Genomic DNA, 72,089 nt, shown 5'->3' on the forward strand with positions numbered 1-72,089 from the left:
CATAAAGGTGCAAACTTTATGAACATGGAAGCCCCATGCAAGCTTATAGACGTTATTATGGCCTTTTAAGCCCCAAAGGGCTATGCATGGAAGAAAAGTCTGAGACTTTACGTGTTCATTTGGTGTCTGGGACTTAGATCTCGGTTTTCATGCTTTGGGTTGGAGTAATAAGGCTTTTGGACAAAGATATATGTCCTAAGGAACTAGGATTTTAGCTAAACCCACTAAGAAAGATTATTAGCGGGTAAAGTTGGGAACTTTACCCTTAAAAGGGCATTTCCAGTGTGTAGATGACGTATGGACTTTGGATTTGGAGAGTAGAGGCTTAATCTGTTAAGATGGCCCAAACAGACAGAGGAACTTGTCGAGTCCATAGAGGAACTCGACGAGTTGAGTCATGTTGTCCCGTTTTAGCTTAAGGTAGAACTCGACGAGTCTGTGAAGGGACTCGACGAGTTGATTCGCCAAATCATGACTATGAGTAGCCATGGAACTCGGCGAGTCAGCGGGTGACTCGATGAGTTAGATCGCGATTTCAGGGTTCTAGGACTCGGCGAGTTGATGGAGCAACTCGGCGAGTTGGGTCAACCCAAAATGTTGACTTTGACCAGGGGTAAAATGGTCATTTTACCCTTAGAAGGATTCTCAGTTTTTTACTAAGTGATTATTGTGATAATGATATCCGGGGAGTCGTTAGAGCAGCCGTCAGAGATTCCTCACGAGAGACTTCACAGCTAGCTTACGAGGTGAGTTTTCCTCCAGTAGGAACGGGTTTAAGGGACCAAGGCCAGCCCGTTTATGTATGATAGTATGTTCCAGATTAAGGTCTGATGTCGGGCGGGGCCCGATGTAGATTTATATGTTTTTCCGGAATTCGATCTGATGTCGGGACGGTACCCGAAGAATATTAATATGATTGATGTCTTTGTGATTCTTGCATGTTTATGTATTTGCATGTTTCTAGATTACGGTCCGATGCCGGGGCGGTTCCCGAGGAATCTTTGCATGTTTCCAGATTTCAGTCTGATGTCGGGCGGGGCCTGAGGAAAGTGTATATGTTGTAGCTAAGTATTTATGCTTATGTTATATGTTTTGGTAGTTATGCTCACATGTATGTCGAGCTTTGCTCGATGTCGGGTGGGACCCGATGCCAGGCGGGGCCCGATGTCGGGCAGAGCGTGATGTAGCAGGGCGGGGCCCAATATATGTGATATGCGATTATGTGATTATGTGTGGTATGTGGTAGTTTGGGGACACTCACTAAGCTTCGTGCTTACAGTTTTCAGTTTTGGTTTAAGGTACTTCCGGTAGCAAAGGGAAGAGCTCAGGACGATTGCAGTACACACACCATTCGTTCAGCATGGGATGTTTTAAATCTGATATTTTGACACATGGTTTTGATACAGCATATTGATATGATGATTTTGTGATACACTACTTATGTTTTTATGAGATGATGGATGGTATTTATGGTTTTATGAATAATTAAAAATGAAATTTTTGGACCGTATTTTTGGGATGTTTCAAAATCTCTCAACAACCGATATTTAACATGAGTGACACAAACGCACCATGACCTAAATGTCAATGATCCCAAAAGAAGTCATTGGATACAATGAGATCCTTTCCCAATAGCTTCTTGCCGCGGAAACAACTTACGCATTCCTGAGCACATACATCTGATGGAAACTTGCCCTGCACCCTCGCCTCGACCATATATTGAACCAAAGTCTCGCATACCCAGACTGCAGATTCTTGTGACTCGTTATTCCAAACCCATAAACTCGAACAAATCGATGATCCTACAGGCAGAATACCTAGTTCTCCCCCACTTATGGTTCAAACTACCACCAACTGGCCTTGCAAACAAACCATATCTCAAACCGGCTCAACCAGATACATACAATCCCAGACTCTTGGAATGTATAGCATAACGCAATATGATCTTCCAGACAAACTCAAAGAGATTCTGAATCTCAAATGAAGACCTCAGAAACTTCCCCATCCTAACCGCCTCTAATATCAAGAATCCCATACAGATGCACAAGTAATAATTCAGACAGTCCATGCATAGCACCGATTCTTTATCTAGAAACAAATGGACTACCCCACACCTCGATACAAATCCCCAACCATCAATTCATCTTGAGAATCATTCATAAATACAAGAGGCATCATTTTCTTAGTTAGGGTACATCCGAGACAACAAAAGTTGTCATTCTCAATTTACCTCCCTTGATCACCTGAAACAATCAACTAGCACCTGACCTAACTAAATTAAAAGAAAGCAGACCCTTGTTCTCATCTCAAGTCAATTATACCACAAGAATCCTCTGGTGCATTCCCCCACTTCCATACTTGCTGCCAAAAACAGCAACCATCTAGCCCCATGATGGGTCTACATCCTAACTCGTGCCCTCTCTTTCCTCTTAACACGGAAAGCTAGAAGAACATAACCCCCATAATCGCTTCCTTCTTGAGTCCCACGACTCAACTGTCACTACCTTGAGCAAAGCCATCGAGACCTCCAAAATCAACTAACTCACCCAGGTCTACACCATTCAAACCCATACTAACATGTCCACAAAGGCCCAAACAAGCACCAGACCCATTCCTCCTTTCGAAAACCAAAATCGAAAGGCTGATAAAGATGGGAACACACTGCAATGAATCTGTAACATCCGGATTTTCAGGGACATTATTATGTATGTTAATCTTGAGATTTAAGGAGGGACTCGACGAGTTGAGGGACCAACTCGCCGAGTCGAGTCGAGTTGATCGTGTGGATTTAATAAGTGGACTCGACGAGTCAGAGGAGGGACTCGCCGAGTAGGTGTTGGGCAGAGAAACCCTAATTGTCCAGGTTTGTGACCTATTTAAAGGTACTTATAGCCTCTCTTGCGGCTCATCTTCTGATCAACTCTCCTGTGTGAAACCCTAGGCGGCCATGGAAGCTAAGAGAGAGTCCTTGAGCTTATATCAAGTGTTTTGATGGACCTTTTTGCAAGAAGAGGAGTGAGCTTCAAGCAAGGAGTGGGATGAGGCTGTGGGATCTAGCATTTCTTCTCAAAGAGCTTCTCTGGAAGGTAAAAAGCCCACACCTTTCGCATATATTTAGTTGGATCTCATATCTATGAAAATTTAGGGCTTTTGTCATTGTGGTTGGGTTTTTGAGTATCATGTGTTATCCAGAAGTATAAACCTTAGATCTGGACCATGAGAGGTCAGAGAGTCCCAATCATTCAGCTTTATGCAGTCCCTTTTTGGGTTTTGGATCATGGTTGTCAAATTAAGAGCTAATTCATTAAATAGAGCCATATGAGTGTTACATGAGCATAAAGTTTGGACCTTTACGCGAATTTTGAGTGTTTAAAGGTCAGATCTATGAGTTAGAGAAATAGATCTGACCTAAGAAGGTCATTTGGGAGTTTCCATGGAGGAAACTCGCCGAGTCCATGAGAGAACTCGACGAGTCGATTCGGGTTACCCCGCGATTCGTGATCAGTGGTAACCCGTCGAGTGAAAGGATAACTTGACGAGTAGAGTGAGGCCTTAGAAGGATTCAGAGGATGCGCATGAACTCGTCGAGTCCCATGAGTGCACTCAGCGAGTCTGGTCAAAGTTGGACCGTTGACTGAGTTGACTTTCATTGACTTTTAGGGTTTGGTCTACAATTGGGCTTTTGGTTCTTGGAGGGGTAAAATGGTCTTTTACCCTTCTAAGGAATTAAGGGGGATTAATCTAGCCTTTGAGAGCCGTTGTTAATTAGATGAAAATTTTTATGTGATTAGGCGGAGGCTAGATCAGTATTCGAGATTCGAGATTTATCCGAGTTACCCGATGTGAGTCTTCTCACTATACATTACCTAGAGTGGTATCTATGTGCAGACCGGAGGGTCTTATGTGTTATGTGTATATTTGAGATTATGTGCATTGTGATATATGTATGCTATGTGTTATATAGACTGGACCGGAGAGTCCAACGACTTACGAGGCCAGAAGGTCCTCGAGTAGACCAGACCGGAGGGTCCAACGATTTAGACCGGACCGGAGGGTCCAACGATCTAGACCGGATTGGACGGTCCAACGAGCTACGGGACTGGAGGGTCCCGCTGAGACACAATGACCGGAGGGTCATACCGAGTTATATCCTCGAGTAGCTTATGTGTTGTATGTGGTATTTTGGGGAACTCACTAAGCTTTGTGCTTACCGTGTATGTGTTATGTGTTTCAGGGTTCTCAGGATCGCGGGACGGCACCGGCTTGATTGTACACACCAGAGAAAGAGTCATGAGGATCCTGGATTATTAATGGAGTTGTGTTTTGTAAATTGAATAAACGAGATTTTTATACAATATGTTATGAAAAGTATGCGATTTTTAAATGAGAAATTTGTTTGAAAATTTACGGTGTTACAAGTTGGTATTTGAGCCTTGGTTTGAAGGATTCGGATGCTCCTTCGGGTAAATCTGGACTCAAATTGAGGATCTGAGAAAAAATTTCAAAGAAATGATTTTCCTAGAGTGAACAAGAGTTTCTAAGAGAAAACGAGGAAGAGCAGTGTGTACAATCAGCCAGAGCCCGAACGGTGATTTCCCAAAATACCCTTACTTTTGTATTATGAGATATGTTATGAGGTATTATGCATGCTAGAGATAGGCTAGGTATTTCATATTTTAGATCTACAATGGCCTGATTTGTGATGCCTTAGCCTAGGAGTTGTTGTTATCTGTGATGAGCTTTCGAGTATGTGCTGAGTAAGAGTATCCAACAGGAATCCTTTTAGAGTGGGATTTGAGTAGAGGAGTAATCTAGGAGAGATACCTAGATGAGCATTTGTGGAACCTACTGAGAGAGTAGTTAGCTACCCGCGAGGGGTAGAGTTGCTGAGTTCGGTGATATCTTTTGAGTATGAGTAGAGCAAGTGGAGTTATCACCTAGAGTGGGTTTTGCGTGTTTATTCGATGCCTGAATGCTGCTTGCTTCGTGCTTTGTGGAACTCCCGATGATGGGAGTCAGCTACCAAGTGAATGTGACGATATTCAGGAGGTAGATGACTGGCACCATAAGGAGTTTCTTAGCAGCTGATGGCGGAGAAGTGTGAGAACCTAGGAAGAGCCTAGGAAGTGACCTTAGTTAGATGAGTACGTTGACAGAGCAGAGCATTTCACTGGGAAGCGAGCATGCGTGTCGGGATTGGTGATTGAGAAGGTTGAGCAGCTACTTAGGGACTCTGGGATGGTCCGTGTAGAGAGTATGGGTAGATGTGGCAGGTAGTATGGGCCCATACTACTAAAAGAAAATGACTCATACTCGATACAGGGAGTGTTCCGGAGGATCTAAGTAGCAGATCGAGAGGTGATGTCATGGTTCGAGTACCATGATTTGTAGCAGATCGAGAGGTGATGTCATGGTTCGAGTACCATGATTTGAGGTGGATTGAGAAGAGAGAACATGGTTTGAGTACCATGATTCGTAGCAGATTAAGAGGAGGTAACATGGTTCGGGTACCATGATTCATAGCGGATCGAGAGGTGGTCACATGGTTTGAGTACCATGACCCGTGGTGGTTAGTGTTACTGGTTCTACCAGCTATTCCGTTGTGATTGGTTAAACTGAGATCAGATGAGAAAGAGTATGGGGCTAGAAGGCATGACGAACGAGTTTCAGTGGAGCATCCCTTAAGAGGGAAATCGAGTTAGCTCCGAGGGATTTTTGGTAAGATGTCAGATGAAGTCGCAAGGCTCAAGGATGAGTAGAGATGGCGTTATGGAGGATTGCAGCATGAGTTGAGCAACCAGCCGATTGTGGAGATGTCACCTTCTGTGACCTGGGAGGTGTTATTTCCGTTTCCTGTGGGAAACATAAGAGGTGTCGAGATTTCGGTTTCTGAGCTTGGGGGTAAAACCCTGCGGGTTAGCATTGATGGCGACCTTCCATCAGAGTATTTGGGCAGTATGTCTGCGGAGAGGTATTGATAGAGCATGAGCAGGTTGTCAGTGGGGACTGAGATGGTTAAGAACAAGGATACACCCTATTTGAGCATAGTAGGGCATGTATTAGCTGCAGAGGCGGACGATCAAGAAGAGGTTATTGGGGCGGTGGCTCTTATTGTCTATGATGGGTACCGAGTGTGGTAATGAGGTCCCCGCTCTTATTACAATCCACGTGATGGAACGTTGATTGAGGAGTCGAGGATGAGGAGTATGATAGTTCATTATTTTCAGATTAAGAGACAGAGCTACTACTCGACAGTCGAGATGTCCGGTAATGGGATGGTATGAGATTTTGTATGATTAGAGGCAATCATGATGAGAAGTTTCTGAGGATTTTTTTTCTGGGATTCGGGGTATTTGGAGTTGCGGGGTCTCTTTCGGGGAGACCACCGAGCATTGCGGAGTACCTTCCAAGAGTAAGTATGATGTTCCTGGTGGAACAGTCTGTGGAACAGATTATTGGTGCGCCAATTGGTGATGGTTCGAACCCCAAGTGGGGGATAACCGGGTATTTTATTGAGAGGATCAGAGGTTTTTTCAAGAGTGGTTAGGGAGCTGGATAGAGGCGTGCACTATGGATTCATGAGACTAGGGTTATTGGTGGTCGAGGTGAGTTGCAAAGGGAGTTAATGCATGTGGTACGCGTTCATGAAAGGACGAGTGTCTGCACGGCAAGTGGCCGTTGGTCAGAGGCCTTGTAGCAGAGAAGAATTTTTCGAGGTGATTGGTTCGTAGGGATACTTCGGCAGTTGGGAATTTTGGTTCGATGAACGGAGTATTCTATGCTCCTTGGAAATGGTAAGAGATGATCGGGCAGCCAATTTCCGGGTCGGCATGTGTAATCTCGCTTGACTTTGACCAATAGAGGAAAGAGTTTCGGAGGGTCATCTTCGTGTTCTAAGTCGTTGGCGATTTCTCCGTGTTTCAAATTGGAAGATGGAGTATTCCGGGGATTACAAGTGGCACGAGAGAAAGATCGGTTGCGAGATTTCGAGGAAGCAATGCAGTAGCTGAGTATAAGATCAGTGTTAGAGTCAAGGCACTGCGAGGCACTGTGATGGTGTACCGGGGGATCTGAGTTTAATGTCCAAAATCTCGGATTTCTTTGAGTTTTGAGATGGCAAGTGGTGTATCAAGTATCTATGGTTCCGGTGGGGGCACTTCGGCCATTTGACATCAAGCGAGATTATTCGAGAATGTGGATTGCAGCAGGGAAGGGTGTTTTGTTATGGCGGATGTCGTCAGAAATAGCAATGCATAATTTGGGTATGTGTGTACACCTATGGTTGGTCCGCAGGTCATGAGTTAATGATCGCAATGTGGCGTCGGCTTGAGGATGAGATTGTGAAGTGGTCAGAGCAAGGGCGGTAAGACTACGGGGAGCCGTAGTACTCACTATTTAGTGAGAGGTTGTGGTGATGCTACAGGGAGCCGTAGTACTCACTATTCAGTGAGAGGTTGTGGTGATGCTACGGGGAGCCGTAGTACTCACTATTCAGTGAGAGGTTGTGGTGATGCTACGGGGAGCCGTAGTACTCACTATTCAGTGACAGGTTTTGGTGATGCTACGGGGAGCCGTAGTACTCACTATTCAGTGAGAGGTTATGGTGATGCTACTGGAAGCCGTAGTACTCACTATTCAGTGAGAGGTCGTTGTGATACTGCAGGAAGCCGTGGTACCCACTAGTCAGCGAGAGAACGTTGTGATGAAGTACTCTCTGATCAGAGCGTGACGTAGATGAGTTTTAGACTTGGGTAGCCCTAATATTTGAGTTTGTGGGAGCCTGGTGGTCGAACCAGGGGCGAGACTGGGGTCTCCATATTTGTCGGGAGTCGTTATATTCTGAATTGAGTAGTGGTTGTCGCAACCAAGGGGAAGTGGATAAGTGAGGAACGCATGGGTTGCGGGTCATGAGTCAGGAGTTGAGTCGTTCGTTGGGACGAGTGGTTCCCACTCTGTGCCGGACCAGACTCTCGAGTTGAGTTCGATTCTAGTGGTGTATTGAGTAGGCAGAATGAGATTTCGGATTCAGAAATGAATTTCATTTGGAAGGGGGTATTGGTTCCATCTGGTGTCTTAGACCTGAGTGGGTCAATTCGTTGGTATGAGAAAACCGCGGAACGCATGGAACTAATGAGTAGTAGACGGCAGAGGTCGAGAGTGAGTCGAATTCCGTATTCGCTTGAGGTGAAGCGAACTTCGTGACATGTGTGTCACACAGGGCTGAGATAGTTGCATTGATAAGGAAGTCAGTGATGCGTTTTGGTACACACAATGGGTAACCTTTGGAGGTTCAACTGTTGGGTCAGGAGATGACCTGGTGCTCAGTCTTGAAAGGGATATTGAGAAGGGAGCTGAGGTTTATGTTTTTCAGATGTTGGAGGACGCTTCTGAACAAGCATGGCCATTGTTCGTGTCTGAGGACATGGTGTTGAGGGTTCGTTGTTCAGAAGGGTTGTGATTGCAGTACAGGAGATGAGTCCCTGGTGTGATGTGATCCTTCCATTCCTTTGTATATGATCTGGATTGTTTATTATGTCTGGGATGAGTGATCGGTAGCCAGTTTTGAGCATGGACTTGTTTTATCGGTCCCCACTAGGGAATCCGAGGGGCAGTGAGCTATCGGGGTTTGTTATTCGAGGAGCGAATAACGTGGTGACATCTGGAGAGGACGGTCTGGCTGTGTGTCAGGCTACTAGAGTTCCAGATTCTTGAGAGTCATAAGGGGTAGCATAGTGGCAGATGGGTCTGTCCTTTTCCAGGGAGGAATTCCTGATTGGATTCAGGTGTCCAGAGAGGAAGATAGTTGTGTGGTATGAGACCCTTTCGATGGTGCTGTTTGGTTATTGGATTAGCTCTATATGTTGTGGAGGAGCGATTTCGAGGGCGAAATCTAATTCAAGTGGGGGAGAATTGTAACATCCGGATTTTCAGGGACATTATTGTGTATGTTAATCTTGAGATTTAAGGAGGGACTCGACGAGTTGAGGGACCAACTCGTCGAGTCGAGTCGAGTTGATCGCGTGGATTTAATGAGTGGACTCGACGAGTCGGAGGAGGGACTCGCCGAGTAGGTGATGGGCAGAGAAACCCTAATTGTCCGGGTTTGTGACCTATTGAAAGGTACTTATAGCGTCTCTTGCGGCTCATCTTCTGATCAAATATCCTATGTGAAACCCTCGGCGGCCATGGAAGCTAAGAGAGAGTCCTTGAGCATGTATTAAGTGTTTTGATGGACCTTTTTGGAAGAAGAGGAGTGAGCTTCAAGTAAGGAGTGGGATGAGGCTGTGGGATCTAGCATTTCTTCTCAAAGAGCTTCTCTGGAAGGTAAAAAGCCCACACCTTCCGCATCTATTTAGTTGGACCTCATATCTATGAAAATTTAGGGCTTTTGTCATTGTGGTTGGGTTTTTGAGTAGCATGTGTTATCCAGAAGTATAGACCTTAGATCTGGACCATGAGAGGTCCAGAGAGTCCCAATCATTCAGCTTTATGCAGTCCCTTTTTGGGTTTTGGATCTTGGTTGTCATATTAAGAGCTAATTCATCAAATGGAGCCATATGAGTGTTGCATGAGCATAAAGTTTGGACCTTTACGCGAATTTTGAGTGTTTAAAGGTCAGATCTATGACTTAGAGAAACAGATCTGACCTTAGAAGGTCATTTGGGAGTTGCCATTGAGGAAACTCGCCGAGTGCATGAGAGAACTCGACGAGTCGAGTCGGTTTGCCCCGCGATTCGTGTTCAGTGGTAACCCGTCGAGTGAAAGGATAACTTGACGAGTCGAGTGAGGCCTTAGAAGGATTCATAGGATGCGCATGAACTCGCCGAGTCCCATGAGTGCACTCGGCGAGTCTGGTCAAAGTTGGACCGTTGAGTGAGTTGACTTTCATTGACTTTTAGGGTTTGGTCAACAATTGGGCTTTTGGGTCTTGGAGGGGTAAAATGGTCTTTTACCCTTCTAAGGAATTAAGAGGGATTAATCTAGCCTTTGAGAGTCGTTGTTAATTAGATGAAAATTTTTATGTGATTAGGTGGAGGCTAGATCAATATTCGAGATTCAAGATTTATCCGAGTTACCCGAGGTGAGTCTTCTCACTATACATTACCTAGAATGGTATCTATGTGCAGACCGGAGGGTCTTATGTGTTATGTGTATGTTTGAAATTATGTGCATTGTGATATATGTATGCTATGTGTTATATAGACCGGACCGAAGGGTCCAACGACTTACGAGGCCAGAGGGTCCTCGAGTAGACCGGACCGTAGGGTCCAACGATTTAGACCGGACCGGAGGGTCCAACAAGCTAGACCGGACCGGAGGGTCCAACGAGCTACGGGACTAGAGGGTCCCGCTGAGACACATTGACCGGTGGGTCATACCGAGTTATAGCCTCGAGTCGCTTATGTGATGTATGTCGTATTTTGGGGAACTCACTAAGCTTTGTGCTTACCGTGTATGTGTTATGTGTTTCAGGGTTCTCAGGATCGCGGGACGGCACCGGCTTGATTGTACACACCAGAGAAAGAGTCATGAGGATCCTGGATTATTAATGGAGTTGTGTTTTGTAAATTGAATAAACGAGATTTTTATACAATATGTTATGAAAAGTATGCGATTTTTAAATGAGAAATTTGTTTGAAAATTTACGGTGTTACAGAATCATGGTGCCAGACCATACAACCTACCCTCCATCATCTCCTTAGAATCCCGAAAATCCTCCTTAATTCGAGTACAGATCCTGTGCTTTCAATAGTACGGGCCCAATACTACCTTCCACACCTATCCATACTCCTTGGAACCGTCGTTGTGTATGGGAAAGAGGGCTTCTACCTATGCTTGGTTGGGAAAAGGGTGAATGGTCCCAAAAGGGACGGGAAAAAGCCACTAGAAAGAACGGGGGGTCATCCACCAAGTATCAAACTGGGTAGTCCACTTTATCCGTGATTCTGAGTACAAGATTTCCGGGATCAAGAAACTAGCAAACAAATATGCTCGGCTGGACTCTTTCCTCGTATGCCTAGAAAATTCAATTTCGGTACAACTCCGCTTGCTGCAAAGCCTACCCGGGTTGGTAGCGGGGCTCCGGGACATTACTACCACGACGACTATCGCCCCGAGCCCAAAGAAGGATGGGGGCCAACCTCTTTCATGACCCATGGCCCCAGTGTTCTCTCGCTCCTCTCTTGGGACTATAAATGGATTAGAAACATTTGGCATTACATTCAAACTTGAAACAAGGCATGTGTAACCGAGTCAGGGTCGTAACAAGAATCGTTCCGGATCCTCTAAGTAACTACTCATGTCTACTATCGTCCGATCCAATCGCATATACTCGCTCTCAACAAATACGCACCGTTAAGAAACGCACCAATTCCTCTAAGGCACTTCCTAGGCTCTCCCATGATTCCCACCTCACCATGTCATCAGTTGTTGGAGAACCCCTACAAATGTCAGCTAACTACTTCATGAATACAATTACATGCAAGAAAACTTAAAAATCTTTCAAATAAAAGACCCAACCCTACAACGGTTAGACTCAAACGAGAGTTGCGCAATAGGGCCAAATCAATTATTCTAGAATTATTTAACCTTTGTATCATGTAACTTAACATATTCATTTAATAGTTAGCTCACAAAAATATAGGTCCCACAAAGCACAAAGCAAGCAACATTCAGGCAGTAACACACTATAGGCCATAAAACATAAAAAGGCATCCTCCAACTAACTTGCTTCTGCGATGCTAGGAGTTTAACATCTCCCTCTGGCACGTATCACAATATTGTCCGATTTAGACTCCCGGCGCGAAAACTTTCCAGGGGGTCACCCATCCCTGGATTGCTCTCACCCGGGCATGCATAACTGCAGAGTTCTTATGGGATATGTTGCCCTCACGGCTTTAAAACGCGTTGTGACAAAGAAGGTATCCACATCCCTTATAAGGAAATGTTTCGTTCTCCTTCCAAGCCGATGTAGGATCAATTGCAACCCACCTTCACCCCCCCACCCCCCCATTATAGGGTTCGACGTCCCTGTCGAACACATCGACATGTGCCCTAGCTCTGATACCATTTTTAACATCCCCTTCTGGCACGTATCACAATATTGTCCACTTTGGGCTCCCGGCATGAAAACTTCCCAGGGGGTCACCCATCCCTGGATTGCCCTCGCCCGGGCACGCTTAACTGCAAAGTTCTTATGGGATCTGCTGCCCTCACGACTTTAAAACGCGTTGTGACAAATTAGGTATCCACATCCCTTATAAGGAAATGTTTGGTTCTCCTTCCAAGCCGATGTAGGATCAAGTGCAAGCTACCTTCAAAATATCTAATACCAGTGGGTTGTACCTGATCCCACATCAGCTGGGAAGGAGAACTAAGCATTCCTTATAAGGAGTGTGGATACCTTCCTTATCACAACACATTTTAAATCCGTGAGGGCAGCAAATCCCATAAGAACTCTGCAGTTAAGCGTGCTCGGACAGGAGTAGTACCGTGATGGGTGGCCCCCTGGGAAGTCCTCGTGCCGTGTGGCCTAATGCGGACGATATTCTGATACGTGTGAGAAGGGGATGTTACAAATGATATCAGAGCTTGGGCACGTGTCGATGTGTTCGAAGGGGACGTCGAACCCTATAATGGGGGGTGAAGGTGGGTTGCACCTGATCCCACATCGGCTGGGAGGGAGAACTAAGCATTCCTTATAAGGAGTGTGCATACCTTCCTTATCACAACGCGTTTTAAAGCCGTGAGGTAGCAGATCCCATAAGAACTCTACAGTTAAGCGTGCTCGAGCAGGAGTAGTACCGGGATGGGTGACCCCCTGGGAAGTCCTCGTGTCAAGTGGCCCAAAGCGGACAATATTGTGATACGTGCCAGAAGGGGATGTTACAAGGAACTTCTATCAACATTGCCGGTTTCCTTATGCATTCAAATTATACACAAAACAGAATCACATAGACTTTCGGATGAATGATTCTACCCTAATCCCACAACCATACAAGGAATAGGAAATAAGGCCAAATCAGACCTTCTAGGGCTATATGATCCTAATCATACACAATTTTTAAAGCATACACTTAGCAGTCAATTCCACCAACATAGATTCAAAATCTGTCATAGCATCTAATCCCTCCTGAGCTATAAAGCATCACAAATTAGGCCATTCTATCAAACATATTAAATCCACACTAGCATGATGTTCCAAAAGCACAATCAACAGGCATATATAGGCTTCTCTCCTAGCGTTCTATCATGCAATCATGAGAAGATCCTTAACCCTAATCTAGCATGCAATTCACATATATTCATACCAAAACAATTACTATAACACATTTATGGGTATTTTGGGAAATACTTACTTGAAATCGGATGATTGAAAGCGTCACCCCTTTTTTGTAGAAACATTTTTCGAAAAACTATTTTCTTTCAAAAAGTTTACCAATTCCTCATTTTGAGTTCAGCCACACCCAAGAGTATGCCTGAATCCGTCAAACCAAGACTCTGATACCAACTTGTAACGTCCCAAAAATACCAAGTAAAAATTTCAATTTTAAATAAGTTCAAACCATTCCTTTATTATTCCAAAAGACGATCAGGATCAAGTATTCACAAAACATCAGAGTAATTCGTAAACATTCGGTGCAAAATAAGTCTGTAAGGAATGTAGTGCGACCAGGTCGGGTCCTTCCTTTTGAAACCAGAAGTACCTGAAACATTTTAAGCATAAACTGTAAGCACAAAGCTTAGTGAGTTCCCCAAAATACCACATACTAAACATACATAACATCACGAAGCTAAACTGGGTCTACTTCACCCCCTGAGTCTATTTCAACTCCTTCGGTATCTTTCAACCGGTACTGGGTCTATTTCACCCATGAGTCCATTTCAACTCCTTCGGTATCTTTCAACTGATACTGGGTCTATTTCACCCCGTGCGTTTATTTCAACTCCTTCAGTATCTTTCAATCGGTACGGGTCTATTTCACCCCATACCGCTAAGCATACAGTCATATCAGTAAGAGTCACAAAGACAAAAAGCACATATAGGCATATCAGCAAGTGTCACAAAGACAACTATCCTCCTTCAAACATAATCCAGTGGGCCGACATTGGTGCCTTCGACACACGAGTACAATGAAGAGACTCACCTCAATCGATGGTCGGGTAAAACACACACTCAAGCTGTTGCAATCAAAAGCTCCCCAAATGGCCAAGGAATGATGCAATCTTGCTAGATCTATACTTGAAGTATTCTTCTATACACTTTTCCACCACCTTTCTCTTTAAGATTCAACCTTATAATGGAGAAATAAGCTCATAAATGATGCCAAAGCTCAAAAACAAGTGAGAGGAGGCTAGGGTTTCTTAAGGAATGATCTTAGGTGATGGATGCTGGTAATGAGAGGGTTTCCCATAAGTTGGAGCCCTTAAATAGGGCTCAAAACCAAATATTTAGGGTTTTGACATGTCCAGATTACTCCCTGTGTAATTCATTAAAATCCGTTACGCCATGCGTAACCCAAAAACCCACAATTCCGACTTCAACTTCAAATAGCCATAACTTCTTCGTTTCAACTCCGTTTTCGGCGTTCTTTATATGCACATAAAGGTATTGAAGAGCCCCACAATCCTATCTAATTAATTTTGACTTAAAACATACCAAATAAAATCCTTAATTCATGAAAGCAGTCTGAAATATCACTTTTCCTATTTTACCCTTTGACTCCAAAACACGAACCAAGGGCTTGGATCACATAACCAATATTATCAACATCCAATATGGTATAAACCCTATTCCATCGAAGCCCAAGGCCTTTAAGTGGTCCATTTATTGCCCACAATCCCAAAATAAGAAACTTCTCGAAAGAGCATGTTACATATTATTTCTTTAACTTCCTATGGTTGTGATTTAATTTGTTGTGTTCATGAAAAATGATCATTGGTTGGTATAAAATAGTTTTATGTTATTCAATTTTAAAATACTTCTGTGGCCATATTTATTATTTTTGAAACCGAAATTTTAAATAAAACGTAAAACCTAACAGTTTCTGCCTTATCGGTTTTTTTCAAAACGCTGTTCAATTTCGGCAAGGAGTTTTCTGGATGTAAGAGACAAATTTCTTGGTGCACCTCTAAAGGCTTATGGAACATGTTAAATGACCATCAAAATTATGTGATTTAAGGACTCATTTTCCATGATCCTTCTTATAATCAACAGAAACTCTATGGTGTAAGGAGTTGCTAAACATAACATTCTCTTTCAATTTCTTAAAGTTAATCCTGTTAATCATATGGATGTGATTTATATGGGCATATATAATGCTAGATTCAAAATTGTTGTTTTTTACAAGACAATAATTTTATTAGTTTTATGTTCATCTATCCATAAACTATAATAAACAAATTCAATTAATCACAACATCATCACAAGATATTGATGCAACATTAATATTAAGCCATTTAAAAATAACATTAACTTGTAACATATATCCTTGTTTAGTGATTACACATTTCTAATAACTTATGCCAATTAACAAGTCTCTCATTGAATTGACTTATGAATCACATGAACCCCAAAATTATCACATGCTTATCACCCCATATGTGTTTTGTCCGGCTATATATCAACCTAAGTCAGTTAATACTCACATGAATAAGCACAAACAATAAGATTTATGTTCTTTATAAGTTAATTTTAACAAAAAAAATCACTTGGTGACATACTATGTCATTTATTATACCTTAAAATAGGTAATATGTCATGATTGCAATTTATTAACAATGAAAATTATTTAACCACTCACAATTGAAAATGCACTATTTACTAGAATTCAAGAATATAAAACCACATAAATCTATCCTATTAATGTATTCATATTGTTCTCGATTTTAATTTTTTGAGCTATAAATAAATATTCAAAATGTTCAACTCCCCCACTATGCATCATCAATTGATGAGCATGGGAAGGTTTAAAACAAATATACCAAACGCAAAGCTCAATGTATGATCATTTTCAAGTACATCCATAAGAAGGTTACCAACAATGAGGCTTAAATAAGCTTTGTTTGTGTGTTCATGGCGTCTTCTCATATACTTACGAGCAGAACTTGGTCGTGTCATTTTCAGGGATTTCATTGTTGTCCAGACGATGATGTAGAAAGTAAGGGGATTTCTCGTATGGAATCTCATCCCAAGAGCTTGCACCTCCTTACAGATGAGTGGAGAGTTGTGTTGATAGAGGATATTTCTTCAAACCATGGATTCTTTTTGTCAGTGGCAACAATATTGAAGGTGTTTGGTCAATGGATATGCGGGGATTGCATGAGTTTACATGCAATGAGTCACTCGTCTCGCCACTCTGATGGTCTGGTTAATTTTAATGACAGGGCTGATGACATGTGCGGACATATTGTCGGTATTAAAAAGCCGTCACCCAATGAGCCAGTGGACGACCTCAATAAGGGGTTGGTGTTGGATGTCAGCTCCTTGATTGTGTTTTTAAACTACCTGCCACCACAGTCAAAAGCATCCCTCATAACTTTCGTATGCCTTTCTCTCAGGCTTTGAAAGTAACCTTTTTCAAGGTGGTTGCTTATCATGGGTGCATTGAAGCGTGGGTAGCATTGTTAATTCTTCCTAGGTGCATTCTTTAGTTGTCCAGGCCCAAGAATAGGCAAGAAGGTAGGTCTGGGAACAAGAAGTCCTTGAAACATCGTAATATCCTAAGTGAATTAGCTACTTGGGGTATAGAAGATGGCATAGCCAAGCTTATTAAAAACTTTTTACAATGCAAGGTTGGAGCAGCAAGTCAAAAAAGAAGATTACATTTAGGAGGAAAGAACATTGGGCAACACTAATTTCAGGAAATGTCTCCATAAGGTTGCATATGGGCATTTTACAGCAGCAATGAAAGTATTGTGTTCCTCGGGGGTTGCTCCATATAGGGGTGATACCATGAAGGTGTTGGAGGATAAGCATTCATACAAGCTACTACCATCCATGTCGAACAACATATTTCCAAAACCTCCTCTCGTAGTGGATCTTGAAAATGTCCTTGGGGGCATTAAATGTTTCCCTAAAGGAACCTCATGTGGGAGAGACGGGTTGAGAGCTCAACAAATTTTGGATGCTCTTTGTAGAGAAGGTTCAACTATAGTCAAAGACCTCCTACGTGGTATTATATTTGTGGTTAATCTATGGTCAGGGGAAGATGTCCGCCGAGTTTGGCAGAATTTGTTACATATGCTTCTCTTACGTTGCTCTTAAATCCTGACAATGGAATACGACCTATTGTAATAGGCACTATATGGAGACGTTTGGTTTCCAAGTTAGCAATGAAAGGTGTTTTTAAAAAAATGGCCAAGTATCTCAATGATTTTCAGTTCGAGGTCAGGGTGTCGGGTGGCGCTGAGGCCATATTACACATCGTCAATAAAGTGTCGAGTGAGCACCACAATGATGGGTCTCTTTCCATTCTTACCAATGACTTCTCCAATGCCTTTAACATTGTGAACAGATCCACATTACTTCATGAGGTCAAATTGAGGTGCCTTTCTATATACTTGTTGGTAGAATTATTATATGGTCAAGCAGGAAGGTTGTATCTAGGAGACACACATATTTGGTCCACTACTGGGGTTCAGTAAAGAGACGCCTTAAAACCACTTCTCTTCGCTCTTGTTCTGCACTCGCTCTAGCATAATGTTAGAGACAATTTCAAGCATCTTCTCCAATCATGGTACCTTTATGATGGCACACTTATTGAGATTCGAAGGAGGTGGCCAAAGTGTTGGACATCATTAAGGTGATTAGTCTAGAATTGGGCCTTCAGTTGAATATCAAGAAAACTGAGCTCTTCTGGCCCTCGTGTGATGGTAGGAAGCTTCATCAGGGGTTGTTCCTGGTTGGCATCGGGGGGCGCCATTGGTGGTGAAACTTCTTGGAGGAGCTGTTAGTAGAGACACTAGTTACATTAGTAGCTTAGCAATAAAGAGAGCCTAAAAAGCTATGAATTTGATGCACCTTTTTCCACAATTGTTTGAACCCCTTATTGAGCTCCTTTTGCTTCGGTCTTGTATGTGTATTGCTAAACTTATCTTTGGGATGAGGACGTGCCAACCCATTCACATGGAGGAGGTGACGTTCTTTGAAAAAGGATTGTATGGGGAGATTGAGGACATTGTGGTTTGTGGTGGCCCTTTCTTTGGCGACTTACAGTCGCGAATTGCTTCCTTACCTATTAGGTTTGGTGGTTTGGATTTGTACTCTGTAGTAGAGGCTAACTTATCTTCTTTTGTTATTACAAGACCACATCTTACGGGATAACGACATATGTGGTATGGATTCTGATTATACTTGTGCATTGGCTTCTCTTCGTAACAAGCTTTAACTTTAGCATTTTCACTACTAAGGGCACTGCCCCCCCCCCCCCTAAATCCCAAAATAAACGGGCGAGTGCCCTTTTTAGCAAAATTATCCAAGATATGGAAGTGCATTTCGACATGACGGTTCGACAAAAAGCAGTTTTCCAATCATTACGATCACCAATGATCAAGATTTTCTTCTATCTATCACTATAGAAGGGCTTGGCCAACATATGTCTCATGTGGAGTATCGTACTACCCTTAAATATCGACTCATGGTCCGAATATTTCAAGTTGACGAGATATGTACAGTGTACCCTTAGGCATGTTTGGATTTTTTTGAAGAGCATGCGGTTCATTATAAAGAACTCCTGACGTTCAAATACCTATACAGTATGGTTATAGGTGTTTTGTTTGACATATTTAAATGTGCCAAGGTTTCTGTCGAGAAAGAGCCACCTATGAATTTCTTAATTGACCCAGTAGATGGAAGGTCAACTCTTAGACCGACTGCGTTTTGGTTTTTAGATGGGTTGGATGGAAACACACATGTGTGGACCTTACAGGGGTATCCCATCTCGTGGGCTTGGGGGCTGGGGGTTTCAAGGCGAAGGAGGCTGCTTTAAAAGTTGTTACATGCAAAGTCACAAAACATGAGAAATCGTACATGAGAAATCAACACATGCTCATATCATTTGCGTTTGATACGTTTGGTTTCCTCGCGTCTAATGAGGTGAAACTTCGTAATGAAGTACAACGGATCATACATAACAATGTTATATCTCCTAAATCTACGGATGTAGTCTTCGAAAGAATTGATTTTATCATACAAAAGGATTAACGATGAAATTTGTTGTCCGTTTGCATTCTCATTCATTGTATTGTGATCACTAATTACCGGCGACACTTTGTAAGAAGAAAGAAAAAAGTCAGAAGTCAAATTTTGACTTGCTTCTATATAAGAGGACTGGATAGCGGCCTCTTGTTTCCTTAAAAAATATAGAGAAAAAAAATGTAACAACGCTACATCAATAGATATAAAAAAGGACGAATCTTGTATGTATTTTCAAATTACATTTCTTATCACATAATTACATAGATGGAAAAATAACTTACGTAGAAAATCTTTGAAATTTAAAAAGGGTCAAGTCAATCAGAAATCCAATCCACTGTATAAACATTGATTTGAAATTTCTATCGATCTTCTTTACTATTTATCTTCTCTGCTATTTAAAAATCAATTCATCAACACCTTTATGGTCATGTTTGAAATGCCACAATTAGCTTAATTTTCGAATTTTTTATATTGTAATGTTTGACTTATAAATAAATGAGTAAATTACACGAATGGTCCCTGTGGTTTGGGGTAAATTACATGTTTGTCCCTAACTAGTTTTTTTAACTCGGAAGGTCCCTATTCTTTGTTTTTATTGAGCGTTTGGTCCCTGTTCGATCTAAGAAGACTATTATGCCCTTATTAATTTCTTTTTTTAATTAATTTTATTATTTTCTTTTCTTTTATTTATCATTTTTAATTTAAAACAAAAAAAACCCAACACTCCCCGTTTTATGACTTTATCCTCACCATCCCTCTCCTTTGTCGGTTCCTCCCCAAACACTTCTCTTCCACTTCTCTTCTCTGATAACCACTATGGCTTTCCGGCGAGACCCCCTATCCCACCGATGACCTGTAAGCTTTCTTCCTTTCATCATCTCTTATCCGTTCGAAGTCATTGATTTTTATGGAGCAATCAGATCTCTGTCGAAGGTTAAAGTCGTAAATTTCGCAGGTGTTGGAGGCTCGACGAATTTTGTTAATGACAAGAGGAGAAGCAACAGAGGTAAGTTTAATTTTCATATCTGTTCATTAGGGGATTTGATTTTTCAAAAATAGAGAGATGTCTAAAATCGATTTTGGTAGGGAATTTGGGTTTTCTAGTTGCAGGTTTTCTGGTTCATCAAGCTGTAGATTTGGGTTTCATTTGATAAAACTGCATATTTTCAGAAACCAATGATGGGTGTGGTGTTAGGCGCCGACGGTGAAGGAGTGGGAAGTGTAAGAAATTATTCTTCGGTTTTTGTATGTGATTCTTTGGGTTCAGGGGTTTACATTTATTATAATTGGTCTTTAATTTTTGTATGTGCTTGTTTTGTGTTTGTAGTGTAGTATTAATTGTAGTTGGAATTTGGAGCTTTAGATTACAATAGTTCAATCCCATCAATCAACAGACAAATCGATTTTGGGTTTGATTTTTGAGTTTCATATTTCAGGTTGGATATTGAGTGTAGTTCCAGGTTTTGATTTTCAGTTTCAAATTCAGATTTTAGGAATTGGTTTTGAGTTCGGTTAGGATATGATTTTAATAAATTGACTTAATTGCAAAAAATGGTCCCTGTGGTATGTAATTTTTTGGGGTTTTGGTCCAAACCACGAGTTTTTTGGTTGTGTGGTCCTTTTGGACTGGTTTGTTTGTGAGAATGGTCCTTGTACTTAACACCCGTTAAAAAGAATCTGTTAACCCCCTCATATGCCTTGCACGTGAGGGTATTTCTGTCTTTTTACTTATAGGGACCATGTTTGAATACGGAAAAATAAAACCTTCTTTATATATCATTTTCTATTCCCAACTTCTTCCCCAACGAATCTTCTTCCCCAACGTTCTTAACTGTTCTTCCCCAACGGCTATTTTCTTCCATTTCTCCTTCCTGACCTGCAATCGAACAATGGTGGTTTGTTTTTGTGGAAAGCTCGCTTTGGTGAAAACGTCTTGGACACCACTGAATCCCGTAAGGAGGTTTTATGCTTGCCCTACTAAGGATTATGTTTGTGGGTTTATCGGGTGGGTTGACCCGCTTATGTGTGCTAGGAGTAAAACCATCATACCAGGTCTTCTAAGAAACATAAATACGTTGGAGGAAAGATGTAATGGGCTGGTAAGAAGTATCAACATGTCACAGGAACAGTGCAATGGACTTTTGAGCAGGAACAACATGTTGGAGGCAAGGTGTGATGCATTGAAGGATGAAGGTTTCAAGCTGAAGATGTATTTATGTGCAAGCTGGTTTATGTTTGTGATTGTTATCTTTAGTATTTGGTCTATGTAAGGGATAGGGTTAGACAAATGTGGGGGGTTTTGTTGAACAAGTGATGCAGGGTAAAAATTGTATAATTTTGTTGTAAGTTGACTTCATCATGTTTGTAATGAATTCCAATGTTGTTAATAATATAAATGATATTCAAGTGTGAAAATGTGTTCAAAATGTGTATCAATTGTCAAATATAAGCACATAAATAGAACCAAAATGTAACAAAAGTACATTACCAAAATACGTGTCATAAATTGACCAAAATGCACATTTCATTAACCACATGAGTGGAACCAAAAACCATTACCAAATTAAGCATACAAGTGTCTGTGCACCATACATAACCACATCATCAAACCATAACTAAAGTTTTCAAAAACAAACAGTTTTTTAAAACAACCAACTAAATAGTCATTGCACCACAACAAACAACCAAAATCACTTCTTGGATTGATTCCCACCTTGCCCTTTACAAGTCCTAGAGTTGTGTCCCTTATTCTTGCATTTGCTACAAGTAACACTGATATGTTTCCTTGATAGCTTCTTCACTCCATCATTTGTTGGCCCTTGGGAATCTTCTCCTTGCATCTCATTGACTCCATCACCTTGACTTGCCTTCTGCCTTTTGCTTAACCTTTCACCCTCACTTTGTCTTCTTTTTTTCTTAGGCCTTCCCACCTGAGTGTGATGTGGAGGAGGGGTTAGCTTTGTTGGACAATTACTTTTAGGCCACATGGGTCTCCCTTTAATTGGTTCCACCTTAAATGAATAAGCTTTTTGCCATGTCTCTAGCCAATACACCTTATGTACCTACTTGTAAATGTCAAGCTCAGCCTCAGGGTCTTCGATCATTTCATTCAGAGTTGCAATTGCATGCCTGCAAGGTATTCCCACTAATTCCCACTTTCTACAAGTGAAGGTTTGGTTCCTAACATCCACCACATGTTGATCTTGCAATACTCCAGTGACTTGATACTTGTTTGCCCCATTCCACCTAGCAATATATTGTGAAGCACCTTTTTTCTTTGCATCTAGGATGTTTGTTGCTGTAGGTGTTAGTGGACCTTTATCCTTCTTCATTGCCTTCATGACATTGCATATCCTCTTCATTAGATACTCCCTAATGAACTCTAAACATGAAATTACAGGTTTGTCCCTGCCTTTCTCTATCTTCCCATTAAACACTTCACACATGTTTGAAATCAACACATCAGAAAAAGCTCTTCCTGCACATTACAATAACATACAATTAATGTTGATAAATAACTGAAACACATAATCATTACCATATGCAAACATATACAATTACCTGAGAAATGACTCCTTGCTCAATGTACAGGAGGAATCTACTTCAACCATTGACATGCCTCCTTATCATACTCACTAAACTCTTTCCTCAAATGCTCAAACTCAGGAATGGTGGTTGCTGATGCAGACCTCCATAAATGGTCCATGTACTCTGTTTTCCCCCACTTCTTTCTCATATTGTCATGAATATGTCTAATACAATATTTATGCTCAGCATTGGGAAACAATTGATCAACTGCAATTTGTAATCCCTACATGACTCAACAGACAATAAATAGAACTAATTTCTTGGTAAAAAAACACAATCTAAATGATCAATTGATGAACTGCAATTTACCTTTTGCCTGTCACTTATGAAAGTATAGTTTGAGTTGCTCCCAAGCTCCAAGTCATCCCCAAGGTTTTCTAAAAACCACTTCCAGCTAGTTGTGTTTTCAGACTCAACAATTGCATAGGCCAAGGGATAAATTCCATTGTTGGAATCTAGACCAACTGTTGTAAGAACCTGACCAGGGAATGGGCCTTTCATGAAGGAACCATCCAAACCTACTAAGTCTCTAAGACATGCCTTGAAACCTTTTTTCAGTGGACCCAAGCATACATAAATCCTTCTAAACTGCCTTGTTGGGGATGCAGGGTTGCCATTAGGACACACATCTATTTTGACTGGTGTGTCTGGGTTTGTAGCTTGAAGTTCAAGAGCATAGTCCCTCAACAATTCAAACTGTTTTGTGTAGTCCCCAATTACATGCTTTCTTGCCATATCTTTTGCCCTAAACACCTTATCCATCGAAATACCCACCTGGTAGGTCTTTTGAAAGTGATCTTGTATGGCTCTCAAAGGAATCTTCGGATCTGCCTCAACTTGATCTATGATTTTCTTGCAGATTAAAGAAGCAGTACAAGCTCTTAGTTTTCTTGTTTGTAAGCATGTATGAGTTTGGTTTAAGGTCCTTATCAACCAGTCAGATTCGGGGTTTGACCTAGATGCATGTATATACCAACCACATGTTTCTTTTTGTGTCTTTACTTCTTTGCCCTTGCTTTTTGAAGTGGTAGGTTGAGTCCCCACTTGACCTTTATTGATGACAGGTACAACTCCTCTGCACTGTGCCCTAAGCCTTTGATTGTCATTTTTTTAAAGAATAGATTCCTTCTTGTTTCTAGTGCATGCACATCAATTAACTCCTTTATTCTTTTTTACTTTTAAACTTTTGTCCCACTGAGAATGACTGTATATGTACTGACTCAAGGCTGCACCTTTTTTCTTTTCCCAAATTTTTTATAAGAGCTCTTCTTTCTCTGTCTTGGTCTGATCCTTCATCCAATGATTCGAACTCCTTATTGTTGATCACTTCCATATCTTCAGGTTCATGACCATCATTAATACATGCTCCTTCAACATCACTTTCAACATTTAGACAGAAGTCTGCCATGTCCACATCAACATCTTCTATATTGTTCTCCTCATCCATTATGTCATCCCATTTATCTTCATTTTCTGAGTTTTTCCCATCCTGATCATCACTTTCATCCTTTTCATACTCTTCATCACTCTCTTCAGATTCATCATCCCCTTCATACTCTTCAACATCCTCATCACTTCCAAGTAAATTTTCCATAAGGTTATCAAAAAGCTCATTATATTGTTCATCATCATTAACAGGTGGGGTGTTGTAGCATCCTTCAATATGGTCATTATCCTGAACCCCAATCATCTCATCCCCTACATTAGCAATATTTGAAGTAAATGGCTTGTAGCATCCTTCAACAACAGCTGCAGCCTCCTGAACCTCCTTAACACCCTCATTAGTGTTTTCCTTCTCTTTTAAATCATCAATATCCTCTAAATTAAGCCTCTTGCTACAAGAACCTTCCCCTCTTTTTGAATTCCCAACTCTACCCCTTCTATACTCTGGTGAGAATGCATCACTTTTACTCCCAAAAAGAATCAAAGACATGTACTCACCAATTGGCTCATCATTGACATGGTTCATATTTCTCAATGGAGATTCTACAACTTCAGCCTCATATTCAGCCCCTTGATCATCATTTTTCTGGTAATTCCTCAATGACAACTTTACCCTTTGCATTGGGAGACATGAAGTAAGTGAGTAGATTTGTCTTCCCATGTTCTGTGTACACCTCAATCAACTTGTTATTTCGAATAAATTTAGAAAGATTGATAACATCCTGATCATTCCCTAAAGCTCTAAGACCAAATTGAAAGTCACCATTGGGTATCCTGAAATGGTAGTATATCACTGGGGATTCATCAGTCAATTCAATCATCCGTGGGTCTGGGTAACCTAGGTCAAGCATTATGGCATCAAGTTCATGTACAGAAAACTCATATATGTCCACATAATCAACATAACGCACTTCACCTCCTAATATACTTTATTTCAGGTAACTTAGTAAACTTCCCACCATGATGAAGCTTAATACTAAACCATGTGGGTGAACCCGCTACAAGTCAAAATTGTACATGATAACAAAGTCAAAATTTGGCGGATTTTAGTATAAATCAAGGGTAAAATGAAAAATAGGAATGTTTAAGATAACAGAGCAACTTACCATATAAGGATGATACGTCGACAACTTCATTTTTTGGTCTGATCTGCCACATTACGTACACCATTTCGACTTTAACGTATGACCTTGTCTCCTTTTGCTTCGATTAGGTTCTTTGGATAACGAAGGATGTTTTTTTGCAGGTTTATGGAGCAGAATGAAGAAGGAGGGAGATGGAGAGTTGACGGGTGTTTGGGATTGTAAATGAGGGATAAAAGGTAGAAGGAAGCGTTGACATTCGTATGCAAAAATGGTCCCTATAAGTAAAAAGACAGAAATACCCTCACGTGCAAGGCACATGAGGGGGTTAACGGATTCTTTTTAACGGGTGTTAAGTACAGGGACCATTCTCACAAACAAACCAGTCCAAAAGGACCACAAAACCAAAAAACTCGTGGTTTGGACCAAAACCCCCAAAAAATGCATACCATAGGGACCATTTTTGCAATTTTGTCTAATGAATTTTAGATTAGGATTTGAGCTGTTCATCTACAGAATCCGACAAGAGCACCGGTAGAATAGCCGGAGAAGACGAAGGGCAGAGGGAAAAGCATGTCGTGGGATGGGAGAAGTAGCCCTTGTTAATTTAATAACATTTCTCTACTTTTATGTGGGACCCAAAGTAGTTAATTGGTAATTCACAAATTAAAAAATAATTGACAAGGACATGATAGTCTTTTTACATCTAATAGGGACCAAGACCACAACAAAACCATACTATAGGGATGGTCCGAGTGCAAAATAAAAGTTAGGGATTAGACATGTAATTTCAAGCAAACCACAGGGACTATATCAGTAATTTACTCTAAATAAAATAGATTTTTAAACTACTCATAGTAGCATTTCAACAAACTTGTTTGATCTTTTTTTTTAAATCGGCCAAAATACATTTTTATTAATTATAAAAAAACTCATTTTGCAACATATCATTTTATCACATTTTATATTTTTAACTAGTTTATCAGCTAGTCCGTTTTTTTTTACTAAACCTTATTTTATCAACTACCAATTAGCTTTTCATTTAGTCTATTAAACATAACATCGTTTACTACACTTTGTAATTCCATGTTGAATTTTCAATTTAATAATAACATAATTCATATACCTTTATTAATTGATCCAAAAAATACCTAACATAATAAACATAGAAATTTGAATTACATCATACCACAAGCTAAAGTGTTGTAACACGATATCTGAATTTGTACATTTTTGTATAATCGAGTGTGTAAAACTTTTTGTACATTTCTATATAATCGGAGTAAGTAAAACTTCATAAAGTGGTAACGATTGGTCGCTAAATTTTTAGCAGCTAAATTCTTAACCAATCAAGACCAGGGTAGTTGTACATATTCATAAACCGATTTTCAAATTTTTTGAGGTTTTAAAAGCAAGTGTAAATCACCTCATATGTACTTTAAATTGTATTCGATATTTCCATGACTTGTTAAACTTCTTGCAAAGAGTTTTTCGTAATTGCACGTTTCATGAGAGATTTATAATCTTGACTTCTTGACCACTCGTCAATCTCACGAGCTCTTAGTACAGGAAGGGGATGCGAAAGTTGTCTCGTTTGTGCATTTCTAGAGATAAAGAAAAGAGATCATTGTGATTTATGATTATATGATAAGATAGTATTTCATGAGTAAATTACACAAATGGTCCCTATGGTTTGAGGTAATTTGTACGTTTGGCCCCTAACTTATTTTTTTAACTCGGAAGGTCCATACCATTTGTTTTTGTTGCGCTTGATCCATGTCTTACTTAAAAAAAGACTATTATGCTCTTGATTTTTTAATTTATTTAAATAAGATGGGAAATGTAAGGTAAGGTAAAGTGGGGTTGGGTGTATTTTTTTAAATAAATTAAAAAATCAAGGGCAAAATAATCTCTTTAGGTAAGACAAGACCAAGCGCACAAAAAAAAAAAACAGTAGGGACGTTCCGAATTAAAAAATAAGTTAGGGACCAAACATTCAAATTACCCCAAATCATAGGGACCATTCCTGTAATTTACTCTAGTAAAACAGACAGGTTGGATAACAGATCAAAATCAGTAATTTTTTAATACAAGTCGAATCAGTCTCATTTACTTTATGTGGTCCCATTTAAGAGGTAAAATGGAACTCAAGTGGGTGGGCCCATTTCAGGTAAACAAGTCAAAAATTACCTGATATACGGTGTTAATTCAGTTAACCATATATAAGTGTTTCTATTTTATTTAATAACAAACAGAAAAAAAAAAAAGTTAAGAGAGATTATATTTTTCCCATTAAGTGCTAGCCCCTCATTTATATTTTGTCACATCTTTTAAATACTTTTTAAACGTTATTTATTCAAACAACAATTTATTATCTGGACAATATTGACTCATTCGCTATTTATTATCATATTCAATGATAATTGTTTTTAGAATATTTCAAAACCTAAAGTAAATTGATTTTTGTCATATTCCCAAAATAACTACTTTTTTAATGTAATCTTGTTTTCAATTTCATGTTATTTATTTTATTTCTTAAAAAAAATGAAGTAACATATATTCCAAATGAGAAATTAAATATCTTCCTACCGTATGTTCCTACTTTTCTTCCTACCTATTTAAGATGATGACATGCGTACAAATTTAACATCTCAATAAAATTTAAATTAAATTAAATGACACTTGTCATTATTTAAAATAGGTAGGAAGATTGCATTTTTATACGACAGTCGCAGACTATATATTTCAAATTCTCTTATATATGTTTGCATGTAATTAATTTAGAAATATCTTTATTATTTGATTTTTTTTATAAAAAAATTAATCTCAAAAAACCTTATGTTATGTGTTTTTTCCAAATTAAACCTCATCTTTATTTTTTTCATAAAAAATACCATATATTTTTTCCGAAAGAAAAAACCCTCACCCTTTTAAATGTTTCCAAATAAATCCTCAACTTTTTTAGTTTTTCCTGAAAAAACCCTCACATTTTACAACTTATTTTTAGAGAAAAATGATTAAAAGGTCCACATCGGAAAAAATAATAAAATACAAGATCTTTTTCATGAAAAAAATAAAGTTGAGGTTTAATCCAGAAAAAAAACACAAAATATAAAAATCTTTTATGAAATTAACCCTAAAAAAATTCTACAAAATAACATTTTTCTTTATTTATCAAATTAATTCCATTTAATTTCTAATTATACACAACAAATTCTAATTATACACAACAAACAATGAGTAACTCATCCCATTTCTTTTAGCCAACCAAACATGACACCGGAAAGTAATCACTCATTCCATTCCTTTATGATTCCATACCAAAAAACATAAACAAGGGCATAATTGTCTTTTAAAATGTTTTAAAAATTACCTTATATACCATCCAACGGGACTTGCAGATGCTTTATCATAAGATCGGGCTTGCTCAAGAAAAGCATCCACATTGAGTTGATCAGCCAATGACGGGCATCCTCCCGCAAGTTTCATTAGAACAGAAATGACCACCTCTTGTGGGACCCACGAAACAACGATTATAAAAGATAAAAAAAAAATAATAATTAGAGGGGTAAAAGTTGCACATTGTGTATACCTTAGGGTCTTGAACAACAAGAAGAGCTGCCCGATCACACGTAAGCTCTGCTGCCCGAAGCCAACGAAATAACTGCTCTTCTAATCTCTCCGCTATTATTCCACCAATCCCTAAAACATAATTTAGTTATTTTAAATTTTAGTCCAAAACTATAAGTTTTTTCAACTTTGGTTCTTTTGTTTAAAAGTTTATTTCGATTTTGGTCCCTTGAAACTTGAGAAAGGTTTCAATTTTGGATTGAATATAGTGGAGTATAAATCAAAGAGCACAGGGACCATTATTGTAATTTACTTATTATGTAATTGTAAATTTATAACTATATAATCTATTACTATAGGAAACTAAAAACATTGATATAGAAAAAAACTCAATAAACACCAATTAAGTTTATAATAAAAAGAGTAGATTACATTTTTGGTCCCGATTTTTTCAATTTTGATTCGAAAAAAGTGTTCTTGAAATATTGTCCTTCTTTGAGGTTCCTGTAACGTTTTTAGTCTGTGTTCCAATTAAAATGATTATTTTTGGGACTAAAATTGCAAAATTCAGCTATACACAGGGACCAAAATGATCATTATACATGGAACAGGGACCAAAAACATTACTGGAACCTCAAAAAAGGACCAAAATTGCAAAATAAAACTTTTGTGGACCAAATTTGCAAATAATTAGCTATATGCAAGGACATTAATCTAACATTTTCATTTTCTGGTTGGTTTCTAAAAGATAAAATTATAATTTAATTAAAGTATGAAATTCTTAAAAAGATTAGTCATTCAAAAACATTGTAAACAAAATATGGGTTATATTACAATTTACATTTTTTTTTTAAATCCCATGCCTAAGGAATGAAATTAACAAAGCACACTAAATATGTTATAGTATACAATGAGAGGAAAATATAATATTTGTCATTTCTGACAAGTTTTAGATAAAAAAAAAAAAAAAAAAAAAAAAAAAAAAAAAAAAAACTCAATTTCATGCCTGAATTAGTAAAATTCCACATTTAAGATAACACATAATTGAAGAAAATTCAAGATTTCATGATATTTACATTAAAAGGTTATAAAAAATATTAATAGATACATACCAGGTATTGTGTAGGCTCCAAGGGTAAGAATATTAGCAACTGTTAACCAAACACCATGATCACATTTTAAGTGTCCAAGCTCATGAGCCAAAACAGCCTGTTTATTAATGTTAACATACTTTCTTAAATATCATTAACATATATATAAAAAATAAACTTTTTGGAGAAAAGTATAAAAAGAGAATAAATTTTTTTTACCTGCAACTCCTTTCTTGAAAGAAGCTCTATAAGGCTTGTATGAACAACAACAAATGGCTTTTTACCATTAATGGCTAAAGTATATGCATTAGGAACTGGACTTTGCCTTACATATAAATCAGGAGCTTCAATCTTCAGTGCTTCTGCTGCTTGTATCATTAACTGATGAAGTTCTGAAAGCTAAAAAAAAAAAAAATTAAACCAATTTTTGACATGTTAATAATTACATTTTTTTTCTGATTTCTTCTGTAGTATTTTGCTGATGTGGATACAGATATGTAAAGTTCACCTGATTTTCGGATACAAGAACAGAGGTCCCTATATTTTCAAGAACCATGACTTGTTCTGCTATGCTTCCTGTAATTCAATGTGATATTTGAGATTAAAAAAGATAACAATGAAGAACTAAAAGATCCCTAAAACAAAAGCAAACGAAAAAGTAAGAGCATATCACACATTGAATTCAATCTTTAGAAGAAAGATACATGTTTCATGTGCTTTGAAGCCATTACTTTGCTCAGTTGAACTCAATTTGTTGTGAGTAATGTGAGGAGAAGTTACAAGTTTGTGAAAGTCTTAGATACACCACAAATTTGCATAAGAAATTGTAAGTGTGAGCAATTCGTTCATAATTTTGTGTAAGTATGGAAGATGTGAATTTCATGGCAGATCAAACAAATAAGTAGTGAAAAGCGTTAAAGCGTAATCAATATGGAAAACTCATATATTGCGTACTCTTACCTAATAAAGCCTTCCCAATCTCGTTCAGACCCGGAATCGCCCTCAAAAGCAGCGTATTCTGAAAGAACAAATGAAAAGGTTTTTACAAATGCGCTCCATGTACAATTAGAGTTAGAGTTCACTAAATTTGTGAAGATGAAGGATACGACATGCTTCATGGATGTAGTGTATGAATACTATGATATCTTCCACTAATTGGAACGCTGAGTATTGGGGGGAAACAACAAGATAAACAATAATCCTAATAATTTATACACAACAGAAGATAATTATAAACTGACGATCGAAGTACCTGCTTGTCAAGAGGATGTCGAAAGTCATCGGCGTCAAGATCACGAAAGAATAAAGGGGAGGAAGAAGAAGCTGCTTTACAAACAGAAATCTGAAGTCCTCCATCTCGATTCTTTTTCAGTGATGCAAACTTAGCATACGATGAACCAACGATATGCTTGCTCCTGCCGATATCAAATCCAAAAGAAAGTGGTGAAGATTTAAGAGTCAAATTGAACGACGGAAGGGAAGCAACTGCCATCAAAAAGATTGTACACAAATTGATCAATCAGTTTTTGGGAAAATTAGGTTACGTTGAAGGTTAATCGTCTGATTAATTGATGATTGTCTGGCTCCCGTGGGTCGTCTTTCATGACTGGTGTGTCTCGTCCACAGCCGTAACCATGGGCGATTATTTGCCGCCACTTGTTTTGCCCTTGAATTCTTGAAAGTTTTAGGAATCTTTTGTAAACCATTCAATGAAGTCAACTAACAAGAAATTTGGTTAGTTTAGTTAAATAAAGAAAAGAATTTTAAAAAATGGTTCATTTGGTTTTTAAAAAAATCTGAGTTTGTTTTTTTTTTTTTTTTTTTTTGTCTTTAAGGATGATTTCTTTGATTTGAAAATTTTTAATGGACTCTTTTTATGGTTAACTTCATCACTTTTAACATGTTAAATTTGATCATGTGAAGAACGAAGAACTCTGTCTCCGATCTGATTTCCATAACACCATCTCTCATCCTCGAATCTCTAATCACAAGTACCACACCACTGTAGCTTATCCACTTCACGCGCTATCATTTCTGATCTATTTGAACAAAGATTTGATGGTAAGGAGCACGGTGCAACTGTGTTGTGTCACTTGAAAGGAAGGTATGGGGGAAAGAGAATTTAAAAAAAAAAATTGCTTGATTTATTGTTCACTACTCGGTATCTGTTGATTCATGGTCTTTGTTTTTGGAATTTCAATAAAGAAAATCCAAGTTCTATAGGAAAATGTTGGACATAATGGATGTTAAAAATGAAATCAATATGAGATTTGACGTTACGGGACTCTCCAAGCAAGACCTAAGGTGTATGTCGAGGATGGTATGTTTGTTATCAAGGGAGAACATAAGCAGGAGCAGAATGAAGGAGGCAACAAGAGTTCGTGGGCTAGACAGAATTACAACTACTATTCTTCAGTTTTTGAGAATTTTTTAGAAGACAAACAAAAGTATGTTACTGATTTATGCATCTAATACCATACATAGATGTCATATGTTATATGAGAGACGTGATAAAGAGAAATTTACCAGTGTGTGTTTCTAATATGATATTCTCAAGGATCGAGAGTCATTGAAAAGGAATATTGAAACCTCACCAACGCATGGATGCATTTGATGTATTTTGCAAGGAGGATACCAACCTTCATGATGGTGCTTTTCATGAAGTTCTCAATTCCACATAGGTATATGATCGAATAAACACACAAAATAGACAATCATCATTCATTCGATTGTTCCTCTGTTTTTGTTTAATTGATAGGAAGCAATAGTGTTGCCTCCATGGGTTACGACTGCGATCCGTATAGACCTGGTGTTTAGGAATATGTAAGAGTAAATATGAATGCACTGGTAGTTGAAGAATTATGTTCTTGAGTATCTTCACTTCAAAGAAGAACTCATTAATGGATCATAAGTATCGTTATCCTTTCAACAGTAAATTTGCCCCCTCATTTGTTCCTTTCACACATGTTTACACCATTTTCTGATCCATCATAGCAACAATGGCAACTTCATACTAGAATTGGATGGCGGCGAGAGGGAGGGAGTGGCGACCTTGTTTTTGTAAAGAAAGATGCAGCGGGTTTTCCGAGATTTTAGGGAAATTGTTGCTATATTTGATACACCAATACCAAAAACTTCATGAATGGCCAACGTACTATGTAAAAGACGATTTTTCCCTCGCATACCTTTCACATGATCGAATTTAATGCACCAAAAGTAATGGGGTTAGCCATAAGGACAATCTGTAATGCCCGTGTTTCTAGGCTAGGCATTAATGTTGACATGATAGTCTAGGTTAACCTTTGTAACTCATTTAGAAGAAATGAAAACGAATTATGTGAATATTATGTCAATTATGTGTTTTATGCTTAATTATTAGGGTTTAATTAATTAAGAATAAAAATGAGCGTCAAAATTTAATATTAAATAAAGCCGATATTTAATAAGAAAGTTGTAGTGGTCGTGACAAGGATTACGGATATATAAAGAATGCCGAAATCCGAGTTATAACGAAGAAGTTATGACATGTCGAAGTTTCACGACAAAACCGGCACGGTGCCGAATGTCGTAAAAAGTGAGTTTTTGATAAACTACTTTTTAGCCTTAGTAATCTAAACGAAACTCGTAGTGTTCGTTAAACCGATAGTAGGTATAAAAAGAACGCCCAAATCTGACTTCGTATGAGGAAGTTATGATTTTTCGAAGTTTCGGCTTAGCAGTAGACAACTAAAAACTCGAATTTTAGATCGAGTGATTTTTAGCCGACACAACCTAAACGAGAATCGAAGGTCTTGTAAATAGTAGCACAACGGTAAAAGTCTGATGAAAACGGACATCGGATGAAGAAGTTATGAATTTTTAACGGATTTCCTGTCCCGGTCTGTTAAAAATAATAATATAAAAATTAAAATCAAAATTAGCCAACGAAGTCTAAACGAAAGTTGTAGAGCGTAATTTTACCTACGCGTGCATATAAAGAACGTCAAAAACGGAGCTCGTATGCGAAAGTTATGGATTTTAGAAGTTTTGGTGCGAAAATCGAGAAAAATCCCCAAAACCGAGGAATTTCGCACACGTGGACTTCGGCCACGTGTCCTCGCTTCGCATCCGACGCGTGTCCGAAATCTGATGAGTCATCAAAGCCACCTGGCGAGGCGTGTCATGTCCTTCTCGAGTCCGAGGTTCGGTCCAATAGGAGGCTGTCCCGTGTCCGATCTCGGTGTGTCATCAGCAGCATGTCCGAACCGTAGAGCTGTCTGAAGTGGTCCAATCAGAAGCCTCCAGCAGACCCTTCGCATGCGCAGCCACGTGCGAGCCCACGTGCGAGCAGGTGCTGCAAGCCCTCGGATCTACGCCACCTGGAGCCTTCTCAGCCGTAGGATCAGGAGGCTCGCACCTATAAATAGGAGGGTGCAAGACCTCCCGGGTATATTTTGGAAAATTGTTACTTTTAGCCCCTAAACCCATATTTCTTTCATTTTATCATCCGCCGAAGCCCCGGTATCAATTATAACCCCCGGAATACGCCACGAAGTGCCCGAGAAGCCCGGAAAATTTATCTTTTCGGTTTCGAAGCCCGACCCCTCGCAGAGCCCGGTTTCTCAATAAAACTCCCGGTTTTATTAGAAACGATCGTTTTAGGCAACGAAGTGATGCCCGGTTATTGTTAAATCATGTGAGTGTATAGTCACTTTCACCTTACACATATATATGAAGTATTTTCTTTAAAATACGTGCTATGTGTAATTATATTAATTGTTTAATTAAGGTGACTGTTGAATAGATGTTTTATACAAGTTTTAAACTGTATATGTATTTTTATCTACAAATATGTTGGGTAAAACATGGGTAGATGAATTAGATGATGTGTGATGAAATAAAAGTGATGAGAGGTATCGATGTTTAAGATGATCTAGTCATCTAGTAGAGTATAGACAACGGCCACAGACTATTTTAGATCGTCAAGTGGAACGTTAGCAGACTTGTAGTCGGTACGTATGTTTGAACTATATGTTCATAAAGTGTTCTCGAACTATATGTTCATTAGGTGTTTTTGAACTATGTGTTCATCCGTTAGTTCTTCTTTTTGACACTATTACGTGTCGGGCTACGGGAGCGTACGGGAGTACTTTATCAGTATTTTCCCTATACTTTTATTTTGAAGAGCTTTGGACTCTTTGTTTATTTTATGAAGTGATCGGACGAGCTTCATGAGTTAGTGATATAGATCATGAGTTAAATAGTGGGTGTGTGATGAAAGGTGAGTTGGATAGATGAGATGATCAATGATATAGATCATGAGTTGAGAGTGAGTGGTGAAATATGAGAAAAGCCCTTACCAAACGTTGGCGTGAGTGGTGCAATATGAGAAAAGCCCTTACCCAAACGTTGACCCCCGTCATTCAGTAGAGTATGGATGACAACCATGGACTGTTCTAGACGGTCTGTGGAACACTAGCAGGCTCGCAACCTGTAGGTGTTAATGAACTTGAGTGTTCATTCACTGTACTCTATCCCCCTCATGGGTGCCTTTAGGGCATGTATGACTGGGAAAACCCATTAACATGTATTGCGGGGGGAGACTCTCGTGGGAAATACTGTCGAAAACCCATTGACATGAATTGCGAGGGGGGGGAACTCCCGTGGGAAATACCGTTGATGAATAAGAGCTATGAACTTAGCACATGGCGACGATGTGACTTCATGTCTTATTTGACATAAATTGCAGAGGGAAGCAATGTTGTCACTTTATAGGTCGTTTTATGTTAGGATGTCTTGTTCGACATAAATTGCTGAGGGAAAGAAATGTTGTCACCCCGATGTTTGTTTTATTTGACATAACATTATTTGACATAAATTGCATAGGGAAGCAATGTTGTCACTTTATAGGTTGTTTTATGTTAGGATGTCTTGTTTGACATAAATTGCAGAGGGAAGCAATGTTGTCACTTTATAGGTCGTTTTATGTTAGGATGTCTTGTTCGACATAAATTGCTGAGGGAAAGAAATGTTGTCACCCCGATGTTTGTTTTATTTGACATAACATTATTTGACATAAATTGCAGAGGGAAGCAATGTTGTCACTTTATAGGTTGTTTTATGTTAGGATGTCTTGTTTGACATAAATTGCTGAGGGAAAGCAATGTTGTCACCCCGATGTTTGTTTTATTTGACATAACTTGCTGAGGAACCCCCAAAGCAATGTTGTCACCCCTAGTGATAATCCTTAGGCTAGGTCCCTTGTGATAGTTGTTTTAGGGACGTAAAGTGAGGATAATGAGAATGGGTAATTAGGGTTATTTTGGTTGATGAAATTAATAAATTTATTGTTGATTGAGAGCTTAATAAGTTTATTATTTATTGTGGGTTGAAAACCCTATATGCTCACCAGGCTCCCAAGCCTGACCCACTCAGTTTAATTGTATCACAGGTATCGATACGAAGTTGCTTTACACTGAGAGATTAAAAGAGAAGTAGATCACTAGTGTAAATGAATGTAAGTTTTGTTTATGCTTATGTTTTTGTATTGACAATGACATCCCAATGGTTTAAGTGAATAAAATACATTTCTTCGGAAATGATTTGATAACATATTTATCATGTTTTTTTGGGAACAAAAATTCCGCAACACTTTTAATCAAATGATTACTCTGAAATTATTTTAAAAGCATAAACAAAATTGATCTTTTCTGGCCGAGAAATTGGGGATGTCACAATTGGTATCAAAGCATTAGTTTAAGCGAACTAGGAATTTGTAGGATTTCTAGACTTAAACTTAGAATGCTAAGTGATGATTGTGAGATGAGTGTCTGCTATATTTTAGACACGAGCACAAGTTTATTTTAGGAAAGATGCCTAAAATGTTTTATGTGTTAAATTTTTTTTATGTTATAGCTATAAGGATGCCTTATATGCTATTATTTGTTCGGATCTATGGTCTGTTGCCGACCGGATCTGGAAACCTTATGTGTGTAGGATTCTAAGCGTATGATTACGAGATTAGAACTAACATGTAAACGTTTCGAAGTGATAAGGAGATTTATACGTCTATCGTAAATAAAGCCTTCCTATCTTAAATTCTCGCCCAGTACACCGAACGTATGCTTGGGTTTTCAAAACGTTATAGTAAAGACTCGTAGAGAATTGAGTAGATGGAGGAAATGAAAAGCTTATGATAGTGAATAATACCTATCAGAAGATATCGTAAGAGTGGTATCTTGTCTTTAGAATATGTTTGATAAAATAATGAAACGTTTAGAGGAGTATGGTATGTCTGAAGTACACCTTCGATTGGCAGGATGATGGAACAATTGGTGTAATTCTTGAAGTTGTCCCATCGTTTGGAATTTCTATCACCAACCAAGTTGAAGTAGAATTGATGATTGAAGATACGCATGGAAGAAGTCCTAGTAGAGTCTAGGAAAATTTTATGATTAATTAGACACATTCGTATGTGTTAAATTGTTTTGTGATTTTAGGACTTGGGGACTGCGAGACAGTACTTGGGACGAGTATGAGTAGGTGTGAATAGTAGTAGAGATCTATACTACTGGAAGCACATGACTCACACTTGGATCAGGGAAAGTCACAAGGTTACCAAGGAGTTAGTAATTGATTCCGTCTTATTCTAGTCTGTCGTTACCATCGTTTCAGTAATGACTAAGAAGATGATTGTTATTCCGACCCTAGTGGTCATATCAAATTGAGTCTGACTACGATGAGTTTGTTACGTGGTTCAGAGAACCAAGTTCGATGTAGTAGTTGACTTAAGCCGAATTGAAGTAAAGGCTGATCAAAGCGATTAATAGAAGTATCGCGTTCGTTGTTAAATAAGTTGGGTTAGGTTGTGTTCCGACCCAAAGGGATAAAGTGATAGCGTATGCATTAAGGCAATTGAAGGAGCATGAAAAGAACTACCCCACTCATGATCTGGAGTTGGCAGTGGTAGTATTCGCCTTAAAGATAGGGAGGCACTATCTTTATGGTACTAAATGCAAACTTTTCACTGATTATAAGAGTCTTTAATATCTCTTTAATCAGAAGGAATTGAACATGAGGCAACGGCGCTGGCTAGAGTTACTCAAGGACTACGACTGTGAGATACTTTACCACCCTGGTAAAGCAAATGTTGTTGCTGATGCTCTCAGCCGGAAGGTAAATCTTGAAAAGAAAAGGCCAAGAGCGTTGAGAATTGAAGTTGTCTTGAGAATTGTAGAAAGTATAAAGAAAGCTCAAGAGGAAGCTTTAGAGAAAAATGACCGAAAGGAGGAACGTCTGGGAAAACGTTAGTGTTTGATACAAACGGTCAAAGATTGAAGGTATTCAAAGATAGGATTTGGGTACCTAAGATGGGAGGAGTAAGAGATCTTCTGATGGAAGAAGCTCACAAGACCATGTACTCGATTCATCCCGACAGTATAAAAATGTATAGGGATCTAAAACCATATTACTGGTAGCCGACGATGAAGCTCGATGTTGCTAAAGTATGTGGCCGAGTGTGTAACATGTGCTAGGGTTAAGGCACAACATCAGAAACCGTATGGGAGTTTAGAACCTTTGCCTGTACCCATGGGTAAATGGGAAGATATCACATGGATTTTGTGACTAAACTGCCCAGAACAAGGAACGGTCACGACATGATTTGGGTGGTCGTTGATCGCTTCACTAAGAGTACGCATTTCATAGCAGCCAACGAGAAATGGTCTATGGATAAACTTCCGAATTCTTACGTGAAGGAAATTGTGAGGCTTCGGGGTGTTTCGTTAACGATTGTATCTGATCGTGACAGCCGTTTTACCTTAAGGTTTTGGAGGAGTTTATAAGCGGAATTGGGTATCAAGTTGTGTTTGAATACAGCTTACCATCCACAAACCGATGGTAAGAGCGAATGAACAATTCAAACATTGGAGGATATGTTGAGAGCATGTACCCTAGAATTCCAAGGTAATTGGGGTAAACACTTACCTCTAGTAGAATTTTCCTATAATGATAGTTTCCACTCAAACATCTAGATGGCACCTTATCTCGCTTTGTATGGAGAAAAGTGTCGAACGCCGTCATGTTGACTGGAAGCTGGGGAAAAGCAGTTTATGGGACTTGAAATAGTCCATCAGACTGCTGAAAAGTTGAAAGTGATTAGGGAAAGGAGGTTAGCTGCTCAAAAGAGCTATGCTGACAAGAAAAGACAACCGATATCATTCGAAGTTGGAGATTCAGTTTTACTTAAAGTCTCGCCGTGAAAGGGACTTATAAGATTTGGTAGAAGGGGAAAATTGAGTCCAAGGTTTATTGGACCGTTTAAAGTTCTTCTGAGGATCGGGAATCAAGCTTACAAGCTAGAATTACCGGAAGAACTAGAGGTTATTCATAACACCTTTCGTGTGTGTTATTTAAGAAAGTTCATGGGAGATATGCCCGACATAATTCCCATTTCTAAATTAAGGTTGGATGAAAACAAGAGGTTGATTGAAAAACCTGAGGCAATCGTTGACCGTAAGACTAAGAAGTTGTGATGTGAAAATGGTCGATTTAGTGCTTGTGCGTTAGAAACATACGAATGGGCCAAATCTCACCTGGGGAAAACGGAGAGTGACATGATGAGTCGCTACCCGTATTTGTTTGTCGATGTGTGATTCCGGGGACAAAATCATTCTAAGGGGAGAGAATTGTAATACCCGTGTTTCTAGGCTAGGCATTATTGTTGACATGATAGTCTAGGTTAACCTTTGTAACTCATTTAGAAGAAATGAAAACGAATTATGTGAATATTATGTGAATTATGTGTCTTATGCTTAATTATTAGGGTTTCATTAATTAAGAATAAAAATGAGCGTCAAAATTTAATATTAGATAAAGCCGATATTTATTAAGAAAGTTGTAGTGGTCGTGACAAGGATTATGGATATATAAATAATGCTGAAATCCGAGTTATAACGAAGAAGTTATAACATGTCGAAGTTTCACGACAAAACCGGCACGGTGCCGAATGTCGTAAAAAGTGAGTTTTTGATAAACAACTTTTTAGCCTTAGTAATCTAAACGAAACTCATAGTGTTCGTTAAACCGAGAGTAGGTATGAAAAGAACGCCCAAATCTGACTTCGTATGAGGAAGTTATTATTTTTCGAAGTTTCGGCTTAGCAATAGATAGCTAAAAACTCGATTTTTAGATCGAGTGATATTTAGCCTACACACCCTAAACGAGAATCGAAGGTCTCATAAATAGTAGCACAACGGTAAAAAGTCTGACGAAAACGGACGTCAGATGAAGAAGTTATGAATTTTTAACGGATTTCCTGTCCTGGTCTGTTAAAAATAATAATATAAAAATTAAAATCAAAATTAGCCAACGAAGTCTAAACGAAAGTTATAGAGCATAATTTTACCTACGCGTGCATATAAAGAACGTCAAAAACGGAGCTCATATGCGAAAGTTATGGATTTTAGAAGTTTTGGTGCGAAAATCGAGAAAAATCCCCAAAACCGAGGAATTTCGCACACGTGGACTTCGGCCACGTGTCCTCACTTCGCATCCTACGCGTGTCCGAAATCTGCTGAGTCACCGAAGCCACCTGGCGAGGCGTGTCATGTCCTTCTCGAGTCCGAGGTTCGGTCCAATAGGAGGCTGCCCCGTGTCCGATCTCGGTGTGTCATCGGCAGCGTGTCCGAACCGTAGAGCTCCCTGAAGTGGTCCAATCAGAAGCCTCCAACAGACCCCTCGCATATGTAACGACTTAATTTTTCAAAACAGTTTTTCATTTTTAAATCATACTTTCAATCACATGAAAAATCAAAAAACATAATGTATGACTGTGTCATAACAAAGCATGTCCCCAGAATCTCAATAACATAAACTCCATAAGTGTGTACGGATGATGCCGGCGCCTTCCCGCGATCCTCGCTAGTACCTGAAACACATAACACAACAACTGTAAGCATAAATGCTTAGTGAGTTCCCCAAAATACCACATACCACCCATACGCCTTTCCAGGCCATAACTCTGTAGGATCTTCCGATCCATGTGTCTCAGGGACTTCCGTCCCAAATCCCGGTAGACCTTCCGGTCCTACCCGTATCGACCTTCCGGTCCGTAACCTCTTGACCTTCCGGTCCATATCATCTTGACCTTCCGGTCCATACCATACATAACATACATAGCACATACATATCACATAACCGCATATAGCACATACATCACACAACATACAAGACCTTCCGGTCACACATAAGTACCCTTCCAGGTACAGTATAGTGAGAAGACTCACCTCGGGTAACTCGGTAATCTCGAACTCGGTAAAATCTGCTCTAGCCTCCGCCTAATCACATGGAATAAGCACTCTAATCAATACAACTCTCAAGGCTAGACTGTTCCCTCTCTTAGCACTCTCAGAAGGGTAAAAGACCATTTTACCCCTCTCATGGCTCAAAGACCCAAATGTTGACCAAACCCTAAAAGTCAACAAAAGTCAACTCTCTAGGTTACGCTGTGCGTACTGAACCTGTACACTGGGCGTACTCGGCGACCTCACAGAAACGGGGTGCGCGACCCCTTACGCCGCGCGTACTGGGATTACGCCCCGCGTAACTCCCAGTTTCAGACTCTAAGCTCTTGAGGTCTTAAACAGTTAAGTCCCACGCCCAACTTCTAGATCTGACCATTTCTAAACCTCTTAATCCATAAAGTTGGTGACTTTAACCCTGTGCATGGCTGGACAAGTCACTAACACCCATAACATTCCATTTCTCAACTCTAGAAAGCTCATAATTCAAGCATGACCTCATAACAACGACCAAGATGGAATTTTTATGGATCTATAACACAAATATCACTGAAATGGGACATATCTAGGTCCATGGAGTACATTACACTCATAAAGTCTCCACCTTAGGGACTTTTAACCCTAGAAATGGTCCATGCAACATTAAACCAAATAAAGAGGAAACTTTTGAGCTTTATACCTCTAGATGAAGCTCCTTTCTCTGAAGATCTCAGATCCAAACTTGCACTTCAAGCCCTAGCCTCCACAAGCTCTTCTCCTTCTTCTTCACTAACACACCAAGACACTTTTAGCTCCAAAATACACACACTCAAGCTAAGGACGATGGAAGGCTCTCTCTTAGGGTTTCACTCTCTGATATGGAGGCTGAGAAATGAGCCTTAGCATCCTTTAAATAGTGCACAAGCCAAACATTTAGGGTTTGCATCTGGACCCGTTAGGCCCAGCGTAACCCTGGGTACGCCCATCGTACCCAGGCGAGTCCGCGTCCAAGTTAAGCGCATGAGTACGCACAGCGTACTCCCCAGTACGCCCAACGTACTCATTTGCTACAAGAACTCTCTCAAGGGACCAATCTTGACAACTTGACAAAATGGAAGGGTTAAATAGCTTTACCTGAATTCCGGGATGTTACAATTCTCCCCCACTAGAACCAGACTTCGCCCTCGAAGTCTCATGCCAAAAACAACTCCGGATGCTGCTCCCGCATCTCTGACTCCGTCTGCCAAGTCAGATCGGACCCCCTCCGATGCTGCCACTGGACCTGAACCAGAGGCACCTCCTTGTTCCTCAGAACCTTGATCTTCCGATCCCGGATCGCGATTGGTCTCTCAGCATAATTCAGGCTCGCATTCACCTGAATATCCTCCAGCGGTACCACCGCCGACTCGTCGGTTATACACTTCCTCAACTGAGACACGTGGAAGGTATCATGAATCTGACTCAACTCCGTAGGTAGCTCCAACCGATATGCTACCTTGCCCACCCTCGCGGTCAACCTGAACGGACCGATGTACCGGGGCCCCAGCTTGCCCCTCTTCCTGAATCGGATCACTCCTTTCCAAGGGGACACTTTCAGGAGTACGAAGTCCCCCACCTGGAACTCCAGCTCGGATCGTCGCCGATCCGCATAACTCTTCTGACGACTCTGAGCCGTCAGTAACCTCTGTCTAACCTGTTGTATCTGCTCTGTCGTCTGCAACACTATCTCAATGCTACCCATCACACGCTGTCCTACCTCTCCCCAGCAAATGGGAGTCCGACACCTCCTCCCATACAACAAGTCGAAGGGAGGCATACCAATACTAGAATGGTGGCTGTTGTTGTAGGAAAACTCAGCCAACGGTAAGTACGTGTCCCAACTTCCTCCGAAGTCCAACACACATGCTCGAAGCATGTCCTCGAGCGTCTGAATCGTCCGCTCACTCTGTCCGTCCGTCTGGGGGTGGTAAGCGGTACTGAAGTGCAATCTCGTGCCCAACTCCTCGTGGAACTTCTTCCAGAACCTGGAAGTGAAACGTACATCTCGATCTGACACAATCGAGATCGGTACTCCATGACGCGATACCACCTCCCTCACATACAACTCTGCCAACCTCTCAGCAGAAAAGCTCTCACTGATAGCAAGAAAATACACGCTCTTCGTCAGCCGATCGACGATCACCCAAATTGCATCGACACCCCTCGCGGTGCTCGGCAATTTGGTGATGAAATCCATGGAAATCTGTTCCCACTTCCACTGGGGAACCTCAAGCGGCTGCAACTTGCCATGCGGACGCTGGTTCTCGGCCTTAACCTTGCGACAGGTCAAGCACTTCTCGACAAACCACGCAACATCCCTCTTCATACAGAGCCACCAATAATCTTTCTTCAGGTCCAAAAACATCTTCGTGGCCCCGGGATGGATCGAGAACCTCGATCTATGCGCCTCCTCCATCAGAATGGTACGTGCCCCGCCTGCATGCGGCACCCAAATCCGACCCTGAAAGGTCATCAGTCCTCGACTATCGGTAACGAACTCGGACACCTGCCCGATTACCCGCTCCCTCTTGCGGTTCTCCGGTATCATGGCCTCTGCCTGGGCCTCCCGAATGGTGTCCAACACCGGGGTCATCACTGTCAATCTCATACAAGTGCCTCGAATCGGGGCACTCTCCGCCCTACGGCTCAGCGCATCAGCTACAACATTAGCTTTGCCCGGGTGGTACAGGATCTCACAATTGTAACCCTTTACCACATCCAACCATCTCCTCTGGCGCATATTTAGGTTGGGCTGATCCATCAGATACTTCAAACTCTTATGGTCCGTGTATATGGTACACCGAACCCCGTACAAATAGTGACACCAGATCTTGAGGGCGAACACCACTGCCCCCAACTCCAGATCGTGGGTGGGATACCTCGTCTCATGAGGCTTCAGTTGCCTCGATGCATACGCTATCACATGCCCTCTCTGCATAAGCACTGCACCCAACCCCGTTATCAATGCGTCACAATACACCATAAAATCCTCCATCCCTTCCGGGAGGGCTAACACAGGGGCTTCACATAACTTCTGGCGAAGTGTCTCAAACGAGGTCTGCTGCTCCGGACCCCATGAAAAAGCAACACCCTTCCGGGTCAACCTGGTGAGAGGCACGACAATCTTGGATAAATCTCTGATAAATCTCCGATAGTAGTCGGCCAATCCCAGAAAACTCCTGATCTCGGTGGGAGATCTCGGCACCTCCCAACTCATAACCGCCTCAATCTTGGCTGGATCGACCAAAATCCCACCCTGGTTGACGAGATGCCCCAAGAATTGGACCTCCCGTAACCAGAACTCGCACTTGGAGAATTTGGCATAAAGCCTCTCCGTCCTCAATACACCGAGAGTCTCTCTCAGATGCTCCTCGTGCTGCTCTCTAGATCTCGAATACACCAGTATATCGTCGATGAACACGATCACCGAACGATCCAACATCGGTCTACACACCCTGTTCATGAGATCCATGAACGCTGTCGGTGCATTGGTGAGCCCGAAAGGCATCACCACGAACTCGTAATACCCATAACGAGTCCTGAACGCCGTCTTCTGGATATCCTCATCACGCACTCTCATCTGATGATATCCAGACCTCAGATCAATCTTGGAGAACCAAGACGCTCCCTGCAACTGATCGAACAAATCGTCGATACTCGGTAATAGGTAACGGTTCTTGACCGTCAACTTGTTCAACTCCCGATAATCAATACACATCCGGTGTGAACCATCCTTTTTCTTGACAAAAAGGATCGGCGCTCCCCATGGCGAGCTACTCGGTCGAATAAACCCCTTTCCTAGCAGCTCTTGAAGCTGTGAGGATAACTCCTGCATCTCTGGCGGCGCAAGGCGATAAGGCGCCTTGGCGATAGGCGCTGCCCCCGGAACCAAATCAATGCGGAACTCTACCTTCCTCTCGGGAGGCACACCCGGCAACTCCTCGGGAAAAACATCCGGGAACTCACGCACTATCAGAACGTCATCCATCGAACTTGGCCTCCCAGCGGCCTCTCGTGTGTCCATCACATAGGCTACAAACCCGCTGCAAACTCTGTCTCGCTCTGGCGGCTGAACAAAACGCCGACCCACATCGGGTACCTACGCCGTACACCGTAAGTACTCCCCCACTGGGGTCTCGTATCGTCACCAACTGTCGCTCGCAGTCTATGACAGCCCCAAATCGGCTCAACCAATCCATGCCCACTATGACACATACGTCCCCCATCGCTATCGGGACCAGATCTATCGGGAACTCAACACCGAACATCTCGAGTACACATCCTCGAATCACATCCGTAGCATACACCGCTCACTCGTCAGCTATGGAAACTCGTAAAGGTCGTCTCAACGCCTCTCGTCGGCTACTGATGTGTTGACTAAACGCTATCGACACAAATGATCGACTCGCATCCGAGTCAAATAACACTAAGGCAGGTACAGAACTCACAAGAAAAGTACCTACGCATATCATAATATAAGCACAATATCTCATCTCAGCATAAATAAATAAAGAATACGTACCAACCACAACATCGGGCGCTGCGCGGACCTCCTCCGCTGTCAACTGGAAAGCTCTCCCACGAGCCTTCGGTGCCTCGGCCTTCGCTGGCCGAATCTCGGTAGCCGTAGCAGCAGGTGCAGATCCATGTACTGATCCCTGATGTAGCTGCGGGCACTCGGCCTTCCGATGGCCAGTCTGGTAGCAATGAAAGCAAACCATGAACCCCTTGGGGCAATCCTTGGCGATATGCCTCTCCTTGCCACATTTGTAGCAAGCACCCGATCGACAGACCCCATCATGTCCCTTGCCGCACTTCACACAAGTGCGGCCCTTCTGGCCTCCAGATCTCGTATCAGCGGACTTTGTCCGCTTGGCTGCCGGCTGAGACTGTGCCGGCCGCGGATCCATCCTCTGAGACTCGGCCTCCTCCCTGGCCTGAGTCTCCAACTCAATCTCCCTCTTCCGCGCATTTGGCTGAAGCTCAGCAAATGTCCGGTAAGTCGAGTTCGACACGAACTCCCGTATATCCCTCCTCCAAACGCCCAAATACCGGCTCATGCATGCCTGCTCAGTAGACACCTGCTCAGGGCAGAACATCGCCCTCTCGTGAAACTTCCTGGTAACCACAGTAACCGAATCAGTACCCTACTTGAGGGTCAAGAACTCCTGAACCAACCTTTCCCTCTCCATAGGGGGAACATACTCATCTCTGAACATGGTGGTGAACCTCTCCCAGGTCACCGCTGAAATCTCTGCAAGAGTGAAGCTCGCCGTCACGAACTTCCACCAATCCTTCGCTCCCAAGCGAAGCTGGTTCAACGCGAACCGTACCCTCAGATGCTCCGGACATGAACACATGAAGAAGAATCCCTCGATATCAGAAATCCATCTCATCGCAGCGATCGGATCCTATGTCCCGTCAAACTCTGGTGGCTTCGTGTTGCTGAACTCCCGAAGCAACAATGAGTCACCTCCCTGAGGTCTGGCAGCAGCCACTACTGCAGTAGCCGCAGTAGCCGCAGCCTCAGTCACTGCTGCGTACCGCTCATCAAAAGTCTCAATCAATGTGGTCTTGATAGACCCAAACATCTCCGGAATCTCGGCCCGAATCGCCGCCGCCACCTCATCGTGGATCATCTGACGAAGCTCCCCGTAACTCACGCCGCTCGGCTCAGGTATGTGGCGTGTCCCAACCATACTGCCTCTGAAATACAACATAATAATATCAGAGACTCGCTCGAGCGTACTCGCACTCGATAACTCAACCCTACTTGCTCTCTAGTACCCAAAGGATTCTTACTTAGAGTGCGCACTGCTCCGGTGTCTTCAGTAGTACGGGCCCTATACTACCGTCCACACCGCATCAGTATTCACCCTAAGTCCTCCTCCTTGGATCCCAGATCACGAGTCCTCTATATCTCGCTGGCATAGGCTACCCTTCGGTAGACCTCTCATCAGCTCCTCACTGCTACCTACTCGCTCTCAAGCATCACATAGCAGCAAAATCCTTCCTAAGCTAAGGCATCACAAAATCAGGCCACTTTAGTCCTAATATGAATACCTAGCCAACTCTAGCATGCATATCATATCATAACATATCTCATAACACATAATGTAAGGGTATTTTGGGAAATCACCGTTCGGACGCTGGCTGATCGTACACACTGCTTCCTTCTGGCTTTCTCAAAATCTTTTGCTCTTTTAGAAAAATTGTTTATTTTATGAAAAACTTTCTCAATTCCTCAGTTTGAGTTCAGGTTCATCCGAAGATGCACCCGAATCCCTCAAACCAAGGCTCTGATACCAACTTGTAACGACGTAATTTTTCAAAACAAATTTTCATTTTTAAATCATACTTTCAATCACATGAAAAATCACAAAACATAATTTATCACTGTGTCATAACAAAGCATGTCCCCAGAATCTCAATAACATAAACTCCATAAGTGTGTACGGATCATGCCGACGCCTTCCCGCGATCCTCGCTAGTACCTGAAACACATAACACAACAACTGTAAGCATAAATGCTTCGTGAGTTCCCCAAAATACCACATACCACCCATACGCCTTTCCAGGCCATAACTCTGTAGGATCTTCCGATCCATGTATCTCAGGGACTTCCGTCCTAAATCCCGGTAGACCTTCCGGTCCTACCCGTATCGACCTTCCGGTCCGTAACCTCTTGACCTTCCGGTCCATATCATCTTGACCTTCCGGTCCATACCATACATAACATAGCACATACATATCACATAACCACATATAACACATACATCTCATAGCATACAAGACCTTCCGGTCACACATATGTACCCTTCCAGGTACAGTATAGTGAGAAGACTCACCTCGGGTAACTAGGTAATCTCGAACTCGGTAAAATCTGATCTAGCCTCCGCCTAATCACATGGAATAAGCACTCTAATCAATACAACTCTCAAGGCTAGACTGTTCCCTCTCTTAGCACTCTCAGAAGGGTAAAAGACCATTTTACCCCTCTCATGGCTCAAAGACCCAAATGTTGACCAAACCCTAAAAGTCAACAAAAGTCAACTCTCCAGGTTACGCTGCGCGTACCGAACCTGTACATTGGGCGTACCCGGCGACCTCACAGAAACGGGGTGCGCGACCCCTTACGCCGCGCGTACTGGGATTACGCCCCGCGTAACTCCTAGTTTCAGACTCTAAGCTCTTGAGGTCTTAAACAGTTAAGTCCCACGCCCAACTTCTAGATCTGACCATTTCTAAACCTCTTAATCCATAAAGTTGGTGACTTTAAGCCTGTGCATGGCTGGACAAGTCACTAACACCCATAACATTCCATTTCCCAACTCTAGAAAGATCATAATTCAAGCATGACCTCATAACAACGACCAAGATGGAATTTTTTTGGATCTATAACACAAATATCACTGAAATGGGACAGATCTAGGTCCATGGAGTACATTACACTCAGAAAGTCTCCACCTTTGGGACTTTTAACCCTAGAAATGGTCCATGCAACATTAAACCAAATAAAGAGGAAAGTTTTGAACTTTATACCTCTAGATGAAGCTCCTTTCTCTGAAGATCTCAGATCCAAACTTGCACTTCAAGCCCTAGCCTCCACAAGCTCTTCTCCTTCTTCTTCACTAACACACCAAGACACTTTTAGCTCCAAAATACACACACTCAAGCTAAGGACGATCGAAGGCTCTCTCTTAGGGTTTCACTCTCTGATATGGAGGCTGAGAAATGAGCCTTAGCATCCTTTAAATAGTGCACAAGCCAAACATTTAGCCACGTGCGAGCAGGTGCTGCGAGCCCTCGGATCTACGCCACCTGGAGCCTTCTCAGCCGTAGGATTAGGAGGCTCGCACCTATAAATAGGAGGGTGCGAGACCTCCCGGGTATATTTTGGAAAATTGTCACTTTTAGCCCCTAAACCCATATTTCTTTCATTTTATCATCCCCCGAAGCCCCGGTATCAATTATAAACCCCGGAATACGCCACGAAGTGCCCGAGAAGCCCGAAAAATTTGTCTTTTCGGTTTTGAAGCCCGACCCCTCGCAGAGCCCGGTTTCTCAATAAAACTCCCAGTTTTATTAGAAACGATCGTTTTAGGCAACAAAGTGCTGCCTGGTTATCGTTAAATCATGTGAGTGTATAGTCACTTTCACCTTATACATATATATGAAGTATTTTCTTTAAAATACGTGCTATGTGTAATTCTATTAATTGTTTAATTACGGTGACTGTTGAATAGATGTTTTATACAAGTTTTAAACTGTATATGTATTTTTATCTACAAATATGTTGGGTAAAACATGGGTAGATGAATTAGATGATGTGTGATCAAATAAAAGTGATGAGAGGTATCGATGTTTAAGATGATCTAGTCATCTAGCAGAGTATAGACAACGGCCACAGACTATTTTAGATCGTCCAGTGGAACGTTAGCAGACTTGTAGTCGGTACGTATGTTTGAACTATATGTTCATAAAGTGTTCTCGAACTATATGTTCATTAGGTGTTTTTGAACTATGTGTTCATCCGTTAGTTCTTCTTTTTGACACTATTACGTGTCGGGGTACGGGAGCGTACGGGAGTACTTTATGAGTATTTTCCCTATACTTTTATTTTGAAGAGCTTTGGAGTCTTTGTTTATTTTATGAAGTGATCGGACGAGCTTCATGAGTTAGTGATATAGATCATGAGTTAAATAGTGGCTGTATGATGAAAGGTGAGTTAGATAGATGAGATGATCAGTGATATAGATCATGAGTTGAGAGTGAGTGGTGAAATATGAGAAAAGCCCTTACCAAAACATTGGCGTGAGTGGTGCAATATGAGAAAAGCCCTTACCCAAACGTTGACCCCCGTCATTCAGTAGAGTATGGATGACAACCATGGACTGTTCTAGACAGTCTGTGGAACACTAGCAGGCTCGCAACCTGTAGGTGTTAATGAACTTGAGTGTTCATTCGCTGTACTCTATCCCCCTCATGGGTGCCTTTAGGGCATGTATGACTGGGAAAACCCATTAACATGTATTGCGGGGGGAGACTCCCGTGGGAAATACTGTCGAAAACCCATTGACATGTATTGCGAGGGGGGGGGGAACTCCGGTGGGAAATACCGTTGATGAATAAGAGCTATGAACTTAGCACATGGCGACGATGTGACTTCATGTCTTATTTGACATAAATTGCAGAGGGAAGCAATGTTGTCACTTTATAGGTCGTTTTATGTTAGGATGTCTTGTTCGACATAACTTGCTGAGGGAAAGCAATGTTTTTACCCCGATGTTTGTTTTATTTGACATAACATTATTTGACATAAATTGCAGAGGGAAGCAATGTTTTCACTTTATAGGTTGTTTTATGTTAGGATGTCTTGTTTGACATAAATTGCTGAGGGAAAGCAATGTTGTCACCCCGATGTTTGTTTTATTTGACATAACTTGCTGAGGAACCCCCAAAGCAATGTTGTCACCCCTAGTGATAATCCTTAGGCTAGGTCCCTTGTGATAGTTGTTTTAGGGACGTAAAGTGAGGATAATGAGAATGGGTAATTAGGGTTATTTTGGTTGATGAAATTAATAAATTTATTGTTGATTGAGAGCTTAATAAGTTTATTATTTATTGTGGGTTGAAAACCCTATATGCTCACCAGGCTCCCAAGCCTGACCCACTCAGTTTAATTGTATCACAGGTATCGATACGAAGTTGCTTTACACTGAGAGATTAAAAGAGAAGTAGATCACTAGTGTAAATGAATGTAAGTTTTGTTTATGCTTATGTTTTTGTATTGACAATGACATCCCAATGGTTTAAGTGAATAAAATACATTTCTTCGGAAATGATTTGATAACATATTTATCATGTTTTTTTGGGAACAAAAATTCCGCAACACTTTTAATCAAACGATTACTCTGAAATTATTTTAAAAGCATAAACGAAATCGGTCTTTTCTGGCCGAGAAATTGGGGATCAAACTTTATATTTTGGAAATCACAGGGACCATTTTTTAATATTTTCGTTAAATAAATGAATATGAAAATTTGACATTTGGTTCATTTAGTTAAAGTTTTTTTATATGTTTGTATATGTTTACATTTGTTCTTTCATGTTTGGTTGATATGGTTATTTATAGTTGTTCCTTTATCATCGTTTATGTTCGTTTTATTAAACAAACAAACGCAAAAATAAGAAATTTTACAGGCATATATGTATGTACGTTAATCTGTAAAACTAAAATGGTTTGTTGAATCCATAGTAGAAAACACACAATATTTTCGATACTTAGCTTACAAGAATTTCTGTATCACCACGTGTCCGGAATGATATATATATATATATATATATATATATATATATATACACACAGAGAGAGAGACACACACAAAGAGAACGAGAGGAAGAGAAACTATGTGATAGGTCTGTGTAAACATGGGCGTGAAGATATTGATCTTGACACGTTTTGTGAAATATACATATATGATTGGATTAATATAAAAAAAATACTAAATGTAGCAAACACAAAAGATTTTGTGAACCAAATCTTAATGACAAATGTGGTATTTATAAACCTTGAAGTACTTCCTTGTAAACAACGTTGATCTTTATGCCTGATAGGTTCCTTCTTTATCCATGATGAGCACCTTTACACCCTCATTGGTTGTTACTCTAGACAATGCAACACATAATTGTCTGCGGGTAAACACATGGTTTTCAAGAATAACCTACTCTAGAATGCGATTGACCTTGGCTTTTATTAATTGTCATTGCAAAAGACATCATCAAGTGGAATTGTTTGTAGATAAATTTGAATGACATCTATTTATCAGATGAATTTAAACGGATCCTGGGTATGAACATTCGAGCTCTAACATTATTTCGGGAAATGATTTTTGTTTCAATCACACGTATTAGCAGGTTAAATATACACATGTTGTCCCATTACATAGTTCGAGAGATTGATCAATATTGTGCAACAACATTATCGGATCCCCTACTTTCAACATTAATTCATGATTGGGTATTCTTGATGATTTTATGTAGTTTAAAACATCAGGTGAATACAAACTTTAGTCAGAGAAGTGTTGGATTAGGTGTCTAAGCCAATAACTAAATTAGTATATACTTGAATTATTAGCAAAGTCCTTTTGGGTTGCCCTCAAACCTAGTAATTGAATAAGATGACATTTAAAGAGAGAGTGACTGATTTATTGATTTATTATATGATTAATAAATAGCAATAAATGAATTATTAATATATTATGAAAATAAATATTAATTAGAAATAGTTAAATTTAATTAAGAATTAATCATAAATTAATTGGAATTAATTATGGGATTAATTGGAATAATTAAAAGTGGAAGTACTAAAAGTGACAATGTTCAGAAGATTGAACATTTACAAATTCAAGAACCTCCCTAGGAGGGGGGACGAATTCTAGAGGTCTTCTAGGGTTTCCTTAGGGATTAAGACTGTCTTGGATGCCTAAGGGAGGAAGTTAAGGGATTAAGGCTTATCTTAGGAAACTGCCTTATCCCTAGCTCCTTTGATCACTTATATAAACCCTCAATGGGGTTCTAAATTTCAGTCATCCCTATTCCTCAAGGCGAAGCCAAAATTTTACTTTCTCATCTCCTTTGTCTTCAAGTCTCCTTGTTGCTAGGCTTAGCTGTAAACCATCAGAGGCCCGAGATTTTTGGTGCTTGCTTCCAAAAGCTTTGAAGATGGGTTTCTTATTTGTTTACTATAAGAAATCAAAAGGTATGTAATCATCCTTTATGAATTCTGATTTCATTAGGGTTATTGTAGTTTGATAATTCATAGTATGTTGCCTTTATGTGAAAGACATAGATCCCTTTAGGTTGCATGTGCCCTAATCATTTAATTGTTAAGTGTTTTTCGCTTAGAGCATTGTTGCTGTGACCTGCATTTTCCATGAGTGGTATCAGAGCCTATGGTTGTCTTTCATCTAATTGCACATAAGTGAATTGAACAAACAAAAGAAAATCGTTTTTTTGTATCTCACGATGTGATGGTTGATGCTCACGAGGTGAGATATGGAAAAACTCGATTTTATATGCCTAATCTATTTTATATGCTTATTATTTGGTAATTATCTGTTTTATATCTGTCAAATCCGAATTTGCCTATATATTTGATAATTAAATAAAATCCTATAAATTAGGGGATAAATCTTTGACTTGATTAATTATTTAATTGATTATTATAATAAATTTTTAAATGTGTAAATGATTAATTTAGATATTAATTAATTTTAATATTTAATGTCAAATCCTTAGTATTTTAAAATTGTTTAAAATACACCTTGTACTATATATATATATATATATATATATATATATATATATATATATATATATAAGTAAAAGTTTAATCTATACTATATGTATAAGACAAAGTCAGTCGAATCGCTAGTACGCCTCATTCACGAAGCCATACTATAAGGGGAGTTTAAGGAGGCGGCCTATAAAATGACCGATATTGGGTATCCATTCTTATTTACCGCTCTCTTGTATGGTGGAGGGTCATTAGCCAAACGGATTTGATATGACATAATCTCATTAATAAGTATAATGCTATAAAAGTAGCTAAACCTCTTTATAAAACTCACTCTGTAACACCGAAAATTTCCAAACAAATTTTTCGTTTTAAATTCATATAAATCTCATAACGCATTTCACAAAATCTCATTTATTTAATTTACAAAACGCATCTCCATAATTGTTTGTTTAATAATCCAGGATCCTCAAAACATAACTCTTTCTCTGGTGTGTACAATCGAGCCGGTGCCTTCCCGCGATCCTGAGAAAACCTAAAACACATAACACATAACACGGTAATCACGAAGCTTAGTGAGTTCCCCAAAATACCATACACATCTCAGTAGCCTCTCATGGCTATACTCAGATAAGACACTCCGCTCAATGTGTCTCAGTGGGACCCTCCGGTCCCAGAACTCAGGTGGACCCTCCGGTCCTAACTCAATAAGCTCATAATAACAATACTCAACATAAATCACAGAGACATAATGCATAATATCACAATACACAATAAGCACATAAGACATCTTAGTCACACAAGCATACCACTCATGGTAAGTATAGTGAGAAGACTCACCTCGGGTGACAAACAGCTCCTATAGACGCTGCTGCTACGCACCGGCCACTGACTTTGTGCCAAACCCACAATTATCCCAATTAGGAACTAAGTCCAAAACTCTCACTCATTAGGTCTAAAGGTAGTCCACTAACCAGCCCATCAAATACCTAAAACCCATTGGGCCCACCAAGGCCCAATATTAGATGGGCTCTCCCAAGGCCCAATTCTCAATCTAAATGGTAAGCCCAACTCAAGGGCCCAAAGCACAATATAATATTTCTCTACTCAAAGTCTCTAATACACAAGCCCAAACATCCAGGCTCAATCCCTAAGGCCCATTAAAAGATCTAACCCAAAAGCCCATAGAAGGTTACGCGGGGCGTACCTCCCTTGGTACGCTCAGCGTACACTAGCATGCACGAATCTGATTGGGGACCTCAACCCAGTACGCAGGGCGTACTGGAATTACGCTGGGCGTACGCCCAGTTATGCTTAATCCATTCTCTTGGTCTTAACCCGTTAAGACCTTAGCTCATTTCTCAGATCTGGGCTCCCTAATGGCTCTTACTCCATAAAGTCAGTGACTTTAAGCCTTTGCATGGCTGATAAAGTCACAAACACCCAAAACTCTCATTCTCTTGATTAAAAATACTCATATCTCATGCATGAGGTGGTTCCCACGTCCAAGACCTCATTTTTATGGATCCTCTTCACTAGAAACCCTTATAAGGACAAATATTAGGCTCTGGAGTGCAACAACTCATAAAGCCTCAAGCTTTGGGACCAAAAACCCTAAAATGGACCATATTATGCACAAATCAAAAAGGATGAGAAAGCTCTATGCTTTATACCTTCAAATGATGCTCCATCCACAGGAAAGCTCAGATCCAAAGCCTTGAATCCAACTCTATTCTCTTCCATGCTCCATATTCACTCCAAAGGTCCCACAAAACACTTATAAACTCACAATGGTCACACACAAGCTCAAGAACGAGGATTAGGGTTTAGGGGGGGTTTATTGAATGAGGATGGTGGCCAGGAATGAGGCCATCTCATTTTTTATATAGGGACACTCGTGTTAATTAGGGTTTCCTTCTGTGCCTAGTACGCCCAGCGTACCCTCTGGTACACCCAACGTACTAGGTGGCTCAGCTTAAATGTCACGCGTATGAGTACGCTAAGTGTACACACACGTACGCCCAGCGTACTCCGCTGCCAACAATTTCAACTAAGGGACTTATCTTGCCAAATCATCAAATGTCATTGTTTCCTCGACATAACCCCAATTCCCACGAACGTCATACCCTCGGATAGGTGACATGATGCCCTAAGCTCCTAGCAACTTGTCACAACCCCGAGACTCCCTCTTGCTAGGTTGCAGTCCAGGAACCCTAATCACAGACGATCAGAAACAGGATGTTACAATTCTCCCCCACTTGAAATAGATTTCGCCCTCGAAATCGCTCCTTATCAATACATAGATCGAACCGATAACCCGAAAAGCACCACCGAAAGGACATCTTAACATACAACGATCTCTTCCAAAGACACCTGATCGCAACAGGAACTCCCGACCCCGAAGAAGGATAGACCCATCTGCCGCTGCGGTACCCGACCTGACTCTTTCCGAACTAGAAAACTTTAGTGGTCTGTATCCCTGTCAGATCATCCTCGCAAAATATCATGTTAATCTCTCATTCATTAACAGACTCTAATAACACTATACTCACTTGGAAGTATCCTCTGACACCCATAGACATAAGCCCCAACTTCCTATCAGATTTCCCCATCAATACTGAGCACCAGGTTAGCTCCCGACCCAAAAGATGAACCTCAAAAGATTACTCATAACAAACCAAAATGTCTCACCAACTTCCTTCTCACGATAACTATCTCGGCTCATCGCGACACACAAGTCACGAAGTTCACTTTACCCCAAACGAACGCTACAACTCATCTGAAATTGTCTCGCTTCCAACCTTTGCCATCTACCACCCACTGGTTCCATGCGTCTCGCGAATATTCTCATACCCACGAATCTGACCCACTCCGGTCTAAGAAATTAGGTGAAGATCAATATCCCTCAAAATGAAACCCATATACAAAACCGAAACCTCATCTCGCCTACTCAACACACGAACGAATCCAGACTCAAGCTCGAGAGTCTGATGCAACAGCAGACTTGGAACCACTCAATTCCAATCTGGTACTCAACTCATGACCCAAGATTCGTGAATTTAAGCACACCTTCTCCCAAATTCCTTCCGATTACGATAATCTCCACTCACCTGGGATATATCAGTTCCCAACTGACGAGGAGACCCCCGTCTCGCCCCTGGTTCGGCAACCAGGCTCCCGAAGACTCAAACGATAAGGCTACCCAAGCCCAAGAACTCGTCTACGCCATACTCTGACTAGCGAATACTACAGCACCCCCCGCACTATCACGATACTCTCTCGCTGACTCACCGATGTTACGACTCCCCGTAGTCTTACAATACTCTTTCTCTAATTCACGTATGCTACGGCTCCCCGCAGTCATACGATACACTCCCTCTCTGACTAGTGAATACCACGGCTCCCCGCAGTATCACGATACCCTCTCTCTGACTCACGTATGCTGCGACTCTCCGCAGTCACACGATACCCTTTCTCTTACCGACTCATGGATGCTACGGCTCCCCGTAGTCTTACAACACCCTCTTACTCACTGACTCGCCATGGGCTCACTCCCTGGTTTTTCCCCGATAATCCCAAGTGATTACCCCCCACTTGGATCCGCCTGCTCTCGTATCACCTCATAATCTCATCATCAAGTCATCACCACACTGAGTTCACTAACTCATGCTCCGCAACCCAACATAGATAAGTGCACACACCCGCTCAGTTTATGCACCACCACTTCCTGATGTAAGTTCTCATAGGCAAGGCACTTTCCTTCGCACGGTTATACCCTTAGACAGTCCGACTCTGACGACAATTAACCGAGGGATTCCCACTGGAACAAAATTCACTCGGTACTCCGCTCGCCATCCCACAACTCGAGTCTCAACATGACCAAAAATTGGGACATCATACATGGGTACCTCGGTACACCATCACTACATCTCACGATGTCTTGCCTCAACCACTGATCTTCCAATCACGCAACTCGAAATCTCGAAATACCCCAATATCACAAATTAAAACACTGAGGCATCGCCAATGACTGAAAACACGTTGACAAAAATCCGAAGCTCCATTCTCTACTGATCACCACCCACACGAAACTACTCATACTGACTCTGAAATTAGTTTACAACTCAGTTGCTTCCCCTCTAGGAGTATAGATCACAATCCATACCGATGCCCACAAATCTCAACAATTGCCCCCTAAACTCAGCGACCCAATCGCCTCGAACTCAACATTTGCAAACCCGAAAATCCCTGGCCACAATAAATTCTCTGACCAACGGCCACCTGCCGTGGATTCACTCATCCTTTCTTAAGCACATACACGTACATCATCCCACCTTGCACCTCGCTTCATCCACCAATAACCCAGATTTCCTGTGTCCGCACCGCAGATCTCCATAACCAGCTCTCTAACATAACCTGAACAAATCTCTGATCCTCTTAATAAAATACTCAGTCCTCCCCCACTCAGGGTTCGACCCATCACCAATTGGCATACCCACAATCTACTCCACAGACTGTTCCATTGGTACATCACACTTAACTCTTGGAATGTACCATGTAGTTGCATCAATGATCTTCCCTATGGAAGCCAAACAACTCCAAATATCCCGTAACTCAGGCAAAAATCTCAGAATCCTCTCGACGTGACTGCCTCTAGTCATCTCGAAGCCTCAGACTGACACACCGCCGGGTACCCCAACTGTTCCAAAATAATCCTGACTCTCGGTCCGGAAATAATGCACTACCACACACCTCGTCTCCGACTCCTCGACCAGCCTCCCAACACAGGAATCATCATCAAAGCACGAGACCTCACTCCCACAGCTGATACATAACATAACAACGAGGGCCACCGCCCTAGTATACTCCTCTTGATCACTTGATACCATTGCTAAAAGCATGCCTGACCCGACTAAGGCATCTTTTTGTCCTCCTCTCGGTCTCCACTAATCGCTCTCTCGTGGTATAAGGAATACCTCACAGCAAACATATTGCCCAAATACTCTGGTGAAAAGGTTGCAACCCTATGCTACCCCACGGGGTTTACCTCCAACTCTGAAACCGGAAGCTCAACATCTCGTTTTGCTTATCCCAGGAAACGGGAACAACGCAACTCTTGTCATAGAATGTGACATCTCAACTATCGACCGATTGCTCAACTCAGTCCGCAATTCTCCATAAAGTCTAATCTCTACTCATCCCTGTGTCTTGCAACTCCAACTGGAATCTCACCAAAAAATCTCTCGGAAACTAACTCGATTCCTTCTCCAGGTATGCTCCAATAAAACTCTCTCGACATGGCCCTATAGCCTCACACTCTATCACAACTGATCTCAGCCTGATCAATCACAACAGAAAAACTGGCAAACCAGAAACACTAACCGCCACGAATCATGGCACTCGAACCAAGTGGTCACCTCTCAAGCTGCTATGAATCATGGTACCCGAACCATGTTATCTCCTCTCGATCTGCTACGAATCATGGCACTCGAACCTCTTCTAAATCTGCTACTTAAAACCTCTGGAATTATCCCTGCTTCGAGTATGGGTCCTCTGCTTTCAGTAGTACGGGCCAATACTACCTGCCACATCTGCCCATACTTTCCACACGGATCGTCCCAGATTTCCTAAGTAGCTGCTTAACCTTCCCGATCACCAATCCCGTTATACCTGGTCGCTCTCCAGCGAATACTCTCATCTATCAGCATACTCATCTGACTAAGGGCTCTCCCTAGGCTCTTCCTAGGTTCTCACACTTCTCTGCCATCAGCTGTTGAAGAACTCCTTATGATGCCAGCCATCTACCTCCTGAATATCGTCATATTCACTTAGTAGCTGACTCCCATCATCAAGAGTTCCACAAAGCACGAAGCAAGCAGCATTCGGGCATCAAATAATCTCTACCAACACGTAAAACCACTCTAGGTTACAACTCCACTTGCTCTACTCGCACTCAAAAGGTCTCACCGAACTCAAGCAACTCTACCCCTCGCGGGTCTCTAACTACTCTCTGAGTAGGCTCCTTCGATGCTCATCTAGGTATCTCTCATAGATTACTCCTCTACTCAAAGATCTCTCTCTCTCTCTCTAAAAGATTCCTGCTGGATACTCTTACTCCGCACATACTCAAAGCACATCACAGATAGCAAAATTCCTAGGCTAAGGCATCACAAATCAGGCAACTCTAGCCCTAAGATATGAAATACCTAGCCTATCTTCTAGCATGCATCACTAATATCTCAATAATAACTCATAACACAAATAAGGAAGGGTATTTTGGGAAATCACCGTTCGGGCTCTGGCTGATTGTACACACTGCTCCTTCTCGTTTTTCTCTTAGAAACTCTTGCTCGTTTTAGAAAACGCATTTCTTTTGAAATTTTTTCTCAATTCCTCAGTTTGAGTCTAGATATATGTCACACCCCCAAACCAGAACGGCGAAACGTTCGGGGGCGGAGGACTTAAGGTAAGTATCACAACACATGTAACATAGTAATCAAAGTACAAACAACCATTGCATTAATAAGTATAAGTTTTACATAAGTGTTTAACCATTACATATTCAAACACTAAAGTAGGTACAGTAGAAGACAAAAGTCGCAGTACGATACTAGGTAGTCTTCTCAAAAGCTTCTGGAGTGTACCTGTCTACTGGATTCCTGAGAGTACAAGTTATTTGGAAAGAGTAGATCAGCATTTAAGCTGGTGAGTTCATAAGTATTTTAGTTCTGTTAAGTATACCCTAAGTTCTTTGGATAAGTTCACTGGTTTCTCCAGGAAATCCTATATTTCCTGAGGTGCTAGATTGATAACCTCAATAGTTTTCCCTCTGTAATTACTTAGTTTATACTGATTATACATAACAAAATATTGAATGGACAGTCAACTGGGTGTATCTGCCCTAAGCCCACAACCAAACAAGGAACATGAAGTAAGGCGGAAGTCACACACTTCACTGTCAATCGGACATTACTTATGTATAACTACGATGTAATAACTAAGGAATTATAGAATTAACCACTAAAGGTCTTTTATGTTATACTAGTTTACAGAGATTGAGTGACTAAGTTCCATTGGATAAGTGGTTTAATCCCATAAACCGTTTCCTTTGTATACGTGGTTTAATTCCATGAATCGTTTCATTTGTAAAAGTGGTTTAATCCCATAAACCGTTTCCTTTGTAAAAGTATTCTTAGTTATATCTGTTCTATAGTAAAAACCTTAGTATTAATCCTGGAAAATATTGTATTATCCATAATACTGCCTTGTGGTCTTAAATGTTCAAAACCAGAAGTACAATACTTGATTTCATGATACGTAGCTTTTACTGTAAGTAAAAACTACTGAAGGTATATCTGGTCGGGATGTAATTAACTTTTTTTACTGTTATAAGAGAAGTATATTACTTTGTAATTCACTCGTTGTTTTATCTATATGAGTCCTATCAACCATACTAATATGATGGAAATGGCTGCTGCGACGTTCTTTAGGCGTCGGAATGAATATGATATTTGACACCCTAGGCTTGCCGGCCAAACTGTAGCGAACAGTAGAGGTGCGGGATTGTCAGTCCCATATAGATCTATACACAAATTCACGCTCTCCCTACAAGCGATTCTGGCTAATAGTTCAGGACTTAAAAGGTCGTACTTAGATAAGTACACAGTGAAGGTTCTCACAAATTTATTGTTTCAACGAGATTTACGATGTATTATTATTACCTCGTGTTTGCTAACTCTGGTACTCTGTGTAGTACCATTGCTAATGCAACCCATAATTATGTATTATTACCTCGTGTTTGCTAACTCTGGTACTCTGTATAGTACCATTGCTAATGCAAACCCGGACTTATGTATTATTACCTCGTGTTTGCTAACTCTGGTACTCTGTATAGTACCATTGCTAATGCAAACCCGAAATTGTGTATTATTACCTCGTGTTTGCTAACTCGGGTACTCTGTATAGTACCTTTGCTAATGTAAACCCGGAATTGTGTATTATTACCTCGTGTTTGCTAACTCGGGTACTCTGTATAGTACCTTTGCTAATGCAAACCCGACATTACCTCATGTTTGCTAACTCTGGTACTCTGTATAGTGCCTTTGTTAATATAAACCCGGTATGATGTATCTTTACTTCTTTAATATGTTGTCCGTATATTAAAGGTATTATACATATCTTGGTATAGTTGAATGGATTTTGGTAATTTCCTTGGAAAGTATACAGTCGTGAGTCATACTTGTATATTTAGTTTTGGATCATAAATTATACCTATTATAATTTATATGTTCTATCTTATTAGCATGATTTCTCATGGATGATCACCTTTGCTCAGCCTGATACAAAGGCAATGATACTAAAAGGAGTAACCTTTTATACTTATATATGTATTATATATATATATATATATATATATATATATATATATATATATATATATATATATATATATATATATATATATATATATATATATATATATATATATATATATATAATTAATTAAGAAGAAAACAACCTTCGGACAAATAACACCACCTTAACTCCACATCCAAACAAGGAAAAGGAACAAGGTAATTCATTAGTCCTAAGCCCTTCAAATCTTATTTATATACTTATACATATATAAACATGATTTTGGTGATTTATACTTTGAAATAGCTTATAAAACATTTTTCAAAGAATTTAACGGAGTTTACATGACTTTAAAGATTTAACATGGCTTTACGTTATTTTGGAAGTATTTGGTAATTCTTAAAAGCATACATAAAATCTTTGTGTGATTATTATCACCTACAGTTATTAACACAATTTAATATTGTGTTAAACTTGTATCCCCCCTAAAAAGCATTTAAAAACCATTAAAAATGTAAATTATAGGGGTATGAACTCACTTTGATAAGCGGTGATTCGGGCAGCGTTTCGTTTCCCTGGAAAAGAGTTTGTTTGACGAAAAACCGGCTCAAACCGGGCAGAGTTTCGACAGGAGAGAGGATGACTTCTCGAGAATTCCGGGGCTCCGGGGATTGCTTCGGGCTTTAGACACGATACCGGGGCCTTGGGGGGTCGTGAGAAAGTTTACGGGGTTAAAATGTGAATTTTGGAGAAATTTGGGGTGAAAAACTGTCTTTCATCCGAGAAGGCTCGCATGCCTTATATAGGCCGCAGCCTCGGATCCGGAGCAGAGGGAAGGAGACACGTGTCTCGGATAGGTGGCGAAATGGTAGTTCGGCTCGGACAGGTGGCTTCGCGAGGCTTCGATTCGGACAGTCGGATCGTGTCACACCCCAAACTAAGGATGGCGGAAACGTCCGGGGGTGGAGGACTTCATGTATAGTATCACAACAACGAGTATAATAGTGCCCAAAGTAAATACAACCATCATAAATATAATAGAAAAAGTTACACAATAGTATGTGTTTACATGTTTCCAATCAATTACACTTATGATGACAAAAATGAAATGTTTGACGATTTAACGTCCCATCCTCAAAAGCGGTTGATTTCCTGTTTCACTGAATTCCTGAGAATACAAGTAGTTTGAAAAAGCGTCAACAATTAAGTTGGTGAGATCATAAGAGTTTTATTTGAGAAAGAAGCCGTTTTCCTTGTAAAAAAAAGCGACAGAGTATGATTTCAGAAAATTCAATATTTTCTTTATTAAACGCGAAATGAACTCTCCTATGTTATGCAATAATGTACCCTAGAAAGACCTGTAGATTCATTCTATAATCACCCAGTGTATATAGGTTATATAAAATTTAAGTTAAATGAACTGTCGAATACAATGGGTCTTCCCTAGATCCACAACCAAACAAGGAACAGGAAGTAAGGCGGACCCACCAATTCTAAGTTGATTGTGTCTAGATTCTTATATAACTCTAGCATATACACTTAGCAATTATAGCCGAAGTCTAACAATTCTAGATGAAATGTAGTTTTGATAGAAATATGTTTCCAAAGAAAATCCCATATTTTCCTTGTAAAAGTCATATAGTCTTAAATGTCAAGACAGAGAATATGTGTGTGTTTTGTACTTATAATGTTCATAATGGTAATGTGTTTCCAAAGAAAATCCAATATTTTTCCTTATAAAAAGTCATGTAGTCTTAAATGTCAAGACAGAGAATATACAAGTATTTTTCCATACTTAAAGTAATTCATGCAAGTTTAAATCGGCATAAACTCGTTTAATTTAGAAGTAAAATCCCTTTTCATTTTAGAATTTTTGCTGTAAACTCGAAAGATTGTTAACTCCCTATGTGAGTCGCTATAACCATACTACGACAGAATAACCTGCTGCGACGTTCTTCAAGCGTCGGAAACGAAATGACATTTGTCACCCCCGATCGGCCGATCGGGCTTATGCAAGCAACATGGGTGTGGGTTGTCAATCCCAATATAGATCTATACACAATTATCACGCTCTCCCTACAAGAGACTCTGGTTATAACTAATTCAGGATTTTCTGTGGTACTTAAGAGTACCCCGAAGGAGAATGTCTCACAACTTACGTTAACTAGTTTACATATAGTTTTGGGTATAAAAACCTCTTCCATGGAGGAAGTGAAATCACCTTTTATGAAAATACATTTGTGATATAAATCCATAAACTATTACTATTATAGTTTATCAAGTAGCACATGAAAAACCCATTTGTTTTGAGAGTAAAACCTTTTCCATGTAGTATGCTTTTATCGAAAATTCATAAACTATACTTAATGTAGTTTATTATATGTGTTCGAAGTGAATGGAGGAAAACCTTAACATGAATGACTAATTTCTGCTTATGATGAGAAACTAACAAGAATGCATCCAAACATTGAGAAACTTATTGTTATGCATTTTGCTCAACATACTACAAAGTGTTGTTAATATGGTAAACTATGCAACTAGTTTTTATCCTTTCTGCACTGTTTTGAAATTATCATAGAAAAATCATACGAAGTCGAAAACTAACTCTGTAAACTCTGAGAGTTTAGAAAATGTGTCTAGTTTATTCATAATTTTTATTATGATTTTTAGAAGTCTCTAACTTATGTGAAAGTGTTCATAATCACAGACTGGTCCGAATTTCTTTTCTGAAATGATAGACAGTTTTGTAAATATCACCATAAATCGTAGAAAAATCATATGGAGATGTGCAAGTAGTCATCTTAAAGGTATAAACCTTAACTACTTTCATATAATACAGTTTTGAAAAATATTAAGTTTAAGTTGGGTAAAACAGTTCGTGAACAGGTCATAACTTTTCTGTTGTAAGCTGTCAAGTTGAGTTTTGAATATGTTTTGGTGTTTTAACTTGTATTCCCCCCCTGAAAACTGAAGAAAACTAGAAAATGTAGGGGTATGAACTCACCTTGAGTGATTCTTGGAAGAGTGGAAGGTCGAAGACGAGGAGTATCAAGTCAAGAACACTTGATGAACACGTGAGAGTTTGGATGATTCTAAGAATGATTTTTGGTGTTAAGATATGAGTCAATGATCCAAGAGTGCTAAGAAATTATGGAATGACACTTGAGTTTAGATGGAATACTTACCAAAAAGTGCTGTAGCAACTCAAGAACACTTGCACAAGGTGGTGGAAAGTAGAGAGAAAGAAGCTTTCTTGAGGTGATATGAGAAGTGTGTAAGTGAAGGATTTATCAAAGTGAACCAAGAAATCCTCCAGGGATTTCTTTATATAAATGTTGATGGAGCAATTTGCAAGATTGAAGGGATGTTTACCTTGGTTTGTGTGATGTGGATAATGTTGGACTATTGAGAGGATGACACATGGAAGGCAAGTGGGCAGACTTGACCCACTTGTGGGGTTAATATATTCTTAATATAAACTAATGATTTTTAATTAATAAATTCTTGAGAAATAAATAAAATAAGAGTCCTGGGGGGTTAAAAATGATAAAATATGGATTTTGGTGAAAATCCCACGTTAAAATCATGAAAAACAGGCTTAAAACGAAGTTGTGGTAAAAAACCGGGTGGAAAATGGGAAATCCGAAGTCAAGGCTTGCTTTCGGGTTTTAGCAGCCTTAGATCCGAAGTGGTGGTTTGGTCGCTGAAGTGGATCCGAAGGGAAAAGGGGACTGCGATCCGAGCAGGTACCACAGGCGGCTCGTCAGGAGGGACCGGAGGCGAGTTCGGATGCGGTTCAGCGCTGCAGTCTTCAGCAGCCTCGGTCCTTAGTAGTTCAAGTCCTTAGTCATTGCGGTCCGATGGCTGCGGTTCGGAGGCTGCGGCTTGCTGGCTGCGGCTACACAAGGGGACTCCGGTTCAAGTAGGGTTTGGTCCCTATAGAGGGACTTCGGCCCTAAAAGGCTATTTTCCAATGTATCTTTCCGTTTCGAATGGTTTTTCACCAAGTCAAGTGTCGGGATGTCCCAAATAATTAAAATAAATCAAGAGAGGTTTTGAGAGAGATTTGGGAGAGATTTCACATTCTTGGAGAGATTTGGCATGCTTGGAGAGATTTGGGAGAGATTTCACATACTTGGAGAGATTTGGCATATTTAGAGAGATTTGGGAGAGATTTCACATACTTGGAGAGATTTCACATACTTAGAGAGATTTGGGAGAGATTTCACATACTTGGAGAGATTTCACATACTTAGAGAGATTTGGGAGAGATTTCATATACTTGGAGAGATTTGGGAGAGATTTCACATACTTGGAGATATTTCACATATTTAGAGAGATTTGGGAGAGATTTGACATACTTGGAGAGATTTCACATACTTAGAGAGATTTGGGAGAGATTTCATATACTTGGAGAGATTTGGGAGAGGTTTCACATACTTGGAGAGATTTGGGAGAGATTTAATCTTAGCCATTATTATCGTATAATCTCGTAATGTAAGGCTCGTGAACCCCGTTATACTTCGTTTATGATTGTTTTAAGTCCCAGAGAGGGTCCTTAGTCGTGTTTTGATGCGTTTAACTCCCTTTTTAGGGTTTTTACATTGTTAACACTTAGATTCTTCAAGACACTTGAATTCTTGACATACAAATGCACATTTTTATAGAATAATTTTTAGCATACAAGTACTAATTAAGTTTTGACCGGTTTGACTTGTTGACCTTGACTTGTTGACTTTGACTTGAATTTGACGCTTGTCACAGTTCGGATCTAGCAGCTTCGGATTGGACCCAACTTTGGTCCAATGGGCAGGCTCCACGAAGGTCCGAGGGGTGTCTCATGCGAGGGTGTCGGCTGCTTAGTGGACCTCGGCTGCGGTCCAATCAGGGTGCGACACGATGAACTGCGGTCCAACCAGAAGATGACATGTGGAGGCTCGCATGCGAGGGGTGACGTGTCCGAGGATGACATGCGAAATTTTCGGGTTATCCACAAATTCTCGATTTTTGTGCCAAAAACTTGCGAAATTCATAACTTTCGCATACGAGCTCCGTTTTTGGCGTTCTTTATATGAACGCGTAGGTAAAATCATACTCTACGACTTTAGTTTAGACTTTGTCGGCTGATTTTGAATTTATTTTTAATATTATTATTTTAAACAGACCGGGACGGGAATCCGTTAAAAATTTATAACTTCTTCATCCGACGTCCGTTTTCATCTGTCTTTTTTACCGTTGTGCTACTTTTGACGAGACCTTCGATTCTCGTTTAAGTTGCGTCGGCTAAATATCGATCGATTTATATTTCGAATTTTTAGCTGTCTACTGCTAAACCGAAACATCGAAAAATCATAACTTCCTCATACGAAGTCAGATTTTGGCGTTGTTTTTATGAACGTTCTTGGTTTAACATATTCTACAAGTTTCATTTAGATTGTTAAGGCTAAAAAGCCTTTTATCGAAAATTCACTTTTTACACTGAACAGTGTTTTACCGGTTTTGTCGCAGATTTTCGATTTGTCATAACTTCTTCGTTGTAACTCAGATTTCAGTGTTCTTTATGTTTTTGGAAACCTTGTTACAAACTCTACCACTTGGTTCATCCCAATTAAGATTATTGATCAATTTATTTTTGACCAAAATTTGACTGGTGTCACATTATCCCCCCGTTAGAGGGAATTTCGTCCCGAAATTAAGTCTAAAGTGATACCCATGGACTAGGTCTAATCTTTCCTTTCCCAAGTGAATTCAGGTCCCTGGTTTGTAATCCAGCGAACCTTCACTAACGGGATGAGACTTAGCGTGGTTCTTTAGATTTCCCTATCCATGGTTTTTATTGGTTCTACTACAGAGTGTAGACTTTTATTTAACTTGATTTCATCGAGTGAAATAACAAGTGTTTATCGGATAGACACCTCTTTAGATTAGATATGTGAAAGATGGGATGAGTGTTATTAAGTTTTTATGGTAGTTTAAGTTTAAAAGTACAAGACCGATTCTGGTAAGAATCTCAAATGGTCTTATGTACCTTGAATTTTGTATTCCACGCTTTCACAAGCACATCTTGTCCTTCCAGGGTGAGACCTTCATATGACAAGGTCATCAATCCTGGAATTCCAAGGGTTTTCTTTTATCGAAGCCGTAGCTTCTCTGGTTAACTCTGGAAGGTTTATGTCGCTTCCTGATTCGTATTTTGCTTTTGGTAGTTTCTCGGATGAATTCCAGATCAGCGAGGGTGCTGTGTGGAAATTGGATCTCTAGCTAGTTGCATATTACCTAATTTAGTCCAGTGCAGATAGGATCTGCACTTATGACCACAGAAGGTTTCGAATGAAGCAACTTAAATGCTAGCGTGATAAAGGACTCGACTAATTGGTAAATGGGTATCCCCTTCTTTACCATAGTCGATCATATAGAATCATGACTATTCTGGTTCCTAGAGATTTTGAGTGACTTCCTAAACTGGGAGATGATTCTATTATCTCAGTGGAGATAACAGATATTCGCATACCGTACACTCACACGTTCTAGTTATCTTCTTTACTTGCCACATTTTCAGGTTTCAAGGCTTCCTGTTGAGCCTCCTTACTCTGTGTGGACATATTTGAATGAGTTATCATAGTCCATGATTGGCACTATGACCTGGGTACTCTTTCCGACTTAGGGTGTCAGCTACTATATTGGCTTTGTAGAGATGATAACGAATTTTAAATTCGTAGTCATTTAGTAGCTCGACCCACTGTCGTGGTCTCACGTTCAATTCCACCTGGTAGAATACATGATGCTGGATTTTGCTCCGAAGTTCATGATAAGACTCATACTTGGCTCATCTACCATCACCTCGTGTATACAAGTCGTATATAATTTAGATTTCACAAAACGTTCGGATGGGTGACTCTGCCCCAGGTCCACAACCAAACAAGGAACAGGAGATAGGGCGGAATCACACATCCTTAATCTTGTTAAGTCTAACTTACATACCACTCTCGTGTATACACTTAGCAGCGATAGATTAACTTAATGAGTTCTTAGTCTCTATTCTTGAACTTGACCTGCGGTTCAATGATTTTCCTAAGAGATCTATTGAGATACTTCGGTAGTTACTGACTTCTATGACTACTTCGGTGCTTTTCGTTTGAAGTTTCCTATCTACTGAGTAGGGTAGAATGGCGGGGTGCCCTTCGTATGGGTACTTCTGAAGTTTTGAAATGAGAGACAACCTAAGGGTTTTGCGTTATGGATTGAAAGAATTTCATCTTACGACTGATTAAGGAAAAAGTTCTCTTATACAGCATAAGAATTTTCACATGGTAAGGGCCAGGCCAAACCATGTCGAATGAGGATGTCGGAATTTTTCTCGACGAAATAGATATTAAGTCGTTCTGGGATGAATGATTACTAGAATTATATCATATGTACCTAATTTTTCAGCGCTTCTTGTTTTATTCTGTTATTATCACTACGAACCCCTTTTTGATTCGAAATTGGCGGGTACTACCAATACGAGGGTTCTGATAATTTGAAATTATGAACTTTCATGAAACAATCCTTACTAGGTCTCTCTATAATCGCTTGGTGTATACAAGTCATGTATAATTAAGATTGGTAAGACCTTTGACTGAGCAACCCTGCTCTAAATCCACAACCAAACAAGGAACAGGAAATGAGGCAGGATTACTCACTCTAAGTCTACAAATCTTAATTATAAATGACCCTTATGTATACACTAAGTCATCATAGCTTACCTGTTAGGGTTTCAATTTTTATATAAGTGTTATGATTTAATTTGAACGAGAGAGTAATCATGATTATAGATAATTATCGGGCTTTGGAAGCGTACCAAAAAAAATAGCAGGGTTCTTTGATGCTTTCCCATGTATTGGGATCAAAATCCTCCTGCTCCCCCGTCGTTCTTCTCTGTTGGACAGTCCCTCTTGTAATGTCCTATTTCACCACAAAGGTGACATATGGGAATGGTTCCAACATCGGTAGTTGAAGTGATGAACTCGACCGGAGTTCTACAGATGCGGGAGGTATGCCCCTTCATGTTGCATTTGTTGCAATGCAGCTCTCGGCAAACTCCATGATGATGGTAGTTGCACTTGCTGCAGTGTGGGAGGTTTCCTAAGTACGGCTTGGTTGGTGCTAGAATAACAGGGCTGATGGGGGTATTGACTGCCCCAGTTTGTTGCCCTCTGTTAGGTTCTTGAGTTGAACAACTCCCTTCCTTGTTCTCGAACTTTCGTTTAAGGATATTAGGCTTAAGGGTGTTCTTACAGGTAGGTGCTCGTTGCTGTACTTGGCCATCACCACGATTGGGGTTACCGATAGCATTACTGCTAACATTTGCATTGTTAGCATTAAGGTGTGCCATGACAGCTGCTACCGCTGCTGTGACCGCAACTTGAAACGTAACCACATCTATCTGAAGGATTGATGTTTCGCTGGTGGGTTGGTTACATTTCTTTGGAGGCATGATTCTGTTACATGATAAGAAAATAAGTTCGTGAGCGACTATCGTGTCTCTAGATGTATTCTAACCATTTGTATCTATGTATTAATCTTTCGTTTTGTTATATTTTCTTAATGATTCGACCTGCATCCCAATGATGCAGTCATGGTAAGGAATAGAAATAAGTTTCTAAAATGGTTATGAACCGAGTATCATCTGAACTAAGTTACCTTCGTTTGATGGATATCGTTTCCCAATTTTCGAAAATATTCAAAAACAATTCATAACAGTGTCTACATAAAATAGACTTATGAATTTGAGAAGTAATCACTATCAATTAAGATTTCGTGATCTGATTTATTGTTATTAGCCGTGACTGGAAAAGAGGATAAACGCCAAAAACTAATGTGAGTAATGAAATCAGTAACTCACTAGGTTGAATCGATTTACTAGTTATTACTTAGATGAAAAGGTGCTCAAACACTTCTCATGAATCACACGTGATTTTCTTTTATTCTCTGTTCTATTCTGGGTGGTAATGTTTTGTTCTCTCCTAGTATTTATAGGGTGTCCTTCTCTTTTGTAGGTATATTGAATTCCTGAGCTGTCTTACTTCCGATTCTGACACTGATCCCCATTACTTCGTAATGAAGATTTTGAATCTCGGAAGTTCATGTGAATCTCTCATTGGTGTCCTTAATAATGTAAGGGCACTAAATGATTTCTATAGTTCATTTACTTGTTATCTGTTTCTTTCTCGGGATTCTCCTAATGAAATTCTGTTGGATCCTTCTTGACTCTTCTATTGATTGCTGGAGTAACTATGTTTACCTAATGGGTTTATACGAGAATGGGAATGTCTAAAGAATCTATGAGAAAATTTGAATTTTTACGAAGGTGATCCTTCCTGGTCCTCCTATAATCTCATGGTGTGTACCAATTATAATCCAGATCAAATATACCTTTGAATAAGTAATCCTACTCTAAAACCACATCCAAACAAGGGAAAGGAAGTAGAGTGAAAATCACATATTCTAAGTCTATAAAATTTTGGCTATATATAACCTTAACGTATCCACTTAGTAATTATAGACTTACCAGAAAAGATCTTTTTATCATTCCCCAAAGGTATGTAAAATACCTCCATGTTATTTTAGTTATGAGTTTGATTCTTGGACTTCTAGATATAAGAACTTGACAAGTTTTCAGTTTTCTTGTTATAGCATCCTAAAATACTCCCATAGTATTTTAGTCTTTATGTTTGGTTCTAGAATTCTTCTGGTACTTAGGTAAGTTTTAGACCAGTTGCAACACTACAATCACTCCCCAAACACGTGTTGGTCATATCTCGGATGAATATAGTTGATCAGTCTATATTGATCCCAGATATGATTACGTCACTGTATAGGTTTAACTGCAATGTCCAACATCGAAATAATTTAGTTTTGTTCTTCTTGTGATACTCATTCTGGTATATATACTCTGCATGTACTTATACTTTTATAAAATATTAATATATTTTTAAAGTATAACTCTTGGTCAGAGTGTTTTTATCCCAATGGGTTTATAGTTGTATATCTTTTGTGACTGATATACTGACTTCACTATAAACACTACTCTGATACCAATCTGTCACACCCCCAAACCAGAACGGCGGAAACGTTCGGGGGCGGAGGACTTAAGGTAAGTATCACAACACATGTAACATAGTAATA

At 40.2% G+C, this 72,089-nt stretch overlaps 3 protein-coding genes across 3 annotated transcripts; all 3 read right to left on the bottom strand.

Moving 5' to 3' along the window:
* Positions 1 to 21,756: 21,756 nt before the first annotated feature.
* LOC145167190 (uncharacterized) lies at positions 21,757 to 26,412 on the bottom strand. Its single transcript, XM_079086304.1, has 4 exons — positions 25,336 to 26,412; positions 23,096 to 25,227; positions 22,760 to 23,009; positions 21,757 to 22,676 (listed from the first exon to the last, which is right to left on the bottom strand). Exon 2 carries the CDS (start codon positions 24,888 to 24,890, stop codon positions 23,949 to 23,951), a length of 942 nt encoding a protein of 313 aa, XP_078942430.1. The 5' UTR covers positions 24,891 to 25,227; positions 25,336 to 26,412; the 3' UTR covers positions 21,757 to 22,676; positions 22,760 to 23,009; positions 23,096 to 23,948.
* LOC145164595 (uncharacterized) lies at positions 22,261 to 23,548 on the bottom strand. The gene is made up of 3 exons (XM_079083305.1): positions 23,096 to 23,548; positions 22,835 to 23,009; positions 22,261 to 22,676 (listed from the first exon to the last, which is right to left on the bottom strand). Exons 1-3 carry the CDS (start codon positions 23,546 to 23,548, stop codon positions 22,261 to 22,263), a joined length of 1,044 nt encoding a protein of 347 aa, XP_078939431.1.
* A 56-nt stretch (positions 26,413 to 26,468) lies between the features above and the next one.
* LOC145167189 (Peptidase family M48 family protein) lies at positions 26,469 to 31,646 on the bottom strand. Its single transcript, XM_079086302.1, has 8 exons — positions 31,225 to 31,646; positions 30,933 to 30,990; positions 30,481 to 30,548; positions 30,192 to 30,371; positions 29,994 to 30,090; positions 28,904 to 29,013; positions 28,685 to 28,818; positions 26,469 to 26,915 (listed from the first exon to the last, which is right to left on the bottom strand). Exons 1-8 carry the CDS (start codon positions 31,462 to 31,464, stop codon positions 26,780 to 26,782), a joined length of 1,023 nt encoding a protein of 340 aa, XP_078942428.1. The 5' UTR covers positions 31,465 to 31,646; the 3' UTR covers positions 26,469 to 26,779.
* Between the last annotated feature and the right edge of the window lie 40,443 nt (positions 31,647 to 72,089).

This window comes from Lactuca virosa, chromosome 3 (assembly GCF_052849685.1).
Source record: "Lactuca virosa cultivar CGN04683 chromosome 3, Lactuca_virosa_CGN04683_v6, whole genome shotgun sequence".
NCBI classification, from domain to species: domain Eukaryota; kingdom Viridiplantae; phylum Streptophyta; class Magnoliopsida; order Asterales; family Asteraceae; genus Lactuca; species Lactuca virosa.

Bases quoted from the DNA above. Each gene is read 5' to 3' on its own strand.
- LOC145164595 (XM_079083305.1), bottom strand. From the start codon at position 23,548: ATGGATAAGGTGTTTAGGGCAAAAGATATGGCAAGAAAGCATGTAATT. The intron at 23,010-23,095 runs GTAAATTGCAGT...TGAGTCATGTAG, and splicing joins TCATAAGTGACAGGCAAAAG to GGATTACAAATTGCAGTTGA. The intron at 22,677-22,834 runs GTGAGTATGATA...TGTAATGTGCAG, and splicing joins GCATTTGAGGAAAGAGTTTA to GAAGAGCTTTTTCTGATGTG.
- LOC145167190 (XM_079086304.1), bottom strand. From the start codon at position 24,890: ATGGGAAGACAAATCTACTCACTTACTTCATGTCTCCCAATGCAAAGG.
- LOC145167189 (XM_079086302.1), bottom strand. From the start codon at position 31,464: ATGGCAGTTGCTTCCCTTCCGTCGTTCAATTTGACTCTTAAATCTTCA. The intron at 30,991-31,224 runs GTACTTCGATCG...TTGTTCTTTCAG, and splicing joins GACATCCTCTTGACAAGCAG to AATACGCTGCTTTTGAGGGC. The intron at 26,916-28,684 runs GTAATTTTTAAA...CTTTATCTCTAG, and splicing joins CCCGTTGGATGGTATATAAG to AAATGCACAAACGAGACAAC.